The 72,089-nt window shown below is 35.5% G+C and overlaps 2 protein-coding genes and 1 long non-coding RNA gene across 5 annotated transcripts; 1 reads left to right on the forward strand and 2 right to left on the reverse strand.

Moving 5' to 3' along the window:
• The first annotated feature begins 5,310 nt into the window (after positions 1 to 5,310).
• On the forward strand, positions 5,311 to 12,559 carry LOC107029284 (linoleate 9S-lipoxygenase 5-like). The gene is made up of 9 exons (XM_015230667.2): positions 5,311 to 5,751; positions 5,844 to 6,130; positions 6,215 to 6,449; positions 6,527 to 6,835; positions 6,925 to 7,010; positions 9,776 to 9,865; positions 10,020 to 10,318; positions 10,409 to 10,672; positions 11,519 to 12,559. The coding sequence occupies exons 1-9, from the start codon at positions 5,559 to 5,561 to the stop codon at positions 12,285 to 12,287; spliced, it is 2,532 nt and encodes an 843-aa protein (XP_015086153.1). The 5' UTR covers positions 5,311 to 5,558; the 3' UTR covers positions 12,288 to 12,559.
• LOC114073983 lies at positions 5,620 to 8,724 on the reverse strand. Its single transcript, XR_003574457.1, has 2 exons — positions 8,462 to 8,724; positions 5,620 to 5,988 (listed from the first exon to the last, which is right to left on the reverse strand). It is a non-coding gene; the product is annotated as an uncharacterized LOC114073983 (long non-coding RNA).
• Positions 12,560 to 12,937: 378 nt separating the features above from the next.
• Positions 12,938 to 20,845, reverse strand: LOC107031256 (glycine oxidase). 3 transcript variants are annotated; one of them, XR_001458194.2, is made up of 10 exons: positions 20,362 to 20,845; positions 19,724 to 19,873; positions 18,042 to 18,256; positions 17,830 to 17,900; positions 17,587 to 17,749; positions 16,088 to 16,277; positions 14,160 to 14,318; positions 13,968 to 14,056; positions 13,644 to 13,808; positions 12,938 to 13,509 (listed from the first exon to the last, which is right to left on the reverse strand). XR_001458194.2 is itself a non-coding variant. In XM_015232559.2 (9 exons), exons 1-9 carry the CDS (start codon positions 20,711 to 20,713, stop codon positions 13,710 to 13,712), a joined length of 1,488 nt encoding a protein of 495 aa, XP_015088045.1. In that variant the 5' UTR covers positions 20,714 to 20,845; the 3' UTR covers positions 12,938 to 13,709. The 3 variants fall into 3 exon arrangements, 1 of the variants encoding a protein (XP_015088045.1); XR_001458193.2 differs by having other exon boundaries at positions 12,938 to 13,570; XM_015232559.2 differs by having other exon boundaries at positions 12,938 to 13,808.
• Positions 20,846 to 72,089: the final 51,244 nt, after the last annotated feature.

Below are 72,089 nucleotides of genomic sequence, written 5' to 3' on the forward strand. Positions count from 1 at the left end.
AAACAAAAACGAAAAAAAAACATGAGTTTTATTGGTTTGGTTTGGCTTATAAATTCAAAAAACCGACAGAAATGGTTTGGTTTGATATTTGACAAAATCTAAATCAACGTGGTTATGTACACCCTTAGCTAGCGTAAGGCGAGAAATCACAAATTCAATTTTTCTACTTTTTCTTTTTTTTTTTTTTTTTTTTTGGGGGGGGGGGAAGGGTTGGGATTCCATAATCACTTTAGAAGGAGAAGATATCTCCTTCTTCGACTTCGTCTTCTCCACACTTTTATTCGTCATTGATAAGGGATCATGCAATCGTCTGGGTCTGTTTTCGTCCAATCATCTCGTCAGAATCATAAACATGATCAACATCAAGTGAAGCTAAATGGATATGTATCAGGACTTTGTGAATGAAGAATCAAAAAAATTAGAATAAAAAATGAAGAACTGCAAGTTGGAGAAGAAGAAAAACTACCTATTGAACAAGTTGAAATCAATTGACCGAAGAGATAAGAAATTTGAAATTCAAAAATGTAACCGAATGAAGTAACTATTGAGATTAAGAGAGTGAAAATAGGAAAAGATTGATGGAGTGAAAATAGGAAGAGAGAAACGTAGATGTGGAGTTAAGAAGTTAAGTATCAGATGGGTGTGATTTTAGAGGAAAAAGAGAATTTTTTGTAATATTTTGAAATAATAGGGAATAATACAAAATATGGCAAAAAGGATGCGTAGTTAGATAATTTTTTCTTAAATTTTACAATTCAACAATGCTACAAAACAAAAAAGCAATTGTTAGAAAAAATGAAAAAGGGTCAAAAATACCCTTGAACTATTCGAAATAGCTCAAATATACCCTTGAACTATATTTCAGCTCAAAAATATCCTTCACCTCAAACTATAGGGTCAAAAATATCCTTCCCTTAGAACTTATGTATTTTGTGAAATTGTTCTAAGGAAATGGAGAAATGAGGAAAAGGGGTTCTATGTTCTTCAGTGAAATCGTTTCTAAATTCTACGGAAAACGGAGAAAATTGGAGGAAATTAGGGATAAGTTTATTAGTCTACGTGACATGAGTGGAACTCTATTGGCTCATGTGGCATGCCATGTGACATCCACATGGCATCTAAGTGATGTTTAACCGATTCTGTTAATGAGAAGGGTATTTTTGATCCAATAGTTTGGTAGTAAGGGTATATTTGAGTCGAAATATAGTTCAAGGGTATATTTGAGCTATTTCTGATAGTTCAAGGGTATTTTTTACTTTTTCCAAAATTAAAATAAAGTAAGTACACCAAAAATCTATAGCTTAGTTAGCGTAGGGCAAAAAATTATAGATCCAACTTTTTTTATCCTTTTTTTTGAGGATTTTTTCTACAACCACTTTAGAAGACGGAGGTACATCATTCTTCGACTTCACTTTTACCATACTATGATTCGTCATTGATAATGTATTGTGCAACCGTTTGGATATGTTTTTAGTCCAGTCATCGTCGTCAGAATCATAAACACGATCAATATTAGGTGAGGCTAACTGGGTAATCCCACTGCTAAAAGGTGTATCATCCATATGTACTAGAACTAGATGAAAAATAATAATAAAAAAAGTTGAACAAAAAAAGAACTGTAAGTTAAAAGAAGAAGAAAAAGTACCTATTGAGAAAGTTGAAATCAATTGACTGGAGAGAGAACAAATCAAAAAGTAAAAATTCTAATGAATGAAGTAACTGTCGAGATTGAGGGAGTGAAAATAGGAAGAGAAAAAAGTGTACGTGGGAGTTGAAGAGTTGTGTATTCGCATGAGTAATTTTAGAGGAGAAATTTTTGTAATATTTTGAAATGGTAGGAAATAATAAAAAATATGGTAAGAAAAGGAAAAGGGTCAAAAATACCCTTAAACTATCAGAAATAGCAATATACCCTTGAACTATATTTCGGCTCAAATATACCCTTACTGTCAAACTATTGGGTCAAAAATACCCTTCTCATTAACAGAATCGGTTAAAATCACTTAGATGCCATGTGGATGTCACATGGCATGCCACATGAGCCAATAGAGTTCCACTCATGTCACGTAGACTAATAAACTTATCCCTAATTTCCTCCAATTTTCTTCGTTTTCCTTAGAATTTAGAAATGATTTCACTGAAGAACATAGAACCCCTTTTCCTCATTTCTCCATTTCCTTAGAACGATTTCACAAAATACATAAGTTCTAAGGGAAGGTTTGACCCTATAGTTTGAGGGAAAGGGTATTTTTGAGCCGAAATATAGTTCAAGGGTATATTTGAGTTATTTCGAGTAGTTCAAGAATATTTTTTACCCTTTTCCATTTTAATTTTTATGTAGCCTTTTTAGTTGTTTCAGTGTTCTAATACATTACCCATACAATAATATCTTCATAATTCAATGTACCACGATTTAAATTTATTATATGATATATAAAATCCTAAGTTTTGTTCAATCTTTGAGTAATTGTTATAATGTTCAATATAGAAGTAATTGATACATAAATTATACAATAATGTATCACAAACATTGTATCAAGTTATAAAATGTATCATGAATATTGTACTCTAATTTGGAGGCATGTCCATCAGATATAGATATGTGATACATTTTAGTTGCAAAGGTGTCTTAGTATGTATCAAGTACATAAATTTTATTATTTTAATATTGTTTGTATTTTTATCAATGTAGTCTATGAAATACGTTATAAACAAATTTCAGCACCTCATTAAGGTTCAGTTCTACTTACAACATGAGTTTGGTAGATGATTTAAAGTTGTCCATAGGGATTAAAGGTACTGAGTTATTAAAAAAATTATATTTGGGTCAATACCTCAACATCCCTAATTGTAGCTATCAAGGTTAAATTACAAAGTGTGTGTTGCTTCTTGAGTTGGAGCAGGACAACACCAATGAGCTTCACATTCATCATGCAGATGGAAATATATACATTTTAGTATCAAAATTTTTCATCGTAACGGGACTGAAATACAAGGCAATGTGATGATTTTAGATCAGTGTTGTGAAAGGTGCTCGCCTTTTGCCTTTGGCGACAGGGCGAGGCGAGGCATCATCTCCAATCTCCAACGAGGCAAAGAGATTTCAAAATGGTGAGCTATGGCAACGTAAAGGTGACAAGTGACATGGCGAGGCAACTGGCTTCGCCTTTTTGATTATTTTTTAAAAACGTCTGATTTAATAATTAAAAAGCGAAAAAATAATTTTTTTTAAATATGGGGTATTCTTGCAAACCTTCACCTTCGCAAAAACTGCACCTCTCCTCTCCTCAATTTTTCGCGAGTCGCGACCCCTTCGAGACCTTTGCGATTGCTGCTCAACTCAAGTACGAGACCTTTTTTTTCTTGTTCTTCCGTTCTTTTCTTCTCTCTACTTATCTTCTAGTTCTTCTCTTCTTTTCTTCTTCTTCTCTACTCTGTTTTTCAGTTGTAGTGAGTAGTTGAGTGTTATGTTTTCAATGGTAATGACTAGTGAGCAATATAACCGTGATGAATACGATGTTGATATTCAATATTTGGATAATCTTATAGAAGAATAGACTTTTAGAGTTCTAGTATTGCTTGTCAATTGTCTTATGATTATTGAGTCATTCAAGTTTAAACTTTTAGTATCTACTATTAGTTTTTGAATTGAAATATTTGCTAACATATGTTATTGCTATTAAGATTTTGGATATCTATATGCAATTAAAAATTTTAAATTTTTGGTATTATTGGCGCCTCAACAGAAAAAGGCAAGCCCCTCGCCTCATGGCGAGGCTGACTCATATTGTCTTTTATCACCTTTCGCCGTCAAAAACACTATTTTAGATATTCAGAATCCACTCCAAGCAAGATATTTAAAAGTTAATGCCCCGGCGCAAAAAACAAGTGTAAGAAAGGATGTTTGGTTTAACGATATAAGATAGGTGAATGGCATAACAATCAGGATGTCGTTCAAATGGCAATTCTATATTTTATCCACATATTCATGTTTTTGCAACTTAGTGATACATCAATATCTATTGACGATTTCATAATGGTTGAAGATGGAAGGTACTGAGTTTCCATGGGGACAACTAGCATGATTTCATAATGGTCGAAGTTGGGAGGTACAGACAGTTTCCATGGGGACAACTAGCATTCTCCAAGTCGATGAGACTGTTGTCCAATAATTATTCCACCCTTTTGTATCGCTCGTAACTTTTATTGTTTTTCCAAATGTCTGAACATCTCAACAAAATAGACACATTCATCATATATCAACCATCGTTTTTGACTTTTTTTAAAAAAAAATCTATTATGATTTGGGAGAGATGCGAGAAAAGAAAATTTTAAATTTAAATTGTTTGAAATTAAAACAGAATCTGAATATTAGCTTTCAATATTAAGTTGTATGTATTACCAAGTATAAAACCTACAGTATATTTTAAAAAGGCTAAATAAATCCAAAAATCTATAAAATAAATTAAAAAGAATTATAGTAAATCAAAGGAATATAACCCATTTTTTTCATCTCTCAAAGTTTTGTTTGCATTAAAAGATAGTTATTTTTATGTCGTACAGATTAATTTGATTATAATTATTTTATTGATCATTGAAAGTCTTTTTTTAAAAAATTCTTATGTTATGAAATTATAATTGATTAAATGAATATCGTCTTATTTTGCAGGATTGAAGGAGAGAGGAATATGCTAAAGAGGTTGTCGCATACTTTGTAAATTATATTTAGATTTCTGCTTAAAAGTAAAGTTAATATTTTTAATACTAGGTATAAGATTGATCTGCGAATTTAAAATTTAATTAATTAGCATAAATTTCAATGTAACACACATCTCATATGCTATTAATCTTTATACTTGGAGAAAGAGAACTTGTTAGAATAATGTTTGATGTCTTTGAAGAATATATTCTCATTGCACATAGATTAGGATAAAATTTGTGTGATGCATAGATATAAAATAATAATTATATATGCTTATACATACACTTTTGTTCCTCTATAACAATTCATATTAGTAATTTTAAATTAAAATATCCTTGAATATTAAAATCCGCAGGCGGGCAAATTTAGTCACGTTAAGAATAGAAACTGATTTTGAATACTTTATTTTACATTTCTTGTGATAAAAATAGTAAAGATTTAATTTTGAAATAACAATAGTACCTATAAATACTTAAACATGAAATATATTCTATCCTGTTGTACTCATTCTATCCCCACAATCCCTTATATGTAGAGGCCTATAAATTCTTTAACACTAGACTAGTTAAATTATTTTTTGAAATGTATATATATTATATTATATGTTGAACCCATAGAAATGGGAACTTGTAAGGACTCAAAGGCATAAAGCTTTAGTGCTTTAGCATATAAGAATCTGGTGGAGTACTAGCAAGAAAACCTCAAAGCAAGGCAATGAATCTGATGCTATGCTAAAAACTCAAGCTATGACTATCTTTCTTCATCATGTAAATTCATCTCCTCACATTACCTTTCTCTATATATCATTTATAAAGTGGAAGATCAGAAAATTTCAGATACTATTTGGACACCAGCCATGGTACATACGAGACAACGTTCAAGGATGATTGATTGTTTGAATAACTTTCAAGGAAGTGTCAAGGCTCAACTGTCTGAAAGCACGAAACATGTGGAGTCCATTAAAGGAGAAATCATTATACAACATACTCATGCAAAATCAGGCCTTGCAAAACCTATTTGTATTCAATTATATAGTCTCAATGACTCATGTGAGCTAACTTGATATATGTATAACTATGACAACTAGTTTTTGCTATCACTTACAATAGACTTGCTTCTGTTCCTTCTTCCATTTGGATAGGTACGGGGAAAGGAAAGCTGCGTCAAGGAGTGTACCTGAATCATGGGAAACGTATCCAGAACAAGCTTAATGGCATCACATGTATTAAGTATGCATTGACATTTGAGGCTGACCGAGATTTTGGATTTCCAGGAGCTTTTGTCATCTGGAACCAACACAAAGACAAGTTTTTTCTTCAATCACTGTCTCTCCAAGTTGAATTCAAACAAATAGTTCATTTTGAATGCAATTCTTGGATATATCCCAATCATTTAATGCAAAAGGAAAGGATTTTCTTCTCAAATACTGTGAGTAAACCATTTCTCGTAAAATGTAGTATCTTTCAGCAACAGATATGTAGCTAGTGTCTTTGATCATCTTATGATTTTTAGTGTTATCTTCCAAGCCAAACACCAAATGGTCTGCTGCAACTGAGGAAACAAGAACTTGACACATTGAGAGGAGATGGAATTGAAGGGAGAATTAGAGAATGGCATCGGGCTTATGGCTATGATTTCTATAATGATCTCGGTGATCCTCAGAGAGGGGAAGGACCTATTTTAGGAGGTTCAATTCACTATCCATATCCAAGGAGAGGAAAAACTGGTGAACCACATATTCACTCAGGCAAGAAATTTTCTCCCTTCTAATATAACTTTTTTCTGGTCACAGAAATCATACGAACCTTATTACTCTTCAAACAGAAAATGTGAAGGAGGTGATGTTCAAGATGTCTACCTGCATCCCTCCGGATGAAAGATTTAGCCCCCAGAAACAATCAGAGTTTGCGAAGAAAGTGATCCAGGCAACTTTGCACTTTCTTGGTTCTCAAACCAACCAACTCAAGTCATTCAACAAGATCAAAGAGCTATTTTCGGGGAAGAAAAGCCAAGGGGTGGAAGAATGGATGGTAAAAAAATTGGAAGATCATCTACCAAAAGAGATTTTGAAGGAGATTGGACAAGGAATCAAAGATTATACTGCAAAGTTCCCAATGCCTCAGTTATTTGCAGGTGATGCTGGTTTTATGAATATAAAGGTTCTTGAACCTTCCTTCTCCAAGACAAGTTTTGTTTCATGTCTTGGATAATTTCATGCACAGGGAACGAATTGGTGTGGAAGGATGATAAGGAGTTTGGGCGCCAGATGCTTGCAGGAATCAATGCAGCTGTAATTCAGTGTTTGCAGGTATATATGATGAGTTTTTACCTCTCAAGAGAAGTGCTTTCTCATGACGATAGTGAAGAATTTTATGAGAAGGGAGAACACATAAAGATCGATCTCTCTAAGCTAGTCTCATATTCAAAAGAACATCTAAGCTTTGCAACGGTACCTCCTATATATGCACCGACTACCCACCCCCAAAAAAAAAAACCAATCCCCGGACTTGTTCGAAATAAACGTATTACCACAATAAAACGAGACAACCAGATTTTTGGTATACTGAAGCAAACAAGAACAACTCCGCCTCAGTCCCAAACAAGTAAACTCAGCTCTCCATTTCATGTTATCATCCAACCAATTAAAATAAAAGTGAAAAAAAGACCCCTTTTTTCATATCCCCCTGAATCCATCTTCTTCTTTCAAGACACCTCCCTAAGCAGTTACTACTACTTGTTTACATCAGAAGTCCTCCCCCAAACCAATTCCTTCTTCATCCTTTTTTCTTTATTCACTAAGAGAGGCACACTCCACTCCCCCATTTCTTCTTACCCCAAAACCTGATTATTATTTTTTTCCCATTTCTTAGATGGCATGAATCTCAAATAAATGTCATATAAGATTGTGGTTGATGATCCTGTGGGACAGAAAAGCATGTCATCTGTAAATTTATTTCATTTGCTTTCTTCTCTAGTGTCTTGATTTAACATTGACAAGTTACAAAAATAAAAAAGTTAGCAAAGGACAAAAGAAGAGATGAAAAGATAAAGAGTTTGTGGAGTTTCAAAGAGATGATATTTTGATTGCATATCCTTAATATATTTACTTCCCATCAGAAATCTGAGATTTCAAATAAAGTGGTCAAATTTGAACGAGCACATGTTTGATAGATTTCATTGAAAATATAAATTTTACTAAGCAATTGGGGGGGGGGGGTTAATCTTATGAGGAGAACCAGAAGGAGTTGGAGTGGATTTTGTTGGTGCTACACTGGTGTTAGGGTAGGTGGAGGCGGTCGGTGGGAGAAGAGAAAAAGGGAGTGAGGAGTTAAAGAGTATAAGAAATTGTAAATCGAAAAAGGGCCTTGAACTATTGAAATTGGTATACAAATAATCCTCCATTGACCTATTGACTTTATAATATCTTTGAGTCAATATTTACGGCTCTATAATACCCTTATCACAAACAGCTCTGGTAACATAGAAAGTTAGAGTTCTCATTTAATATGTGGCAGCATGTGATTCGTTAAAGATTCCATTAATCTAAACAAATTAAATTAAATCTAAATATGGATCCACCCATTAATTTCTACCCAATCCAACTAGAAAACTCATTATCTAAAGAGTTTAAATCTATAAACTAGGTCCATTTTCTCTTTCCTTCTGCTATGGGAATTTTTCTCATTCTTCAAGAACATAGCTAAGACTTTTTGAATTTCTAATTCTATGTTTAAAAAGACGTTTCATCAAAAGACTTACTCCTTGCTCTTGGTGGCTTGTTAGATTTTTGAGAATCAATTTGAGGGTGCTTCCCTTTGCAGACCAAACATTTTTCAAACCTGCAAGATATGTTTTGATCTTTTTCAAACTTCTCACCATTGTGTACTTTATTTTCATGAGAAACCTCTTTCTTAATGTCCATTATATTGCACCAAACTATCTTAGTCCAAAATCAATTATCGACTTGTGAATATTTTGGGTGTTGAATTTCATATCCATTTGCTGAAATGAAGTGTCAATATGTCCAGATCAATTCCACAACTATGCATACTTAAGGCATTTCTTGGAGAATTTATCTATGAGGTAGAAAGTGACAGGTTCTTCATAATTGTTATAAAAAATTGAATCATGTATTACTTATTTGGATCTTTTGATTCATCATTCACAATTTTTTTGACCTTGAATCAATGTTTCTTTTATGGACAGAAACGCAAGGGGAACTGGAGATTCTAGATGGGGCGAGTGATTAATAGGTAGATTCAGGTGTGGGTTGGGATTTAATTTGTTTAGATTAATCAAATTTCCAACGAATCACAGGCTGCCATGTATTAAATGAAAACTCTAATTATATATGTTAATGGAGTTGTTTGTGATAAGGGCATTATATGGCCATAAAGATTGACGTCAAGGGTATTATAGAGTTAATAGGTTAACGGAGGGTATTTTTGTATCATTTCCAATAGTTCAAGGATATTTTGAGCCCTTTTCCGATTGTAAATTACAATAATTAAGGAGCTTTTCATGCACAGTGAACGGTTGTGCAAGCACTGCAAATTCCACATGGATCGGAAAGGAAATACCACTTTGAACAACTATAGAAGGTACATAGGACCTCGAAAAAATTTAGTGTTTTTTATTAAAAAAAAAAATCATGGAGTAGTTTATGGGAGTCTTTATGTATTCTCCCTTATGAGAAATAAGAGGATTAGATGAATAATTATAAAACAGAAACCTATTTATGAGTCCACATATTCTATTGACCAAAGAATAAGATTTCAGACGTGTTTTGTATATTATTTGATTAGTAAATTGTGTTTGACTAATCCCCTTGTACTATCTAAGTTTACTCAATTTTGTACTAACAAAACTTTTGGCCCAGTCATACTCATATTTCCCCTTCCATTAACGGAGTCCCATCATGAGGGGGTTGGGGTGCACGTACACAAATTTTCTTTGAGAAAATGAGCCCAAATTTACACTACTTTTGACTATGTTTTAAAATTGCTCTGGGTTCTATCGCAGTAAAGTGTGTTATAAGTTTCAAATCTTGTTGGATGTGTTTTGACATCACAGGCTTTTCCACCAAGAAGCAAGAATGGAATATGGAGTTCAATAAGACGATCACACATAGAACATAACCTTGATGGTCTCACTCTTCAAGAAGTAAGTACGTTTTAGACTAATTGCACCGTCATTTTGAAGGAACTTACCCCTGAAATATCATCCAATGGAGGAAAAGATAATATCCATGAATGTTGCTGGAAAGAGCTTCAACAAACATTGAGAATTTCATAAAGAGTTCAGTTCAATTTTGCAGGCAATGAACCAATGGAGGATTTTCATCTTGGACCACCACAACTATCTCATGCCATTTTTAGGAAAAATAAACAAAAATGGTGTGTGCGCCTATGCATCCAGGACTCTACTATTCTTAAAGGACGATGACACGCTAAAGCCACTTGCTATAGAACTAAGTTTACCAGGGCTTTCACGTGGCACTGAGATTCAGAGGGTATTTCGTCCAGGGGGCAATGGATCAGAGGCAGCCTTATGGCAGTTTGCTAAAGCTCATGTGGGAGTGAATGATTCTGGTTATCATCAGCTAATCAGCCATTGGTAAAATCACTAAAATCACGTAGCAATTGCCATGTCATTGAGCTTCCAAATTTGACTACTTCCATTATTCATGGGTATATTAAATTGTAGGCTAAAAACTCATGCCGTTGTAGAGCCATTCATTATTGCCACCAGAAGGCAGTTGAGTGTTATGCACCCAATTCACAGGTTATTGGATCCTCACTTCAAGGACACTATGCATATTAATGCATTGGCTCGAAGTACTGTCTTAAAAGGTGGAGGAATCATTGAGAAGACCCTTTATTCTGGTGAAGTATCTATGGAACTATCTTCTTCACTCTACAAGGAATGGAGATTTGATGAGCAAAGCCTCCCTGGTGACTTGCTGAAAAGGTATGCTAGCAGGAGATATGAACTGAGTGACCTAACAAATTGTTTGGTATACGAATATATGTGTCTTCATGAAATTATTTTTCAATGTTAGTCATCTCAAATTGTTGAAAATGCTTTCTCCGACAAAAAAAATTCCATCAAAAGAAAGAAAACTACATTTTCCACTTATGGGTGAAAATCTTCTTATTTTCCACAACTTCTTTCTTATGACAAGGGAAACCTGTAACTGCTTTCCTTTTGCGTGCACACATGGTAAAACTCCCGCTCCTATGCAATAACTCGCAAATCACATAGGAGAGGTAACCCGCACTATGCAAACCTCGTGCGACGAGCTCGACCCAGAAGGCAAACCCCTTACTTTCGCCGGTAAGGGTTTCGAACTTGAGACCTCCAACATGGAAGTCCCAAGCTTAAACCTTCATCATTTTTTTGATGTATCCTAATTCTTACTCCAAATCCATGCTTTAGGCCAACAACTAGACACTATTACTAACTTTTCATACTCAGAATTGTTACTAGAGAACACCATTTTCATACACTATCTTCCAGCTTCTAGACACTATTACTAACTTTTCATACTCAGAATTGTCACTAGAGAACACCATTTTCATACACTATCTTCCAGCTTGTATAATAGTACCATATTTCACCTAATTCTATATTAGAACATACATGGAAAATGATCCAGAATGATTTCCCAAAGTAAATATGATAACATTTTCCTCCTTTTTTTTTTTTAGATAAAATAAATAATTGAAAACATTTTTCTCCATCATCCCTAAATCTGCTGATGTACATTATAGCTACTATTACTACTACAAAATAACACATTGATTAAACTCGCAGAGGTATGGCTTTCCATAACCCAGATTGCCTGGCTGGCGTTCAGCTTCTCTTTGAAGATTATCCATATGGTAGAGATGGACTAGAAATTTGGGTAGCAACAAAGAGATGGGTAAATGACTATTGTCTACATTTTTACAAGGATGATAATTCCCTGAGATCTGACCATGAGATCCAAGAATGGTGGTCGGAGATTAAGAAAATTGGCCATGGAGACAAGTGTAATGAAACATGGTGGTACCCAATGACTACTCTCTCTGACCTAGTAGAGGCTCTCACAACCCTTATATGGATTTCCTCAGGTCTTCATGCTTCAGTTAACTTTGGACAATATGAATACGTGGGTCATCCACTAAATCACCCAATCAAATGTCGGAATTTCATCCCGATGGAAGGGACAAAAGAGTTCGCAGAGTTTCTCCATGACCCAGATAAGTTCTTCCTCAAGATGTTACCCAACAGGTCTGAAACTACCCTATATATGGCACTATTAGAGGTACTCTCGGCGCCTACATCTGATGAAGTATACTTGGGTCAACAACAATCTCCAAATTGGATAGATGATGTATGGGTAAAGCAAAGATTTGAGCAATTTGCAGAGGAACTGAACAAAGTGGATAAAAGGATAGTTGAAAGAAATGCAGATCCCAAACTTAAGAACAGACAGGGCCCCTCCAATATACCATACAAGCTTCTGCGCCCTGCGGTCTCCAATGTTAAATCATGTCAGGGTATCACAGCTATAGGGATACCTAATAGCATATCCATGTGAATCACTATTATAAAATAATCTATCAATGAGTGTCTCATAGGCCTTTAGTGTAAGTACAACATCAACATACCCCATGGAAAGCCTCTGGTATAAACAATTGTAAATACTTACAAAAAATAAAAAAGGACAGACAGAAGAGCCTTAACAATTTCCTAATGCTCAGGAGTCGTTTGGTTTGAATTCAAGTTATGATGGGATCAGTTATAATGGAATAAGTTATGATGGGATTAGTCATGATAAGATTAGTTATGCTAAGATTATTTTTTTATTGAGTTTTCGGTTTGTTGCATTCAAAATAATAAATCTTAAGAACATATGTTTACAAAATTACCCTTCATGAATGTGAAAAGTAATTTATAAAAAGTGTTTAAACGGATATTTTTGTCATTTAGTCATTTTATCCCGGGACAAGTTATCCCGATATTACTATAACACCCAAGGGAAGGGATAACATATCCTAGTACTAATTATTAGTCCTGGGATAACTTATCTCGAACTTGCCAACCAAACAACAAATTAAGTGGCAATATCCTTCACACCAAACGACCCCTTATAGTTCACACAACAAGTACTATTTTGACAAATTTAAGTGAAGAAAAAATCTTGAACTCCAAATAAACATTGAGAGCATTTTATCCATGAGAACACAATCACATGAAGAACATTTTTCTTTTTCCTTTATACAGAATAGGGTTACAGGATTTGACAGCTTAAAAGATGAGCCTTTAGCTAAATCTAGGGGCAAAATCAGCCCACAAAAGTATAACCTGCTCAACCCTCAGGCTTGAGTGGTAGGGGCTAAGAATATATTCATAGATGGGTCGACTTGGGTTTTGCCGATATTGACCCATAAAGCTTGGATCAACCTGTACCAACTGAATTGCACAAATTCAGCTCCCCACCCCCGACCTTCAACCCACTACACACACAACAACAAGCAAAATACTCCTAGACAAATGAGCCCAAATGCACATGCATGAGCTAGAACAGAGAACTCAAAATGAAACATTGCAAGCACTAAATCCATAAGGATATCAAACACAGCAAAAGCATTTTGCTATTTTAGTTTTACATAAGAGCCATATGGTTGGAGAGCTGGGAAGATGAGTCCTGCTGGAATAGTTCTAGCTTGTCTCTATCTATAGAAGCTACATCTCTGTTCATTCAACACCTGTGAACTGCATGCCAGAGCCAATTCATCAACTTATCGTTGCTACATTCTCTGTTGATAAATCCACATGCCAATATAAACAGTTGTAACTTCCCATTATTCAGTTATTGCACTGAAATGATAGAAAGAAAAGCTATAACCAAAATGCAACATCATGCAGCAGTAACATAAGAATGTGATGTGACCTTCAGGGTGGAGGGCATTCAAATTTCGGCTTTATTTATGCTCAATCATGGCATTGGGCTCACTATTTAGTGGAAGCACCGGCCTAGCAGAGTAAAAGGTGCTGCATCTACTTTAAAAGGATTTCCCAACACCATATCAGCAATCATTTCAGCTGTTCCGAGAGCCTGGTAAGAGAAAAGATTGCCCACAAATCAACTTAGAAGAATATAAGAACTCGGAAAGTCAGCAAGAACAGCTGACTTCAAATTAAAATGAATGGGACAATATTTATAAGAAAATGATGTCTTTCAGTTTATCTGCAGAAGCAGATCAGAGAAAAATACCAGTGATAGTCCTTCTCCTTCATGCCCCGCAGCAAGAAAGACGTTTGAAAATCCAGGAACAAGCCCAATGACAGGCTTCCCGTCAGGAACTAAATCAAAAAACAGTCGAGCTCATGAGCAAGCTTGCAACTTTGCATTATGTTAGGAGTTCAGACATGATTGCTACAAGACAAGTTTCTGGATTTCACTTACTGTAAGGTCTAAGTCCTACTCTAACTTCTCTGCTTTGACGCAAATCTTCAAGAGATTCATGTCTTAAAGCAGGTATGAACTCTCCAACCCGCTGCCATATGTGGTTGATGACAGATTCATCTACCTCTGTGTTAAACCCAACAAGTTGTCGGCTACTCCCTGCAAGAAAAGATCTTGGTGAATAGACATGAGTGAAGATTTATATAAACCACACTTACCTTCAACGATTCAGATTTTTTTTTTTAAAAAAAAGATGAACAGAAAGAAAGCTTGCCAAGCCATGCGATTATGATTACAAGTTTTCAGCAAGTTATTAAGATGACATAAAAGGAAGCACAAAATGGATATTTCCTTTTCCTTCCATTACAATTTTATTCAATATAAATGGACTACCAGATACCATACAATGGGAAAAGTGCCCGCAGCTACCAAAATTAAACAGGTTAAAGGTTGATCCTTTTTCCGAGAGAGCACATCTGTTTAGCTTTTTAAAGGAGTTTTAGCAGAAAGTTATTTCAGAAAGCTTTTTCAATGGAGAGAAGCTTTGAAGGTATATTTCCATTTAAAAGCTCTTCTTCCACTCACAAATCCTCAAAGAACTACGACTATTCAAACACAGTTTTCTTTTGCACAAACTTATCCCCGAAAATATGTTTTCAAACAACTTTGGAGAAAGTTGTCTAAACGGCTCTAGATATCATGAATATTATATCCGAGAAGTTAGCCAAGACATGCAACAAGAGATATATCCTAGTTGGATTTACCATACCTTCAAATAATATATGAGAAACTAGGCAAAGATCTATGTTAAAAATACAAGTTGTAGACCTAAAACAAATAAATAAAATAAAGTGCCACCTCTTTAGCAAATGTAAGATTAGCCAAAGATAGAAAACACCAGAGGAAAATATGCATAGAGTTGATATCTACTAATGCGAATAGGTTTTAGCCTTGATAGTACGTTGATTTTGAAACTATTGCTTTTTTAGGAGTATTTGACCTTATCATGGACGTTTATGTCAGTACAAATACGCAGAACTTTTCATAACAATAATAATAATAATTGTTGAAGTGTGTGACCATCTCATCTAAAGCTTAAGCTGTTAGAGAGAGCACATTTTTATTATATTCTCAACACGCCCCCTCACGTGCGGGCCTGATTTTTTTCCATGGACCAAGCACGTGAAAATTCTCTTTGATATGGTTGGCGGTAAGATTCAATCTCAATAACTCTGCCTGCTCTGGTACCATGAGAAATTAGAAGAAAAAAAAAAGAAGAGGAGATATTGGGAATTGAATTGATTGATCATTCCCTCAAGTTGATGTGTCTTGAATGAAGAAATCGCAGATGCTTTGATGGGATCTCAACTCTAAGCTATACTCTAAAAACTAAATGCTACTTATTGTCTCCTGTTAATAGTGTTGACAGTTTTTGGGATCTTGTTCGCTCTTTGATCGAAGCTTACTCGTGTATGGGAACAAACTCTCTTTCTTTGTACACTTTCGCCATTAGCATCACCCTGATGCTCTTTAATGAAATCCTTTTCTTCATAAAAAAAGCACGTCGTTTGGTTGGGAACAAGTTATCCAAGATTAATCATCCCGGGGTTAGCTATCCTGGGATAAGTTATCCCACCATATTTTTGAGAAAACTTATCCCATCATATGGTATAAATGGTGGGATAAGTTATCCCAAACTTGACAACCAAATAAGAGACCAAAATTTTATCCCTGGACTATTTTTTATCCCAAGACTATTTATTTGTATCCCTCACACCAAAACGACTCCTTAATACTTTGTATTATAAGGGAGGGAAAAGGGTACTATGGAGCTTGGAACTACTCACATCTAGCTGAATTGGGTTAGACATACTGGTTGTGGGTAAAACACAGGAGGATTCATAATTCAACAACAGGATATAGTTTACCAAGGACGAGATTGCCTGATGCATCCATAGTTGCCGTCATTGAAACAGACAAATCTTGTGCATTATAGACAGGCCCTGAATCAGATGCAGTAGCTTTAAGGGTTGCCGACTGATGCTTGGTATACCCTGCCTCCATAATTCCATGATTCAGCTTGAACGACTTGAAATTCTCTATCACAAGCAGGTGACCCTGTTTACAGAGGCAAAATATAGCTTCACTTGTAAATATCAAATGTATAAGGTTGAATCTATTGAAAAGTAGGCACGAGAAAAGGTTTCCAGCAAAAAGTTTATGACAAGGAGACAGATCCATACATAGAAAGATTAATCAAATTGCCATCATACATTACATGCTTCTCTTCTGGCCGTTGGTTTTCACCTTTTCTATATTGATATTCACTTAATGACTTCCCTATTTGAGGTGGATAGGTTTAGAAGGGAACTCTTGAAAAATATGTACATCCAGACACAATCGAGAACCTTGGATTCTTTTAAGGCTGATTTAGACAGACAGACCATTAAGAGCATTGGATTCTTCTAACTGCTGAGTGTCTCTATCTTGAGCTTGTAAAACAATATCTCATTTGAAGTTAATAACCAGCTAAAGGGATAAAGGAATACAAATTCCATGCGCTGAGATGAGAAGTCTTGGAGCAACTTTTGATTTCATTTCTCTTCTCTCTTTTCATGCTCTTCCTTTTTGTTTCCAGAATTAATTTGTAACTTGGGTTATGTAGCAACCCCTCCATAGAATTAATGGATATATGAATTAACAAGAAACTGATCCACAGGAGGGGGGAGGCAGGGATCAAACAAAAGTTGACAAGAAAGAGTAGTTCATACAGTACCAGTTGAGCATCCAGTCACATACCCACAAATACTCACATGTTTACTTTTAAATATCGTATGAATTAATGTTGCCTAATATCCAGGACCTGAAAACTAAATTAGGCAAAACAAGGCATCAGCTGAAGTTAAAGAAATGGTCTGAAGCCCTAACAGAGAGGGACGAGTAAGAAATGGTGGCTACAGAGTACAGATTAGCATATGCATATGAAGAACCAAATCAGACACGACTCTCCCAATTCAACCCCCCACCCTCACCCAATCGGCAGGAGAAGAAAATGAAGTTCTTAATAATATAGTGACAATAATGTAAATAATGACAGAGTGCCACAAGAAAGAAATAAGATATAACAGTAATGGTCTGGTTTGGGCTGGTGGCATATGAGCATCAGCATGTGAATGGGTGTATTTCACCCTAGTTCACTTCCATGCATCCCCTCCTCCATCTGATGTACCAATTGGTTGTAGTTATGGGATAGATGACTAGAACTTGTGCATCTATAAAGAATCAACAAATAATATGGTTTTCTTTGAAAAATATTTAAATCTACTTTTCTTTTAACCCTTTATTAGATCTTCAATAAGAAAATAAGATAACAAACAAATGCAACAAAGTAAATAATTCAATGGGCATGTTACATCTTATCCAAAACCTTTCGAGGCTTTATGGGAAGGTCGAGGTCAATATCTGGTTGCTTAATCAGGTCGTGCATCAAAGACCCAGTCCAACAACCTGCTGCAATCACAACAGCCTTCTTACTGTGCAATGTATTCTTGGAAGTTTGAATAGCTCCAACCTCGCAGCTATTTCCATGTCTGAATTTATTAAATTTATTATTAGTGATCATACTGACCAGAAAGAGTTCAAACATCAGTAAATATGGAAACTGTCAAACCTAACTAATCCAATAGCGGGTTCATGATAAAATTCAGCATATCTCCCTTCCACAGCAAAATGCCTGTTACCCTGGACAATGATCAAAAAAACAAGTAATTATCAATTTGAGAATATATAGGATTTGTAAGATATCATGGAAGCTTATTCCTAAAGAATGAATCAAAGTGGAAGAGAAAGGAAGAAAGATACAAAGAAGGAAAGGGAACAAACCTTCTCAATAAATGCAACAGTACGATGAGCGTCTAATTGGTAATCATCAGGGAAAAAAGCTGCCCCACCTTCCTTCTCAACCACAAGTTCCGGTTCTTCTGATAGCAAGTCATTGGAGGACAAGAACTCAGCTCTCAATCCCTCCTGTGATAGCTCCTCCACCCTCCTTTTTAATATTGCTGACTCATCTGTTGTTTTACTTACTAAAAGGCTTCCTATCAGATGATAAGAACTTCACTCAGTGGTTTCCCCTAAAATCTTTAATATGATGGAGTGGAATTGTAACGATAATTACAGAAGAAAGGTTTTCCCTTAGCCTGTGCACGTGAAATAGGTATAAGGAATCACATGGACAAGACTCAAGAAAGAGAAAACACCACACCCTCCCTCTAAATGAGGAGATATCAAAAAAAATTGCTTTCTAAATTGCGTTTTACAGAAAAAGGGATGTATACTGAAAAAAGGGAAATGGAAAGTTGCCTTCAATGGACACTGGAGAAAATCCACATTGTTAGTGGTAAAAAAAATAGACCTTAGGCATACCTCATCAAAACTGCTCATGCAATGAGAATTTCCCAAGAGCATATAAGGATATACTTCCTATTCCCTCAACTAAAGTGAAACAACGATCTAACCCCCACCCCCCACCCTCCACCCCCACCCCACCCTTCAGGCCTATCAACTAAAGCGTGAATGACATTAATGGGGTCCCAGCATTGGGTAAACCAAGAACAGGGATGGGTTTGGCTCTAATATGGTGCTCCCATGTTAAAGAAAATGGACTTTGGGCCTCAATCAATCTGAAAAGTTAGCTCTTCAGATGGAAAGTTCTCAAGACTACATAAGGAGACAACTACTCATTCCTTCAACCAGTGTGGGACAATTCAACTATGGAACAGGAGAAAAAAAATGAGAGAAACTCAGCTTGATTATTCCTCAAGCAGTCAAGCTATTGGGATTTAAGTAATTACATTTCCTAAAAAGGAAAGGAAATCAACACCAGGAAATAATTAAGCTACCTACTATGATTACACATATTCTAGAATATTCACAAAGAATCCAAAACTAACAATTTAAACAGACTGAAAGAATGTTTGGGGTCTCTGTTGTCAAAAAGTCTATCAAAAAGAGAAGGACTCAACAAATATGAGGTTCCTTTAACTTTGGCATTTACCAGAACTGTCTCAAACCTGAAATCTTCCTGACTGGTCACTGATGTTCTAAAATATACCACCTTTTGTCATTTGGAAATGAATTTTCCAGAAAAAAAAAGGAAAAATAATTACAATTGAGTATGCATATCATTAAGGAGGAACATACCTCCTCAGTGTTGAAAATGTTTTTTCTAAAAAGACAGGAAAATAATGTGATATTTCACCATTGATCCATCCGATTCTAACCCCTTTGGCTGCTTTGTAGAGCTAAAAACCTCATTGGTCAGAATCATATCCACCTTCGATTTCGAGATAATCTCCTTATATTTATATTGCATAAGCTTCTAGGTAACCACCAGTTCACGGGCATCAAACATAAAAACAAGATAGAACAGAAAACAAGACATATAACATGATAAAGGTCGGCCCATTCCTAAAGTCATAAAGAAGCACCCAGTGGATGTAAGTTGACTAAAGATAGTGGCAGTAGAATGACTGAAAGCAGATATTAGGAAGGATATAAATCACCTGTCTTCTTCCAGCCAAGTACCTCTAAAGGATCCATCCCTTGAAGTTGAATTCTCTTGGCTAGGCTCTCCCATAATTGGTGGCTTCTCATCATTAAGTCCCATTTCTCAGTACCGGGTGATTTGTGTGCTTTCCATATGTATCCTTGACCTAGAATGGTAAACCAGCTCAAATGAGAAACAATAAAGAAAATCTACAATCAATCACTCAAGTCACTGGGAACAATAGGAATATCAGCAGATAGAGATGTTCTCAAAAATTCTCAAGTGAGAGAATAAGGAATTACAACAACACTGTAGTACTTATTATAGAAACAAATAAACTCGTCCACTTAAGTGTTTGACAGACCATTGACCTACTTATTCAGTTGATCTTTGTGGTTAATCTATCTTCAATCAGTACACTAATATAGCTCGTTAATTTGACTAAACTCAAGATTGATAGCATACTAAGTTAATATATACAGCATACTAAACCTTGAACCCGAACTAGTAGGCTTCGGCTATAGAACAATAACTACTACCACTACTACTTCTCCATCCCAAACCTAGTTGGGTCAGCATATAAATCCTCAATATCCATTTTGCAGTATTTGGCCCATTTAATTCCAATGTATAAGATCTTCAATACACTTTTACCTGCTCCAGTTGCGCCAGAGCAAGGAACAGCAGCATCAACTAGGGCGACGGAGAGATCTGAGGCAAGGAGCAAGTGGCGTGCGATGGTCAATCCAATGATTCCGGCACCAACTATGACAACATCGAAGGAGTTAGACGCCGAAGACTGACTCGAATTCGAAACTCGAAGTGATCCATGCCAACTTTTTTTACTTCGTCTCAATGAAAAAGGTGGACTTGCAAGGGTCCTGCGGCCACAAAATTTTTGATTTGAGAGTAAAAGACGTGACTGTAGTTTGTTTGGGGGAGGTGAAAGTAGGCCATTGGTATTGATATTAGAGTTTATAGAAATTTTGTAGCACATTGCTGCCATTTTTGTGGATTTCCTGTTTCAGATTGCTTTTAGTGTCAGTGTGCAAACGTTGAACACTTGCATCACCGAACAGCCAGGATAGAGAAGAAACGGCAGAGAACGAGGGGAAGATATTAACAAAGTGTTGAAATTAAAAAATATATGTATCATTTTCTTACTTTTTAATTTGTAAAAAATAATAACATATTTTTCATTATCCTAATTCATCAGTTCGCCTTAAAATTGGCACCAAGCTTTACTTAGATATTTTAACTAAAATTTTGCTCATTTTAGATATCTTACATTGGGTTCTCTTATGTCATTTTTTCATTATTTTAATTATTAATAATTATTCAAAAATATAAAGTGTGTACAATACGCTTGTTTGATAACGCGTCATAGTGACGAATTAAACAAAGACACATGTCATATATGTAAAAAATAATTCTAAACTAATAACAATGGCACTTGAAACTCACATAATAAATATTTTTCAAAAAGAAATTCAACACTTCTAATTTCCAAGAAACTCACTCTTATCTTCTTCACCCAACCAATCCAGACGTCTTCTCCACCCCCACACATCCCAACCCCAACCGCTCCTCCACCCCCCATTAGATTGTCCATCCACTTTACCCCTACCCGCCCCAACCTCAACCCTTTTTTTCACTCTATCGTCTTTTCAAGAAACACTTTCAAAAGAATTTAATGATACTGAAAAAAATTAGTTTATAAAAGCACTATTTTTTTTCTCTTCTTTACTTCTAAAAAAGTGAATTTATAACTAATAATGAAAGAATTATTTTTTTGTGCATTCTTTGTATGTGCAGAAGATTCAAATAATGAACAAGAAATAGAGTAATTATTTTGTGGTGCTAAAAATTTAACTGTTGGATCAAAAGAAATAGAATGAGAAGAAGATAAAGATTGTAGTGATTTTCAAATCTGAAAAATTAAAAATTACTTCGATTTTAATATGATTAATGGCAATGATACAACGACGGTGGGTTGATGGTGTGTGGTGGATGAGATAATCACAAAGAAAGAGTTAAGAAGATGAATAGTGTTTTTAAAATAATTTTTTGGCTTGAAAAAAAAGTTCTTAATGCGCTGACTTTGAGTGTATTACACTCAGCATGTCATGTAAGTGAAAAATGTCAAAATGACACAACAATATCGTACATGAGGGGTTTAAAATGAACATCACCCACTTGAGGTGTCTAAGTGAAACTTTGTGCCAACTCTAGGGGCCACCGATATGGGTTAGGCTTACTTTTGATGTAATTGATATAATTATATTGTCTAGCGTGTTTGGTTGGCTATGTAAATTGTAATTATCCTTTTCAACTCTCAAAGAGCGGAGGGATGACTTTTTCATTTATTTATTTATTTATTTCTAATAATTTAAAATAATCTATTTTTTATTTATTTTAAAATTTTCTAAAAGTTAATTTTTTTTATTTTTTACTATTTATATTTCATTTACTTAATTATCATTGTCAACCTTTTACTTCATGTGATTCCATGCAATTCTTGATATTATCTATTCTTTATGTCATGATTTTTTTTATTAGCATAATTTTGTTAGTAATCTAATTTTTAAGTTAGAGTAGAATTCATTGCTAAGGTTGTAGACTTACGTTTGTCTTTTCTTTAAATCATAATTATGTATGTTATATTAAAATTTGACATAAGAGTATCGTGGTAAAATTTTGTTTTAGATTTAGAACTTATGTTCTATTGAAATTTGACATAATAGCATTATGGTAATTTTTTTTTTAAATGTAGAACTTATTTTCTATCTTTTTAGTTTAATATGTTTAGGACTTGCAACTCCACATTGCAAGTCATTTTTTTTAGTTCGACTTATCTTTTGGTCAAATATTATAATAATTTATGACATTTTATTTATAATATAAATATTTTTACCAAACATACATTTCATGATGTTCATAGTAATCTTGTACATTTAGTTTTTATGATTAATTTAATTGAAATATATTAATTTGAAATATATAAATCAATTATTTTTTCATAATATTAGTTAAGAAAAATTCTTATTTATTAAAATATTTTCGAAATATAATATGTATCTTAAATTGTAACACTCCGTATCCGAAACAGATAAAAAGTGTAGATTTTCAGCAGTTGCAGGTGCCACCAGCAGAAGCCAACTACGGACCGTCAGTCGACTTACAATCCGTCAATCAGCTCCGTCGATGGGCCATCCAAATTTCAGTCTTTAGTCACGAATAAAGGTCGACTAGTACGGACCGTTAGTCAGTTCTGTCGATGGGCCAGCCAACTTTTAGTCCTTAGTTGTGAACGATGGTCGACTAGTACGAACTGTCAGCCGACTTACGGTCCGTTAATCAGCTTCGTTGATGGGCCAGCCAACTTTCACTCCTTAGTTGTGAACGATAGTCAACTAGTACGGACCGTCAGTCGACTTACGGTCTATCAGACTGCTCCGTCGATGGGCCAGTCAATTTCAGTCCTCAGTTGTGAACGACTGTCGACCAGTACAAACCATCAGTCGATTTATGGACAATCAACTCCGTTAGTGATTCTGATAACTTTTAAGTCAGGGGTCTTTTGGTATTTTCCTTGTTCGTTTGGCTCCTAAGCTACGTCGTTTAGACCCTAAATCAAGAGGTTTTATTCAGTTTAAGCCTAGAAACAAAACTAGAACTTACCTAAGTCAAATCATTAATCAAAACATAGAAAATTAGAAGCAAGAGAGGAGAAAAAAGTCAAGAACCCTAATTCAAAAACCCTACAAGGTTCCATCGGTTCTAGCCGTGAAATCTAAAGATTTCTCCATGGAATTCGTCACCAAATATGTGGGATTTCTCTAGTGGATTCCTTTCAGCCATTGGGTCCCTAGATTTTCAGTCAGATTCATGATTCCCTTATCATGATTAGACCTAGGGTTTCTAGAACTTCAGCAGATTATCATGAATTAGTTAGTTGTATGTTCCAAATCACGTTACCATGTTATTACTCAGTTTATTGCATGAATTTCTAAACCCTAGCTATGTATTTCTTTAGTTCTTAAATTGCACATGCTAGGTAAAGTATTTCAATTATTTTATATATACATGCATCAGTATTTGAATGCATCTTTACCAAATTAATTGTTGCATTCTCAGTTTGTATGTTCAATTTTGAGGTATCCAGTATTTACAGAAACTCAGTCATAATCAATTAACCACTTAATTCATGGGGAGTAGAATAATACCGAGTTGGACTAGGGTTCAACATACCCGAATGGTACCAGAACTACTAGCCAAGTAAGTTGTAAATTCTCTCTGTGGGCATCAACTTAGTGATCACACAAGCATGCCTCTATACCTATGACAGGGTATATTGGGTCTTCTCGATGAGACGTATACATCGGACTCCATATTTTCCTCATGTGGTTTCATTATCGGTTATTAGTAGCTCCAAAAGTTCAATCATATTCTATTGCATTGACCATTTATTAGTATATTCAATATTCAATTTCATCGTGCTCTAAATTAGTCACTGCATTCAGTTACCTCAGCATTCAGATTATATCTTTGCTTATTTTCTTTATTCAGTTATATGTTATTTCAGCTTTACTCTATCCTACATGCTTAGTACCTTTCAAGTACTGATGCATACATTTGATATATCTTCTCGTAATATAGGTTCAAGTTCTTAGCATCTAGATCATGCTTAGATTGATTTTCGATTTCCAAGTTCAGCAGAATTAGTGGTGAGACCTCATTCTCCGTGGACAATAGGCATGAGTTTTTTTCAATATTTTTAGTCCTTTAATTTCAGTTTTGCTAGACTTAGCTGGGCCTGTTCTAGCATTTCTAGTACGTTAGAGGCTATTTTCAGACATAGTTAGTTTTAATTTAGTATTGAATTAATATATTCTCTGTATTAAACTCATCAGTTTTCATATATCTTAGTTATAGTATATGGGTATTCCCATCTTTTCATTTTAATTATGATTTAGCTTGCGCATCAATTTATTATCTTTAGTATACTCATGATCATGCCAACAAGGTTAATTTAGGATCACTTGTGGTCCTAGGTCCCGTGTCCGCGTCTCGGGGGTAGCTCGGGGCGTGACAAACTTGATATCAGAGCACTAGGTTTAAGTGTCCTAGGATGTCTGAAAAGTCGCACTAGGTAGAGTCCTTTTCATGAGTCTGAAGTGCATACCACATGTAATGAGAGAGAGGCTACAAAGTGTTTTAGGAAAATTTTCATTTTCTTGTTACTCTTATTGTGCATAAGGTATGATCTGATTCCATTCTAACTCGACGTTCTATGTTTCAATGATCATGCCTCCTCGTAGAGCTAACGCCAGGAATGTGAATGATAGGAATGCTAACACAGCTCCTCCAATACCAGATCAGGAAGTCTCCAATGTTGAATTCAGGAATGTCATTAAGATGTTGGCTTAAAGTCTCCAACCAGAACAATCAGCGGGTTCATGCTCCTGTGATTGCTAATGGTAGATCAAGAGTTGCTAGGGTATGTGACTTTGTTAGGATGAATTCGCATGAGTTCTTAGGATCGTAGCTGGTGAGGATCCTCAAAATTTCTTGGATGTGTAACACCCCAGAAATTTGTTTGAGCTAAGACTCGAACCATTCTTCGTAGTTAGTGAGATTTTACCAAGGAATTAAAAAAGTTATTTAGTATTAAGGTCAGTTCACTAGATTTAGCACCTTGAGTTCCAAAAAGAATTAAATTGGAAATACCAAAATCTGAAATTTTGCAAGTTAAGCTAATTATGAGTTTTTGGTCAACTTCAAACGACCATAACTCCTAGCACAAGATGAGTTAAATGCTTTACAAGATACCATAGTAAAGATCTTTGAATTATCTTTCCAAAGATGCCGAGTTTGCTAAGTTTAGACTTTGATGAGTGCGATATAATCTTTTGAAGTTAGGCTGTCTTGTTAAGGAATGTTAGCCGAAAATAGTGAGGGGCTTGGTCCTTTCCTTACCCAATCAGATTTAATTCATTTTTTATAATATTTTTAGGGGTATAATCCTTTTATGTTCAGTTTTACAATCCTAATATACACCTAGAGTTTTGGTTGAGAGTTCAGAAGAGACAAGAAGAGAAAAGAAGACAAAAAGGAGAAAAGAGGAAAAGGATGAAGGCATTCGTCGACGTTCTTGAGTTTAGTTGGAGATTTTCACCATGGGTTTAATCCCTAAGAGGTATGTAAGCTTTTATAGTGTTGGTTTAGTTCAACCACACACCAATCATGTTATTTTTCAGCGAAATTTCATTCTTAAAGTTTAAGGATTACAGTTCTTGATGTTTTTTTGAGAGGTGTTCTTGAAGTTCATTCTTAATCTTGTTGTGTTGGGGTTTTGGTGATTTATTGAGATGAAATTGAGTAATTATAGTGTTGTATTCAGTATATTTGAGTGTAATTAAGTTAAATAATTGAATCCAAGTAATTGAGGAAGAAAAAGTTTGATTTTAGGCGAGTTAAGGTGAGAAAACGAGCAAGGATGTTCGACAGATTTTCTAGGTTGGGGCCTAGTGCGATGCACCAGCTAGAGCACCCCAAACCCTTCTCTGTACTTCAGGGGCTGGTGCCCCGCGCCACCCATAGCCCCAAGGTCGCCTTCCCTATCCAGTTTGCCTCCGGTTGCTCCGTTTGAGTTCGTTTAAAGTGCACCTTCACTTCTTTTAGATTCTAACTTCTCTAAGCTACATCTAAACACCTAAAAGCATTCCTAACATGATCATGACATTGAATTCATAAATAAAACTTGAGGTAGAGTTGAGGTTTAAGTTTGATAATTAGAGTCCTTTTGTGGAGTCCTCTACAACTTCTAGTAATTTGTTTCAAGACTCGAGCAAGTGAGTATATGAGAATGAAGAGAATGTATTCATAACTATACCTTGTCATCATGAGATCCTCTATGTCATGAACCAAAAATCTTGAATTCATAATTCACATTCAAGAGAGAGAGAGTTAAGAGTAGACTCCAAAAAGGCTTTTGAGTTCAACAGTAAATCTTCTGAGGTAAACCATTGATTTGAACTAAGTTTTGAGGAAGTAAGTATGGGAATGATAAGATTCGTATACATGAGTTCCTTATTGATATTTTGACCCTTGAGTCGAGCCGTCCATGCCCATAACATTCGCATGAACTCCAGTTAGTTGAGTACCTTTGAGACGAGTAGCATATTCAAGTCCTAAGTCTTGAGGAATAAGTTTCTAAGCCATTTGAGTTTATATTTATAATCATTGGACTATTACATGTTATCCATAAAGTCTTTGAGTTTAATTGTTCATGCTCAAAATTCCGCATGAACCATATAAGTCAAACAATCTTGAGATAACAAGTGTCTTTGAGTCCTTGAGTTGAGTAGTTCATGCTCATAATTTTGCATGAACCCTCCAAGTTAAATATCATGAAATCATCCATAAATATGAGATCATGAACATTGAATTCATAATCAATTCAAGGAAAGTAATGGTCAAAGTTAAAGAAGTCAAGAGTTAAGTCTAGAAGTTAAGAAATAAGTCAAAACAAAGTTTCTTAAAGTTTCAAGAGTCTTACTAACATTTTAACCTCATTTTAACGCTCACGTTTCAAGTTAAAGTAAAGAGTAAAAGTGGAAGTCTTTCCTTCAAGAAATATAAGGGAACTAAGTATCCTCTAAGAGTTGATTTAAGATCAAATGTTTCAAGTTAATAAAAGAGTAAACAGTTGAGTTCATTTCTCAAAAGTTATAAGAGAACTAAGTATTCGCTAAGAGTTACAAATGTTTTCACATATTGAGCAAGAAAGGAAGCTAGACTTCCAACAAAGCCTTTGGCTAGTTTTAGCAAAGAGGAAACTATGATTTCCAAGAGAGATTTTAAAGCTAAGTTTGAGCAATTACCTAAACCCAAATAAGAATTTGTTTTCTAAAACATATGAGCTAAGTATTTTGGGAATAGTATTGAGCAACGATATAAAAACGCGATTTCATATTAACTCAAGCCCCCATAAACTATGTAACCAACATGGAGAGAAGAAGGGTTCATACTTTTTAGATGAATTCTTAGTGCTTTTTAGCATAGACTGGTGGATCCACTTAGTAGTTCAGGTTCTATACTGACAGCAAGGTATAGAACGATCCTCTTGCAACGTGCAATAAGACGTTGTACCATTGCTTAGGCTCATAGTGATGGGTGTCGGTTAGAGAATCTCCAACAAAAACTATATTACTTTCTTCTACAAGTAAAGTTGAGTTTTTTATTGAATTTTTCTTAACGAACTAAGTTGCATTTACTGTTTTAGAAAGCTTTTTATTTATATATATAGCATGTGTATTATTGCTTTATATTGAGTTGAGTATCCATAGTCGAGTATCTAATCTTTAAGTTGAGTAGTTTTGAGTATTCCTTGAGTTGAGTAAGTTTGAAAAGAGGTAAGTATGTTTCCTTTTATCAAGTTCAAGCCTATGTTTTATGTTTTAGTTTTCCGCTTACATTCCACGTACTGAGTCATTTGACCTGCATCTTCTCATAATGCAGACACAGGTATTCAGGATCATCAACAGGAGCTTCTTTGATATATCCAAGAGTTTGAGTTAGCTATGGTGATCCTTCTTGCTTTTGGAGGATTTCATTTACTTTTGAGTTTAGTTAGGTGGTCGTGGTCTTGTCATGACTTCCGTCCTTTTCAGTTAGAGGCTTCTTAGATAGTTATTTTAGTTAAGAAGTCTATAGTATTCATTTATTTTATTAAATATTTTAAATACCTAAGTTGCCTATTTTATGGTGAGTTTAATATATTATTTTATTAAGAGTTAATCTTTAAAGTTAACCTTTGTATTTTGAGTTATTAATTTTATTCAGTTTTAAGCTTTTGTATGCTTAAGTTAGTCTTCCGCTTGTCGTCAGCCAGGATGAGGGTTTGCTTGGGGACCAACAATTGTTTTTAAGTGTCGACCACGTCCAGGGTTAGACTCGGGTCAAGACAAGATGAGATCAAGAAGATCCTCGAGGTGATGCAGGTCATTGGGAATGATCGGGTTAAGCTAGCATCCTACCAACTTAAGGATGTGGCTCATATCTGGTACACTCAGTGGAAGGAGAACATGGGTATAGATGCAGCCCCTATTACTTAGAATGTTTTAGTGAGACCTTTCTGGACAGGTTTTTTGTGATAGAGTTGAGAGAAGCAAGGGCCCAGGAATTCATGAACTTAAGGCAAGGTAACATGACAGTCAAAGAGTATGAGCTCAAGTTTAACCAACTCTCCAGGTATGATCCTCACATGGTTGCTGACTCCAGGGCTCAGATGAATAATTTCTTGTATAGAGTGTTAGATGTGGTGAAAATGGAGTGCAAAAATGCTATGTTGTTGGGAGATATGGACATCTCTACGGTCATAAATCATGCTCAATAGGTTGAGGGTGATAAACTTATAAAACAGGTCAAGGAGAACAAGAAGGTAGGACTGGAAACTATGACTACTCTCAAAAGAAGTCATGTGGTGGAAATCGCTCGCAGGGTCAATAGAATTTTTCAGCACCAGCCCCTTCATCAGCTAGTGTTCCATCCTCAAAGAACAGGTATGATCATAAGGTTAGGGCACCAGGTTCTAAGTCTCAGAGAAGTGTTCCAGGCACCAAGACCTTACTTTCTCTAAGTGTGGTAAGATCCATCCGGGCGAGTGACTTGTAGAAAAGGAAGGATGATTTAGATGCAGTCAGTACGGTCACAGGTTCAGGGATTGTCCTTCTAGATAGGGTCAAGGAGGTAGTAATGGTAGACATGAGTCTATAACTTCAGCAGCACCAACAAGTTTCCCAACTCAACAGGGTAACTCATCTAGTACAGGTGGTGGTCAGCGCCAGAATAGGTTGTATGCTCTTCAGGCTCGCCAGTATCAAGAAGGTTCTCCTAATATAGTCAGTGGTACATTACGAGTCTTTGACCTTGATGTTTATGCATTGTTAGATCCAGAGGATACTCTCTCCTTTGTAACTCCTTATATAATAGTCCAATTAACTATTAGTCCAGAAACTCTCTCGGAACCTTTCTCAGTCTCTACTACAATTGATGTCCAAATTATAGCTAGACGAATATACTGAAATTGCCTTGTCATAGTCTCTTAGAATGTCACCTCAACAGATTTTGTAGAGTTAGAAATGGTAGACTTTCATGTCATTCTAGGCATGGATTGGTTACAATCCTATTATGCCTCAGTTGATTATAAAATTAAGATTGTTCATTTTCAGTTTTCAAACGAACCAATCTTAGAATGAAAGGGTAGTATCTTAGTGCCTATGGGACGATTCATTTCTTACCTTAAGGTTAGAAAAATGATCTCTAAGGGTTTTCTCTATCATCTAGTTTGGGTTAAGGAGCTCTTAAGCCCTAACTTTTGAGTCAGTTTCAGTAGTCAGTGAGTTTCTAGAAGATCTTCCAGAGTTCTTCTCGAAATGGAAATTGACTTTTGAATAAATATCCTTCCAAATACCTAGACTATTTATGTTCCTCCTTACAGAATAAATCCGACAAAGATTAAGGAATTGAAAGAACAATTGAAAGACCTTCTAGATAAGGGCTTCATCAGACCTAGTATTTCGCCATGGGGCGCATCAATGTTGTTTGTGAAGAAGAAAGGCGGTTCTCTCAAAATGTACATTGTGTATTGGCAGTTGAACAAGGTCACAATCAAGAATAAGTATCCCATCCCCAAGATTGATGACTTGTTTGACCAAATTCAGGGTGATAGATAGACGTCAGATCCAGTTATCATTAGCTCAGAGTCAGAGATGGTGACATTCCAAAAATAGCCTTCAAAACTCATTTTGGTCATTATTAATTTGTAGTTATGTCGTTTGGACTAACCAATGGTCCTGAAACTTTCATGGATTTTATTAACAAAGTGTTCAGGCAGTACTTGGACTTGTTTGTTATTGTCTTTATTGATGATATCCTCATTTAATCTAGATAATGAAGAAGAATATGTGAGTCATCTGAGAGTTGTTCTTTAGACTCTCAAAGATTGCTAGTATTCACTAAGTTTAGCAAATGTGAGTTCTGGTTGCAATCTATTGCTTTCCTTCGTCATATTGTGTCTAGTGAGGGGATCCGAGTAGATTCACAGAAGATAGAAGCAGTGAAACAATGGCCAAGACCTACGTTTGCTACATATATCAGAAGTTTCTTGGGGATAGAGGGTTATTATAGAATTCGTAGAAGGATTTTTATCTTTAGCCTCACCATTTACTAGGTTGACTCAAAAAATGGTCAAGTTTTGATGGTCAGATGATTGTGATAAAAGTTTTGCAGAATTAAAAACTATGTTGACTACAACTCCTGTCTTGATGCTACTATAGGATTCAGATGGTTATTTGGTCTATTGTGATGCATCTAAAGTTGGCCTAGGTTATGTGTTGAAGCAGCGAGATAAGGTTATAGCTTGTGCTTCTAGACAACTTACGATGCATAAGAAGACTTATCCAACTCATGACCTCGAGCTTGCAGCAGTGGTGTTTTCACTTAAGACCTGGAGACACTACCTTTTATGGTGTTCAGATAGATGTGTTCACGGACCATAAGAACCTTCAATAGGTGTTTACCAGAAAGAGTTAAATCTTTGCCAAGGGAGATGACTTGAGTTCCTTAAGGATTATGATAAGAGTGTGCATTACCATCCTGGTAAGGAGAATGTAGTAGCAGATGCTCTTAGCATATTATATATGGGTAGTGTAGTCCATGTTGAGGACGAAATGAAGGAACTAGTGAAGGATGTTCACAGGCTTGCTTGCTTGGGAGTTCGCTTTTATGAGTACAACACAATGTTGTAACAATTTAGGATGGCACATAATATTCAATGGTAGAGAAGGTTAAGAAAAAGCAAGACATGGATGCAATCTTGTTTGAACTTAAGGGTGCATTCCACAATTAGAGAGTGGAGGTTTTTTCCCAAGGGGGAGTTGGTGTACTTCGCTACCAAGGTAGATTGTGTATTCCTAATATGGGTGAGTTGAGACAACAGATTCTTGCAGAAGCCCACAAATCTAGATATTCTATTCATCCAGGCACCACAAATATGTATCGCGATATGCGGAAAGTCTTTTGGTGGAATAGTATGAAGAGGAAGATAGAAGATTTTGTGAGTAAGTACCCCAATTCCAGCAAGTGAAGGTAGAACATCGGAAACCAGGGGTATGACTCAAGAGATGGACATTCCTACTTGGAAATGGGAAGTAATAAATATGGATTTCATTACAAGGTTACCTCGTACTCACAGACAACATGACTCCATTTGGGTGATAGTTTACAAGATGACTAAGTCTTCTCGCTTTTTGGCGGTCAGGACTACAGATTCGACGGAGGACTATGACAAGGTTTACATTAATGAGATGGTGAGGTTGAATTGGGTTCCTTTGTCTATCATATCAGATAGAGGTCCTCAATTTACTTCTCATTTATGGAAGTCATTTTAGAAGGGTCTTGGTACTCAGGTTAACCTTAGCACAACATTTCATCCCGCGGATGGATGGACAGGCAAAGCATACCATTCAGACCCTAGATAATATGTTGAGAGCTTGTGTGATCTATGTCAAGGGTAGTTGGGATGATCACCTTCCTCTTATTGAGTTCGCTTATAACAATAGCTACTATTACAACATTCATATGGCCTTTATGAGGTAATGTATGGATATAGATGTAGATCTCATGTTGGTTGGTTTGAAGTAGGTGAAGCAACCTTGATAGAAACAAATTCAGTCCATTATGCTATGAAGAAAGTGCAACTCACTGGAGATAGACTTAAGACAAGCCATAGTCGTCAGAAGTTATATGAAGATGTAAGGAGAAGGGAACTAGAGTTCCAAGTTGATGATTGAATTTTCTTGAAAGTGTCACCTATGAAGTGGGTGATGATATTTTGGCAAGAAAGAAAAGCTCAATCCTAGATATATATGCCCTTATAAGATCTTGAAAAGGGTTGTTAAAGTGGCATATGAGTTAAAGATGCCAGCAGAACTAGCTGTAGTGCATCTGGTGTTCCACATCTCGCTTTTGAAGAAGTGTCTAGTTGATCCAACCTCTGTAGTGCCATTAGAGAGTGCGACTGTGAAAGATAGTCTTTCTTATGAGGATGTTCCAGTTGGGATTCTTGATCGTCATGTTAGAAGGTTGAGAAACAAAAAAGTTCTTTCAGTCAAGGTTTAGTGGAGGAGTCAGTCCGTAGAGGAAGCTACTTGGGAAGTAGAAGTAGACATGAAGTCGAAGTATCCTCACCTCTTTCCTTACGATTGCACCCCAGCTTGAGGCAATAGTTCCTCTTCAGTTTTTCAGTCATTCATGCGCAGATTCTTTCTTAGCATTATGTTCCTTCAATTTGTATTTGCATTTCAGCAGATTTGCATGTTCTTGAAACTTAATTCGATCAGAATTTCAGTTCTCAATGCTTATTAGTAGGAATTGCAGCTCTTTCCCTCTATACTCATCTAATTTAGTCTTCATTCGAGGAACACCCCGTATAAAAGATAGACCAAAAATGTAGCTTTGCAAAAGTTCCAGGTGCCACCGACAGATTCCAAGTACGGACCGTCAGTTGACTTACGGTTAGTCAGCTCAGCCGCTGGGCCAACCAATTTTCATTCCTTAGTCATGAACAACAATCGATTAGTACGGAACGTTAGTCGATTTACGGTCTGTCAGTCAGCTTCATCCATGGGCCAGTTAACTTTTAGTTGACTGACGATGAACGATGGTCCGTCAGTCAGCTCCATCAACGGGCCATTCAACTTTCAGTTCTTAGTCGCAAATGACGGTTGATCAGTACAAATCATCAGTCAACTCGTTAGTGATTTCGACAACATTTAAGTTAGGAATCTTTTGGTCTTTTAGTTGCTCATTTGGACCCTAAGCTACGTTGTTTAGACCCTCAATCATGAGGTTTTAAACATAACTAGAACTTATCCTAAGTAAATCATTAATCAAGACATAGAAAATGAGAAGCAAGAGAGGAGAAAAAGATCAACAACCCTAGTTAAGGAACGTAGCAAGGTTCCATAAATTCTAGCCCTGAAATCTAAAAGTTTCTCTATGGAATTCATCACCGGCTATGTGAAATTTCACTAATGGTTCCTTTCACCCATTAGATCCCTATATTTCAGTTAGATTCTTGATTCCCTTATCATGATTAAACCTAGAGTTTCTAGAACTTTAGCAAATTATCATTAATTAGTTAGGTGTATGTTCAAAATAAGGTTACCATTTTATTACTCAGTTTATTGCGTGAATTTCAGAACCCTATCTATATATTTCATTAGTTATTGAATTATACATGCTAGGTAAGACATTTTAGTTATTTCAAATATACATGTCTCAGTATTTGAATGCATCATTACCGAATTAATTGTTGCATTCTCCGTTTGTATGCTCAGTTGAGCTATCAAGTATTTACATAAACTCAATCATAATCATTTAACCACTTAATTCATTAGTAGTAACATAATACTCAGTTTGACTACGGTTCAACGTACCTGAATAGTCCCAGATTTACTAGCCAAGTAGGTTGTAAGTCCCTCTGTGGGCATCAATTTAGTGATCATGCCAGCATGGCTCTATACCTCTGGCAGAGTATATTGGGTCCTCTTGATGGATGTAGATATCGGACTCCACATTTAGCTCATGTAGTTTTATTATCGGTTATTAATAGCTGTCATAGTTAAGTCAGATTCTATTGCATTGACCATTTATTAGTATATTCATTATTTTCAGCATATTCTAAATTGGTCAATGCATTCAGTTATCTCAGCATTCAAATTATATCATTGCTTATTTGCTTTCTTCAGTTTTATGTTATTTCAGTTTTACTCTATCCTACATGCTCCGTACGTTTCTAGTATCGACACATACCTGCACTATATCTTCTCGTGATGTAGGTCCAGGTTATCAGCATCCAGATCACGCTTAGATCGATTCCCGATCTCCAAGTTCAGCAGAATCAGTGGTGAGTCCTCATTCTCCGAGGACAATAATGACGAGTTTCTTTCAGTATTTTTAGTCCTTGAATATCAGTTTTGCTAGACTTAGTTGGGGCCTGTCCTAGCATTTCTAGTCAGTTAAGGCTATTTTCAAACATAGTTAATTTCAGTTAGTATTGAGTTAATATCTTCATTTTATTAAACTCATTAGTTTTCATATATCTCAGTTTTAGTATATGAGTATTCCCCTTCTTTTCATTCTAATTATGATTTAGCTTGCGCATCAGTTTATTATCTTTAGTATGCTAATGATCAATGCCAGCAGGGTTAACTTGGGATCACTTGTGGTCCTAGGTCCCGTATCCGCGTCTTGGTGGTAGCTCGGGTGTGACATAAATATTTAATTTAATATTATTTATAAAGTTTCTTATTTTTATAATATAAAATTTAAATAATTAATATTTATTTTAAAATTAAATAATCTTATGATTGCAATTGTGCATCCCATAAGTACATGTGTTATTACACTATAGCAAACAGACAGACTTCGTTGATAATTATTAACTTAGTAATTACACCAATTCTAATTATCAATTAGCTTTCTAAATAGACCCTTAATGTTGTAAAATGAGCGGAATTAAACAGAGAGTAGAACGTAGAGAGTCTAACATTCTTATTAAGTGTGTCTTTCACAAGGATGACAATATTCTTTTATAACATATACAAATCCTTCGTTTACTACCTCTATGAAATGTGTTAGTACAACCTTTAGGAAATACATTAAATAAATGTATGTACATTAAAGAGTTAGTTGAATGAAACTTCTACATACAATTGAATAAATTCATAACATTTTCACTTGGATGTTTATAGATAATTTGTCTAATTAAAATCTTACTAAGAAAAATTGCATAGAAATAAAACTAAACAAATAAAAAAGAGTGCACATATCTTGTAATACGTCTTGAGAGTGATCTCATTAAAAATATTATTAGAAAAATTTAGTGGGACATAACTATGCTAAGTGAAAAAGTGTATATCACACATTTTACTCCCCTAATTATGACTTTATTTGATACCTCGGAGATAAGGCAGCTGAATCTTATATCTTAGTTCATCAAATATTGACGTTGACAATATCTTAATGAATAAATCTATAAGTTTATCACTTAAATGAATCTGTTGAACACTTATCCACCATTTTATTGAAGATTATGTGTCAAAAAAGAACTTAGGTGAAATATGTTTCGTTTGGTCTCCTTTAATGTATCATTTCTTCAAATTGTTATACAAACAATATTATCTTCATATATATTGTTGGAATTTTTATTTGCATCAAAAGACCACATAATTACAATTATATGTTGAGTCATCGATTTCAGTCATATACACTTTCAGCCGGCTTCATGAATAAGTATTATCTCTACATGATTCAACAAGTGCCAACTATTGCTTATTTCATCGAACATCGTGATATAGTTATACCTCCAATAGATATCTTGTATGATACAAGACATTATGTGGGTCAGACAAACACATCGCATCTACATAATCAATTATTTTTTACTTGGATGTATTTTAATTAATAAATTAATTTTTGATCAATTTTTCCTTGAAAATATCTAAATATATGCTTAACAACTTCCAATGTCTTTTTGTTGGATAGGATCCCTACTATAATATGGATTTTCATATTTACTCATATTATTTATTCATTGAGTAACTCATTCTTACTCATTTAAAATGTGAGTTGAATTGAATATTTCAACTCATTTTCTATAAGTATTTGACTCAACCCTCTCGTTTGTCACTTCTAGTTAAAATCGACAATGTCTCCACTAGATACTTCATACATAACAAAATTGTAACACTTCAAAATTTGAAAAAAGAAAGGAAAGAACTTTTTATGGGTTGCAGGTTGTGTCTATGATAAGTCCAAACTTACATTTCAAATAAAAAGTGTAAACGGTCATTGTCAATTTACAGAACTCAATTGGTGTTGAGGTCGATCCCACAGAGAATTTCTTTACATATAATGTTTTACTATCTCCTTTACCCGACTAACAAAATTTAGACAAAAAGAAAAATTGGGAATGAATGACAAGTACCAATTTATAAAACTTAAGATCAAGTTTAACAGGTCGGATGCACAAACTAGCACTATATATGAGTTGTTCAGTTGATTAAGAGAAACCAGGTTAGTGTTCACTATGATGACAACTATGAAAATCCTCTGTAATTTGAGTTTCAAACAATTATAAGTTCACAAAACTCAGCGAATAGGCTTTATCTAACGCTTCTCAGCATTGTAAGATAATAATCATTTATATCATCTCAAACTACAAATGATTCATGCGTTAAGAACTCACTTAGATTGACATGAAGAAAAAGTTATTTTCTCTCGATCTTCTAACTATAAATTCAAATTCTATAATTAGATTTTTGCTTTTTCCTAACAAGTATTTTTCTCTTGAACAACCACTTGATACAGGCTCGTCTAAAGCGTGCACTTATTAGATCAAATTACAATCAGAAGTGTTAACCCACAACTTGTGAAAAAAGAATGCTCTACACTCGTTTTACGTACAGAGTCAGATTCATAGTATCATCATATATCCCACACACCTAGTTAAGATATTTAGTGTCTCATAATTCCACGTATATAACAATTAACAAGAATTGAGAACATAATTCTGAATACTTATTAAGTCAATTTGTAACTCAAAAACTACGTTGATAATCAAATAACCAAACTTCCTTTATTACCAAGTAATTCGAGATCTGGAAACTAAAAACTATCAAGTTATGGCCCCCTTTCCTTTGTAAAAGTTCGATAAAACCAAAAACAATTCTAAAATGACCTAAATAAATCCCAATAAAATGTTTTAAAAAGAAACCTAATAGAACTAGGACTGCACTGTCAACCTCTTTCACGTCCACCATCACGTCCCGTGAAAGGCTTCACGATCCGTGAAGCCTTTCATGGTATTACATTAGATTATCCCAAGATTGGGTCTCTCATTAGCTTTTGGAGTTAGATTGACAAGCTTGACCACAGACCTCCAAAGTGATCGCGGGCCGTGAAGTTGTCTGTAGTCTTGCCTTCAACTTTCCCAAAACTTGGACTTTCAACATGTTCTGTGGAATCTTGTTTAACGAACTAGACCATGGACCGTCAAAGTGATTACGGTCCGTGAAAACGTCTGTGGTCTTCAATTCAACTTCCTCAAACTCTGGAAACTTACATTGCTTTGTGGAATTTTGTTCACGAACTGGACCATGGACCGTCAATGTGATTACAGTCTGTGAAGACATTCATGATTTTCACTTCAACTTTCTCAAACATTGGAAATTTACACTACTCTTTGGAATTTTGTTCACGAGCTGGACCACGGACCGTCTAAGTGATCACGCTTTGTGAAGTTATCCATGGTATTCACTTCAACTCTCTAAAATGTGGGGCTTAAAAATCCAGCTACTTCAATCACATTTCACGGTCACTATCACAGTCCGTGAAGTGGACTATGAACCATCAAGATGTCCATGAATTTTACTTTTTTTTTTGCATATCTACCTGACTCTTCATGCATCATCAATAAACACATCAAAGCATACAAAATACACTATATTCTAGTATTAATTCCTTTTTTAAAGCATTAATTGTACTCAGATATCACGGTACATCAACACCCTCAACTTAGAACCATTACTTCCCCTCAAGTGATAAGATCGATAATCTACCTACTTCTCAAAATCTATTCAGATCGTTGACAATATGCAACAACTATTTTCAGTACATTTTGTATCTCAATTCTCTGAATCTAACATGTAAGGATCTATATATGACATCATTACTTACGGTCAATCATGCCTATGCCTGTGAGTTATTAACTTTCTTAATCCACTCTCAAATGCAATCACAGTGTACTCACACCAAAGAAGTCCCTCGCTCAGGATGGTTGGGACGGAGTACTACTCTCACACTCTCAAAGAAATTCTAGCACTAACAACTACTACTATAGACTTGCTCTCGTTTTCTACACTCTGTCTTTCAGAAAATTGAAGTAGGATCACTACAGGGCTTTTATTGGCTTGTAACATAGGCTCGGGGCTAGGGAAAGGATATTTGGATGTTTGGTTTCATGAGTGACATCCCTTGGTTTCCCAAAGTTTTGTTTTCATAATTCCTCTTCTAACTGGACATTTTATTTTCTTTCTTTCTTTCATCCCAGCAGCCACACCAATTCTATTTATTTCCTTTTTTATACACCACTTTGCATTTCCGCTTGCTGGTTGAACTATCTCTTTCCGGTTCGAGTTTCACCCACCCTCAACTTACACTTTTAGATTGAGTTGTGACAACGTACCTTTGGGTAAACCAAGGTTATGAACTCTTCTGGGTGAGAATAAAAGTCTATTCTAGGCTCAAAATGGGTTCAAGCGATAATCTTTTATTTGCTTCTTTTTGTTTCGGCTTTTACAAGATTTTAACAAAAATATCTTACTAATCCTTTCCAATCCAACTCTCCTCTGTTTCAAGCAAGACTACTCAGGCAAGTTCTAGTTTCTGCTCATTGTGCTAGACATCAATCAACTCACACACACACTTACACATGATTACATTATCCAATTTCTTAGTTACCAATTTATCATTCAAACTCAACAATGTTCAACAAGTTAGTATCTAAAATGTCATATAAATATCATAACTGTCAAACGCATGTTCAGAATCAGTTGTTCATTTTCTTTACTGGTTAACAACTACATATTTCAACCTACTTGATACAACAACCAACTCAAAAGACAGGGACAACCTCCATTTTCTAACAGCTATAGAAGGTTTGTCAACCACCTCTTCCCCACTAGAAACGACTTTTCCCTCAAAGTCAATATAGAATAATATATATAAAGGGCTATGAGGAGGGGTCATACCTACCACGCTCTAGGCGTCGGTCTGTGGCTCAGCGATGGCACCCTTATCAGTAGGTGTCTACTCGAAACTGAATGGTGTATGGATACATCACACACCTCAGTGATGGGTGTTGTGCATTCAGTGCGAGCAGGTGCTCCACTCTCATACGCGCCAACTAACATGGCTTCTTGTTGCTCTTTTTTATGGGCTGCTCTTTCCCTCTCCAACTTACAGGACTCTTTGTGAGCATTTTGTTTTGCTTTTTGTGCCTATAGTATTGGGTAAAGTGGAATGTCCTCTTTAGGGTCACGAGCCTTATGCTTCATTTTTTTGGATTTTGTGGTGGTACTTCTACCCAAACTTCATCAAGTGATCGGGCTGGGGGTGCCTGAGTAAGCATCTGCATTAGAGACTCAGGTAGACCAGGAGTAAGTAGCTATATAGGGTGCTTGGCTAAATTAGCAATCTGAGATTGTATTTCAACCAATTATGCTTTGAGCTCATCGGTCTCTATCTGACTGGCAACCTGGAATCGGTCTTGCACCAGATTTTCTATACCGTCCAGTCTCTCTTTAAGCACCCTCAAATTTTGCGGACCTGACTAATGATCTCCTTCTTGGCAATAGACACTTTGGTCTCAACCATTTGAGGCATCCGACGCACTATCTTGTTTGCTAATGCCCCGGTTTGGCGCGGATCTGCAATCAATTTCTCCAGAAAAACTATAGGGATAGTCATAAAATTACCCGAAGGTTGAGTAGTGGAGGTTGGTTGTGGTGTTTTTGTGGAAGTTTGAGATGGCTCTCCTTGCTCGGGCACTCTGTCAGCCTGTGGCATTTGTAATGGAACATGTGGAGCAACAAGCATACTACATATCGTTGAAGATTTAGCACTAAATAGGTTGTTTGCCAAATCTATTATCTTAGACACTTGAATGATTATATTCTGGATGCCTCATGCCATCGATCAACCAAACTGTTGGGAAGAATCTCTGCTTGGCGACATAATTTTTCTATTACACAACGGCAAGGAAATGTCGCTTGTTCATTCAGGGCCCTATCTCTAATTTCAGTTTCTATGATCCTCCCATATTTACTAGGTAACCACTCAGTAGGCAAGCTACTAGTGAAGTTAAGGAGGGGGAAACATGTTGTCATTTGTCGTTGGCCACAATTGTGCCCAAACAACATCCCACCACACCTTAGCCGGAAAAATCAGTGTAGCTTTAGCGATTGTGAGTGGCATGGTAGTGACCCAACTCGCATCTTTCCCATCTATGGCAATCTTCTTGGCGATCCTACGTAGCGCTCTTTCTCGGGAAGACTGATCTTCTACATTTGATGCATTGGTAACCTCATGGTGTTTCCCATAAAAAAATTCCACTGATGGTGGAGTAATGTATTCCGGTCCATGCAACATTCGGTTTATACAAATTTTTGAAATGTTAATAGACCTTTCCTTAACGATGGTGGAGTCAAGGGGATCTAATGTAGTAGAAAAATACTTCATCTCTCGTTTTTTAGTGTCAGTGGCAGCAGCAAGGTTCATCAGACTGGCTGCATATAATGTGTAGAACTCCTTTGTCAGGTGATTAGAACATTTTCCTGATGCATTATCATCCACTCGAACTTGTGAAATTGAAACGTCAGGTAAATATACGGAAATGCCTTGATGTCACTGATCACCACCCTAAATTCGGGCAAAATAACACGATCCTTGAAGTTGCCCGTCTTGTTCACAATTACTCTATGGAAGAATTCTTGGTGCGGTTTAGAGTCCACATAGTACGGTAGCATGCAATAAGTTGTTCCGATATGGATGAGGTTCCTGGGCATGCACATACCGCACAATGGTCTCTTCATCCGTGAATATCTCATCAAACTCTCTATGATTAGCAGTTGCTTGAGATGCTGTTACAGGTTTTGTATATGTTGCCGGAGATGAGGTGTGAGAGTCCACGTGAGAACTACTTTCAGCTGCAGCACTACCCCTTGAGTCACCGTTCAGATTGTCACCAAAGTGGTCATTATTAACTACGTGCATCAGCGTGAGAGTGACTGGTAGCAGTTACAAAATTCTTAGAATCACTGCCCTCTTCTTCAGACTAAGAGGGAGTGTTCTGGAGTAGGCGTCTTTGGACTTGTATTCTAGTAGTCCAAGGAGAATGTTTTGCTGGAGTGACATTTAATTGAACCTCAAACCCACTAGCTTCAGATGAGGCATATCCCTCAAATTGGGAAGCTATAGGGGCAGGCTGTTGGTATTCTTCATTCTTGGTCGGCGTGGCATTTTACCTGTAGATATAACAATTCTTAGCACGAGTGCAATTAAGTGACACACTATCAGGTACTCAGACTTCCCTTGTGTTTAACATCATCGTGATGCCTTGCCTTAAGAATGAGTTCACCCAATCTATCATCGTGAAGGCTCACATGATCAACAAAACATACTACGAAATAATGAAAATAGAGCAATAAAATAAAAGAAAAACTTCAAGTACTATTCACGACTACTTTCGCGTGCTGTGGAGTGAACCACAGGCCATGAAGTCCTCCGTGAAAGTTGTGGTAGAATCAATGCATAAGGTTTCCCTAAGGTTAGTTGCTAAGGCATGTTCAAGGACATATCCACGATCCGTGGAGTAAATCACGTGATGTGATCTTGTCCTTGAATTGACTTTACCCATAATGTGTCATGCGCTTAGTCCACGGCCAGTTTCACGGTCCGTAGATTCTTATACGATCCGTAAAGTCTGGAGTGGACTCACCATTCATCAGTTTCAGGCCACTGACACCTCTATTCAGACTTAACCCACTCATTCCACCATTTAAGAACTTAAAACAAACGCTCAAGGATCATCGTTTAAACACTCACTTTGATCTACCATAACCTGAATTGAATTCACTTTCCGTACCCATACGAATATCTTAAATGCTTCAACCCCAATACACCAAGGTAGTCAATACAAATTTTAACTATCATCCCAATACTACCATATTTAACCAAGAGACACAATTATTGAAGAAAATTATCAGACCACAAAAGAGAATTAAACACATGAAATTCAACTTACTTGGGGGAATCTTGAAGTTCACACTTAGCAATTTCAATGTAGGGTTCTAGACAAATTCACACGATTCAAACTATTTTAGTGAGTGGAGTTTGGTTGGAGTGGTGGGGAGCAACTGTTACAGAGTAAAAAACCAAAAGAAAGAAGAGGAAAAAGGAAAAAGACGTGATCTTGGACCTAAATACATTGCGATTTCAGATGGGTCCAGTCGTGGGTCGGGTTAAGTTAATTACATTCGTGAACAACAGACTGTGAAATAGCTTGTGAAAGGCTTCATGGTCCGTCAACCTTCCCGTGGAAATAACTCTGGTGATGATACTTACCTGGGACAGATGACGAACCATAAAGTCCCCTATAATGAGCTTCACAGTCCATAAGCCAGCCCATAGAAAATACTTTGACTCATTTAGTTTCACCTAAGATTCACGATAGGTTAAAGGGGTCTATATACATTACTATGGACCGTGAACCCTTCTGTGAACCTTTTTAGTTGCTTTCATGTAGTCTATTTGTATAATCCGCAACTTGATGAACCGTGAAAGCGCCCATGAAGTGCACCACGATCCGTAAGGTCCACCGTCAGATGCAAATTGCACAAGATCTTCTGCACTTTTTTGACTTAACCTTCCTGCACATGTCAGCACCCATTAGATCTGTAAACTAAAATAAAAGAAAAAAAATACAAAATACCTAAATTAAGACATCTTGGGTTGCCTCCCAATCAGCGCATAATTCAACGTCGAAGCGCGTCACAAGTTATTTGATTACTTAGATTTCATCAAGCTTGCATTCTTCCATTATCTTGGCCTCTTCATGGACACCTAGATATTCCTTGATTCTTTTTCCATTTTCTTTAAAACTCCCCTCTTTCTCATTTTCTAGCTCAATAGTTCTCGATTGAAATACTTTTGTGACGTTAAAGAGCCCCGACCATTTAGATCTCAGTTTTCTCGGAAATAAATGCAATCTGGAATCGAACAACACCAAGTTCCTAGGAGAGAAACTTCGTTTTTCAATGTGTTTATCGTGGTATCACTTTATCCTCTTCTTATACAATGATGATCTCGTAGTCTCTTTGACGAAACTCATCTATCTCATTTATCTGATCTAATTTTAAATTTGTTGTTTCATTCCATTTCAGATTAAGCTTCTTCAATGCCCAGAGTGCTCTATGCTCAATCTCGACAGGCAAGTGACATGCATTTCTAAACACCAATTGATATGGAGACATACCAATAGGTGTTTTACAAGTTTTCCGGTATGCCCATAATGTAAAATCTAACTTTCTTGCCCAATCTGTCCGATTAACATTTATTGTATTGTCCAAAATTGCCTTGATTTCTCCGTTAGACACTTCCACTTGGCCGCTGGTCTGTGGGTGATATAGTGTTGCTACCTTGTGTTGTTTCACCCCATACTTGGTCAGAAGCATAGTGAACACTTTATTGCAAAAATGAGAACCACCATCACTGATAATAACTCTAGGTGTTCCCAATCTTGCAAAAGTATTCTTCTTTAGGAACACGACAACACTCTTTCCGTCATTCTCATGTAATGCTACAGCTTCCACCCATTTGGATACATTATCCACTGTTACCAGAATATACTTTTTCCATCTGAACTCAGTAAGGGGCCCAATAAATCAATTCCCCACACATCAAACAACTCTACCTGCAAAATGGGTGTCATAGGTAACTCGTTACGCCTTGATATGGCTCCTTGCCTTTGGCATACATCACAATTTCGTACAAAGTCAATTGCATCTTGGTGAATAGTTAGCCAGTAATACCCACACTGACATATCTTATGGGCTATTTGAGCTCCACCATGATGCCGACCTACTGGAGAAGAATGACAGGCTTCCAACATAAGTAGCATTTTTGCTTTTGGAAACATCTCCTGATTATGTTATCAACACGTACTCTATACAGATATGACTCATCCCAAAAATACTTACCAACATTATGTAAGAACTTTTTCTTTTGCTGATATGTTAGCCCAATGAGATCAAGGGTAGCAACCAATACCTGTTCATCTGGAAATACATCATATTTCGGGTTTACTGTGTTCTTTCTTTACAACTTTCAATCTGGAAAGGTGATGAGCTTCCTAGTTTTCACAACCTATTCTATCATTTACTTCGAAAACGAATTCTTGAAGTAGTGACACCCATATGATTAACCTTGGTTTAGCATCCTTCTTGGCCATGAGATATCTCAAGCAGCATGATCTGTGTGTACTACTACCTTGGTTCCTAACAAATATGCTCTGAAGTTTCTCAAATGCATACAATACATCCCACAATTCATATTCAGTGACTATGTAATTTCTTTGTGTTCCATTTAGGGACTTACTGGCATGATAAATTGGATGGAACATCTTATTGCGCTTTTGACCCAACACAACACCTAATGTAGCTCCCGCTGGCATTGCACATCACTTCAAATGGTAATGCCTAGTTTGGACCGATGATTACAGGTGCTGAGACCAGTTTCGTTTTAAGGCTTTTAGGCAGGCCCTATCAAAGACAAATTTCACCTCCTTCTCCAAGAGCTTCCACATGGGGTGTGCGAATTTGGAGAAGTCCTTGATGAAATGGATGTAGAATCCAGCATGTCCCAAAAAAAACTCTGAACACATTTTATACAAATAGGTGGAGGCAATTTTTCAATCACCTCAATCTTTGCCTTGTCGACTTTGATTCCTTTCTACGACACTTTATGTCCAAGGACTATGCCCTCTTTAACCATGAAATGGATTCTCCTAGTTTAGCACCAAGTCAGCTTCCTCACATCTCTGCAATGCCTTTCTAAGTTTCAACAAACAATCATCAAAAGTATCATCTACTATAGAGAAATCATCCGTAAATACTTCCAGAATATCATCAACCATGTCTGGGAAAATGGATATCATACACCTTCAAAATGGCAAAATGACCTCTATGAATAAATTCTAACAGGAAAGCTTAATATCAACATTAAAAGTTAAAATAATAAATTCTCAAAGTAACATCACATCAACAGTAAACCCAACAAAAGATATATATCCAACATCTATAAATTATTTTAAAAAATAAAAATAAAAATAAAAATAACAACAACAAATCCTAAATAAATTAAAGAAACAAAATAACAGTAAAACAACAATGTCATATTATCCTTGCCATAATAATAAATATTAATAAAATGGTGCTAGTTAATTGAAACAAACACGACAATAATAACCCAACAAAAATAAAATGAAACCAAAAACAAACAGGAACTCGGTAATGTTGCACCAATATATTGAATGTGAAAATGGTTGAGAAAATATTAACTCCGAAAATATTTATAAAAAAAGCAATAATAATAAGAAGCTGAAAATCATATATATACTACTAAAAAAATGGGAAGCTCCTAACCTCAAAGTTGAATTACCATTTTGCCCTTTTAAATTTTTATTTTTATTTTTTATTTTCTTGGGAATTTAAGTAAAAGAAGTCCAAAGGTCGTAACTTCTTAATACATAACCAGATCTTCTATAAGAATATTTGAATGACTATATTGATATATACCTATACTTCTTCCATGAGAGATGACCCACGTAAATTTTTTTTTCTTAATTTTCAGAAATGAAAGGTAGATTTATTTTTTAATATTGATCAAGTTTTGCATTTGTTTATTATCAATATCTTAATATTGAAAGACTTTTTTGATATTATGTATATTGCTTTCTGTTTTCTCTTGTATTTTGGGTCTTCTTCATGAACATCTATATGTGTGGTTATATTCTTTTGTTATATTTTGATTGTTTGGAATAATATTATGCCCACTTGACTTTGAAGAACCATGTGATTATAATTTTTTTTATTTATGCAGGTTCTATACGAATGAAGTACTAACAATAAATAATTTCTTTCCTTGCTTATGAGAATAATTTCTTCACTTTCTCCTGGTAATTGTTTTTCATTATAGAATTATAGTTCTCATTTTGTTTTTACCCAACTCCTTATGAACTAACAAAACTTATGTTTTTTCTGGTTGCCTTTATATTTTCTATTTTCTATTTTTTTACTTATCAATTGTTTTACATTTTATAAGTCTCTAAAAAGAGTTATTATTATATTAATATTACTTTTAATAATAAATTTTATCTCTAGAATAATAATATATTAGTAAATTCATATTCATTGTACTTAAATATACGAAACATAATTTTCATTTTCTGGTATATCAATTTATGAATTTTCAATTGGTGCATATGTTATATCTCTATCCTAAAAGGGGAAAAATTATAATTGAAAGTTCAATTATCAAAATGTCCGTTAAAAATTGTAGGGCATTTTATCTTTTATTCATGGACAACTTTCTTCATATTCACGTACAAAACAATTTAAAAAATTCAAAAATATATCATTTAATTATAATAATTATTTTTATCAAATTATAAAGAATCACCAAAAGGCAAAATGAGTTTACTAGTCTAATCATCACTATATTTAATAGCTATTAATTCTTTGCTTCTTATTTTTTGTTTCTTATTTTTTGTAATTCAACGGGGTGGACAAATTTTTTTATCTTTTTGTATTCACAGTATTTATTATTTCTATGCAAGTTACAAATTGTACTACTTATTATTAATATAAATATAAATAGTAAAGCATGACGCTTCACTGCATATTCAAGTTAATTTTCGTCTCCTCGTTCCAAAATTAGGTAGAACTGTTTTTTGTTGTTCTTTTTGTTACCGTCAACAGTTTTTGGTATTTTTGCTCTATTAAACAATTCTTTTTTGCACTTCCATCTTTAGGTCTTCTCTAACTAAACCAATGGTGAGATTTTTGCCGTGCTAATTATAAGTTTGTTTTCTTGAATATAAATTTTATGTATTTTTTCTCTATTAAATAACTCTTTTTTGCACTTCCGTCTTTAGCTCTTCTCTAACTAAACCAATGGTGAGATTTTTGACGTGCTAATTTTACGTTTTTATTCTTGAATATACATTTTATGTATTTTAAGATGTGGATAAAAATACTTGTTGGTTGAGTTGAAGGCTAACATTATGAAAAATTACAAAATATAGGTAAGAATATTTTGAGGTATTTTTTAGGAATAATGTAGTTGTATCTCTTTTATTCAGATAGAACTTTAATGATTTTGACTTGTTGATAGATGACGATAACATCATACAGAGAGGAATTTACCCTCAAAGATCTTGAGAAGTTAAAGACATATGTATACATTACTACTAATCTTTTAGTATATTGCATATTTATAATTTTAGTGTGGATTCAATTATAAAACTATTTTTTTTTTATAGATTTAAAATGATTATTTTAGATGGTAGGAGATATTGTACTATATTACATTGGATTTCAGATACTTATGATAGATAAAGAGAAAGTCATATATATATATATATATATATATATATATATATATATATAATAAAATTGAATTATCATTCTGCCCCTAAATTTCAAGTTGACGATGCATTATTTACTTTAAATGCAATAATGTCTAAATAATGAATTAATAATATAAGGAATGCCGAAGTGTATTTGATTTATTAATGTATTTTATTCTTAATAAATACTAAGTGATAATAATCAACCTTATAGTAGACTTTTCTTCTTTAAAAATGAAAATTTGACTATTCACATTCTTATGAATTATAAGGACTCACATTTAATATGAATTTTTATATAAAATTTACTTATAAAAGAGTGATAAATAGGATAATTATGCCCCATTTTATCACACTCCCAACTTCACAATAATCAAATATATATGACATATTTACATAAGTATATAATATCATCTTTTTCTCCTAGAATAATAAGAATATGATAATGAGGTTGATATTTATTTTTTCCATATAAATAATTGCTTTTTAATTGTATGTTATGATGGTTTAAAATGCTGACTTAGGATACTAGCTTTATTAAATTATTCCTACAATTGTATTACTAAAAAAAGGGTTAATTATATGCTTACACTTTAAAATGTGTATACTCATTGTATTTGTGCTTAACTTTGGGTAAGATTATTTGGAGCTATTTATAGTAACATTAATTTTGGATTCGTACAACTTATATTTTATCATGTCATGTTGTAGCTGTACAAACAACCACATATTTATTATTTGATTACACATTGCACCTATATAACTAAATTTATTTGTTTTTTCTAAGTTTAGGCAATCCTTAATATTTTGTATTGAACAATTAAGTCATTTAAATAACTTAATTATTTGTGAAATTCAATTTGTACTTTCTTTATTCAAATTTATATTACTCTTTTCACACATTTTAATATTAATTTATTATTTTTTAAAAAAAATATGCTAGTAGAATTAGAACACACATGCAACGCATGTGCCCTGAAACTAGTAGACAGAAAGACATAAAAAATATAAAATCAAAAGATGTCACTAGAAGTTGTTTTCTGGTCGGATCTGGTTGTGGTTTGCTGGTGATAGATTCGTTGTTGCTTGTTGGTCGTAGCTTGACCGGAAACACCTGAAAAAATGAATAAAATGGTTATGGAGAAGGGGAAGATCTGGCTCAATTTGATGTTGAGTCTAGTGAGGCAAAAATGGTGATCTAGTTGTTTTTTGAAGCTCACCAACAATGTCAATTTGAGGAGGAAAAGGGGAAAGGGAAATGGTGGTTTCAGGTGGTATTTTGGGTCAGATTTGGTCGGAGAAATGGAAAAAGGAAGAGGGGTTTTCGGTTGGTAGGGTTCTTGAGGAGAATGGAGGTGGTTAGTGAAAAGAGAAAAGAAGAGAGGAATGACCAGTCGGGGTCGGGTGGTGACTGGACAGAAAGTTCGACAAAAAGGCAATAAACAACTAAAAAAAAGTAAAGTAACATAATTCTGAAAATTGAACCCCAATTCTAAAATTTATTCACCACCCCTCTAAACATATTGAGCCAACTATTTTATATATAGGGAATTGTTAAAAATGAGCTTGAAATTGTGGGCCATAAATCGTTGATTGATAAAATATATGTGTATCCAAATTGTATTCGTATTTGAATGAATTTATAGATTGTGTGAAATATCAAAATGAATATTAACAAATGTAACAAATAAAGAGAATATTATAAAAAATGTAATAAACGTAACAATGACATGCAAAAAATATAATTTAGCAGAAATACTAATTTTATAAAAAAAGAACAAATATTTGAACGCCCGGCTGTGACAAAATAATATAAACATAACAAGCGATAAAAATCCTAATACTTTGAGAAAAAGGATAATTATCAAAAAATTGTATTTAAATAACAAAACATGTATTTTGAACAATTTAAAATGAAAAACAGTCAAAAAATTAATTTTAAAACTACCAGACCAAAGTTTGGTGTCAAAAGTGACAACTTCAATTGCAGATACCACTTCCATCTCTCGTGGTTGTTCAATGATCTGTATATGTTAAACTTTACCTCCTCTGCATTGAGTCTAAACTTCAACTCACCTCGCTCAACATCAACCAAAGCTCTTCCCGTAGCCAAAACCGGTCTTCCCAGGGGGCACATACACACCACTACGATTATTTCTTTATCCATCTCTGTTTTTCCAGTTTCCTTGCTCTTTGTTGGTGGTTTATCATACTGAACATCTCTGGCGTAGTTCTGACCTGTATTTCCAAAATTATACCCTTGATTTTAAGAGTGATAATTCTGGAAACCCCTTGGTTTCCCAAATAGTTAGCTTCCTCATAGATGTCAATGTATTGATATTCATACATTTTTGTTGTCCCACCGCAATGACTCTTTAAGATTTCGACGCAATATGCTTTGTCAACAAATCAATCTGAGTTCTCAAATATGCCATGTTCTGATCCTTTTTTTTCCCGCTTCCTCTGTTAAGCTGACATCTCGTATGTATACCCTAGAATCCCTTACTTATGCGTCTCTGGTGTACCATGCCTTGTTGTTTTTGGAAACTTCATCCAACAACTGCATGCTCTCTGTAAAAGGTTTCCTCATAAAGAAACCTCCATTAACTGCATCCACAACAGGTTTAGTCATATAAATAAGAGAGCTATAGAAAGCTTGTTTAAGATGCCTCTGAGTAACATCATAGTTGGGGCATTTGTTCAACTTTTGGCTGAACCTCCACCATATATCATGCATCGTTTCTTCTTATAACTGCTTCTTTGTGCTGATCTTATCCTTGATTTGCAGTTCGTTTGATTCTGGGATGAATCGTTATATGAAAGCTTCTTTAACTCATTCCAAGTTGAATGGAGTCATCTGACATTTCATTCAACCAGTTAGTTACTTCCCAAGTAAGAGATAAGGGAAAAAGCTTTAGCTTCATTAAAATTTGACTAACTTCAGAATAATCTCTTAGGATTTGTAGATTCCCACAAAGTTCATCATATGCTGATTTGTATCATCACCAGCTACCCCTCTAAACATTCATTTGAGGTTTAACAACTAGATCATTGTGCTGGTGATAGTGAATTTCACCCTGGAGGTAGCACAACTAACACTATAGCTCCAGTAGCTCCAACTCTATCCAAATCAACATCATCCTCTTCAGACATCATGTGAGCTGGATGTTGAACTCTACCCTTTGGAGCTACATGTGGACGATGAGGAGGGATCACATCATTTCTGTTTTCATCTACTCCCCTCGGTGGAACCAACCTAGCATTTTGAGGTTGACTCATCCCCACAATTTGTTGTAGATGTCGTGCAACATCTATGTAACAACCCTAAAAATGGATATGCTAAGTAATGCTTTGTGTTTAGAATGCCAACGATTAGACCGGGTTCACACGAATGATGTGCGTAGAACCAGACCTCAGAACCCTTTCTATATCCAATCTAACTAACTTGGGGAGTTAGTTGATCTAGGAAAGGTTGGGTCCAACCATGTAGGACTCTCGAATACGAATATTTACTCGAAGGAGTCTTTACCAGACTTAAAAAGAGGAAATCTTAGGTTTGGATGGTTTAGGGGTAAAATGGTCTTTTTCCAGGGTAAGGGTAGTATCGTAATTACCCTAAATATATAATTAATTATTTAATTTATAAGGTGGAGGGGTATTTTGGGGAGAGAGGGCCGAAATTGGGCTCTCGAAGTGAAGTCTTGCTCCACCCGTGTTCGAAGCTAGGTGGAAGCAATGAATTAAGTTGTTTTTAATTTATGTTGGTAAATTAATGTAATTAATTTATATTTATTATTTATAGATGATTTTGAAATAAAAGTAAATCAGATTTTTAATTTTTAAATAAAACCTTATTTGACTAAGTCCTAAACGAGACTCCTAAGCCTAAGAAAACTCTTCTCTCCCACGCTCATCGCTCTCTCTCTCTCACGTCTCTATCACTCTCACTCACGTTTTTCTCTGCCAAATAATGTACAAAAACAGTAGGTAAACCAAAGTTCTTCACACTTGAAGAACTCACAACGAAAATTATAAACAAACAACTAATCGAACACGTTAGGCAAAGAGAGGGTTTTCCGTCAAGTTGGTGTTGAAGCTCTTTGATTTGGACGTGTGTTTGGAGGGGTTCTTTGGGCAGCAAGTCGAGGTTTGAACGTTAAAAAGGTACGGGTTCTATTTTCTCTTTGTCCATTTCCCAAGAGACCCCCTAAGGTTTAGACGAATCTATTCCAAAAACTAGGATTGCTCCCCGTTGTATGTCCCTGTCACTAGCTCCCATTGAATCATAGGTTGGTTATGTTTGATGGTAGAAAACTAAGGATGAAACATATTTTCGTGATGATTATGTGTTTATATGTATGTTTGGAATTATGTGACTTATGTTGATGTTTCCGAAAATGTAACTACGTGTGTATGTGTGTGTTGCCGTGGCTATTGTTCATGGTTTAGGACTTGAAATGACATGATAGTTCTTTATATTTCATGTACACATGTTGATGTAAATGTGATGTTCATATGAGTTGAAATGTGGATGATTTGAGGGATAATCTCTTGTCTAAACGAATCAATGAAAACGCACCTAAAACGTTCTAAATGCACTACGAAATTCCCCTAAGAACTAAGGTGTAACTTGATGAAAGGATGCTGAAAAATTAAAAGAAAATTTCCAGCTTCTAGTGATGAATTTCGGTCAGCAAAGAGGGTTCAAAATGTTAAAAGAATGAATTAAAAAAGTGAGGTCATGGAGGATTGAACCCGTGACCTCACCATGTTGAAAACCATGAAAATAAAAAAGTAAAAAAAATGTGGTGAAGGCGATTCGAACCATGGTATTGGCTGGAAAATGTAACTTAAAAGAAAAAAAAGGAAATGAGAGGAGTGGAATTCGAACCCACCACCTCTCAATCAGATTTAAGGAAGAGTAAAAGAAAAAAAATGTGAGGCGCGGGAATCGAACCCACGACCTCTAGGTAGTGAAGGAGAGTAAACAAAATAAAAAAAAAGAAATGTGAGGCGTGGGAATCGAACCCACGACCTCTAGGTAGTGAAGGAGAGTCAAAGGAAATGAAAGAAAAGAGATGTGGGGCGTGGGAATCCAACCCACGACCTCCTAGGCAGATTTAAGGAGAAAAATTAAAAGAAATTAAAAAGGGGCTGTGGGGTTTTGAACCCACAACCCCTCGGCCAAAGGAGAGAAATTTAAAGGCAATGAAAATAAAAAGTAAATGAGGTTGTGGGGGTTCGAACCCACATCCTCTTAGTTCCATTAAGCGAAAAATGAAGAGAGAAATTAAGGGAAAAATAAAATGAAGGCATTGGGGCTCGAACTTGGGTCCCCAAGCCGTATGGATCAAACAAAAATGAATAAAAAAATGAAAGTGTTGTTCAAGAGATTTGAAAACCGAGTTCCCTTGCCCAAATTCCGTATAGATGCATAAGTCATACGTGAGTTAAATCTTCAAGAATAATGCTGCCCACTTAGATCGAAATCGAGATCTTGGCATACATACAAGATGCATAGGTCTTGTACTACATAATCTTAGGAAGATATGAATCACTCAAACGAACTATGAATGAAGCCTCATGGCTTGTATGTATAGACCCATAAGTCTAGCATACGTTTAAAAATAAGTGAACCTAAGATGTATGTAATGAAATGATGTAACCCTATAAGGGTTAAGTACAAGTGTAAAATACACTAAATGTCCAAGTTTATTGGCAATACGATGAAATAATTATTATGTAATGAAATGATGCAACCCTAGAAGGGTTAAGTTAGAGTGTAAAACACACAAATGGCCAAGTGCATTGGCATATCATGAAATGAACATTCACGTAAAAAGGGGTGAGTAATTATGAAGAGCAAATGTGCTAATGTTGATGAATGTGATGACAACATGATATGAGGCTAATGTAAAAGATGAGAGCAATCTCAAATGAACCTAAGTAAATGTTACCAAAACGTACTCACCTATGAGAGTGTAAAGTTAACGAAGAGACCAGTCTCTATGAACACTCTAATGAAAGTATTGAGATTAACACACTTAATACTAATGATGAGATGAGAAATCATCTACTGAGCTATGATGTCCTCATACTAGAAGCCAACTTCCATGACGTATGAGTTGAATGTAATGGAACTTTATACTGAGCACCGATAGACTAGCTATGAGCGGTGATCTCTTCTTTCAGAAGGGCGGAGGTTCATGTAACTCTCATGAGATAAGACTGTCTGGCATGCTGGGTATAGGTCTCCTTATATCTCCTAGTCTTCGAACCTATACTGCCAATATAGGGATCTGGCAGGGTTCAATTCCCATGTACGCTAGCATGTTTTGGGTCACTTTGGCCGGTGATTCCACCTCTTTTCGGTGTGGGGTTTCATGACACTGGATTTCATGATGCTCACATGATCTATGTCCGTTAAAGTTAAAGTTCCCAATGAATGAATGAGGCCAGCCTCAAATGATGCACATAATAAAACGAACAATACAAAAGGTTTTAGGATATGATAATCAAGAGGTGAGTTAGACTCAAGTAATGAGATTAGGTAATTCTTGGTCATTGCACAACGAACCCGATGAAAGTGTTAAACTACATCCTAGGTATAGCTGGTGTTTACACTGGACCATGAATGAAATGAAATGAAATACGTATGAATGAAAGAAGTAGACTCTGTATTTTCTAAAGCAGACTCCCTAGTTGAGGTGCCATATGTTGAGCCCTTATTTTGGGAAGTCTTAATGTAAATTCCATGATTCCAATATCTCATGGCATACGAATAAATGATATGAACAACGTTATGTGTTATATGAATTATGATATGTGCTATGTGTACGCTGTTGTGTTCTGTGTGCAAAATGTTAAGTATGATGGTGCATGTTACTCTCATGGCATAACTTTCCTAATCCAAATTTGGAAAGCTCATAAACTTTCCTAATCTAAATTTGGAAAGTTCACTCACTTTCTTAATCTCAATTTGGCAAGTTCACTGACTTGACCTGCTATAATCATGTTGCTAGGAAAGAGCTATTCTACTCATGCATGTCCTTGGTGTGTGCTTTCATATACCCATACTTAGTACAAGTGTGTACTAACCCTATACAACTCTAAACTTTTAGGTGCATGCACAGGTGGACGCTAGAGCTACAGGATCAACGCTGCAGCTATCCGGACGTCGAGCATTCATCAGAACTTGGTAGATTCTCATGCTTTCGAGGATGCTTGACCATTTACATTCTATCTTAGTTGTAGGATTGAGCTAGTGGAGTATGTTCCACTAGAATTTTTTTTCCGTTTTTGTTCAGACATTGTATTGGTGTCATTTTGGCAAGTACATCTTTATCGTTATAATAAACTGCTTCTTTCATTTGATGATCTTAATGTTAGATGGTTGATGTTGAAAAATTATATATATAATAGAATTTTTAGTAAGCATGTTAGGAAACAAAAAGTTTCAAATCTTTCGCTAAAATTAACCTAGATGAAGGAAGAATGACGTATGTAGGCTTGTCTGCGACCTCTGAGAGGTCAACGACGCCGGTCTCGTTTGGGATTTAGATTTCGGTCATGACAAAGTTGGTACACCTCTAGGCCCAATCTATGTCTCTAAGCCCTTAATTCTTGTGCATTGACCATCTCGCGAAGGTTTTTCTGGAGTTTCAGATCGTAAGGAAGCAACGGGGATCGCTTACTTCTAGTGGTGGACATGCACAAGCAGATTTATCTGTAATGTATCAAAAACAACAACACAAGTGAAATAAGGAAATTAAAACTACAAGTCAAATACAAGCTAGTAAAGCACTCATGAAATGAAATTCCCCGGGTTCGGCGCCAAAATTTGATATGTCCAAACTTAAACTTCAAACAAAAAGTGTAAACGGTCACTGTCAATTCACAGAACTCAACTAGAGTTGTGGTTGATCCCACATAGAATTTCTTTACAGATAATGTTTTACTATAGCCTTTACCCAATTGTTATTACTATTTCCGAATGAATTTACACAAAAAGTTAAATGGGGAATGAATGACATCTACCAATTTATAAAATTAAGATCAAGATTAACAGGTCGAATGCACAAACTACCACTATATATGAGTTTCTCAATTGATTAAGAAAAATGAGGCTAGTGTTCACTATGACGACAACTATGAAACTCCTATGCAATCTGAGTTTCAAACAACTATGAGTTCAAAAAACTTAGCGAATAAAATTTATCTAATGCTTCTCAGAATTGTTAGATAATAATCATTTATATCCTCTCAAAGTACAAATGATTCTTGTATTGAGAACTTGCTTAGATTGACATGAAGATAAAGTTATGTTCTCTCGATCTGTAACTATAACTTCAATTCCGTAAGTAGATTTTTTTTTCTCACTAATAAGTGTTTTTCTCTCGAAAACCACTTGATACAAGCTCGTCTAAAGCATTAACTCGTTAGAACAAAATACAATCAACAACTTTAACCTACAACATGTAAACAAGGAATGCTCTACACTCGTTTTACAGAGTCATATTGATAGTATCATCATAAATCCCACAAACATGGTTAACATATTTAGTGCCATATAATTCCACGTATATACGAATTAACAATAATTGAGAACATAATTCATAATACTTACAAAGTCAATAAGTAACTCAAAAACCACGTTGATAATCAAAGAACCAAACTTCTTTTATTACCAAATAATTCAAGATCTGGAAACTCAAAACTATAAAAATCTGGCCTCCTTTCCTTCGTAAAAATTCGATAAAACCAAAAATAATTAAAAAATGACCTAAATAAATCCCAATAAAATATTTTAAAAAAATACCTAATAGAACTGGGACTGCACTGTTGACCTTCTTCATGGCCTGTGAAAGGCTTCACGGTCCGTGAAGCCTTCCATGGTCTTCCGTTAGAGTATCCCAGATTGGGTATTCTCATCTGCTTCTGGAATAATCTCGATAAACTGGACCACGAACCGTTAAAGTGATCACGATTCATGAAGTTGTCTGTAGTCTTGCCTTCAACTTTCCCAAAACTTGGACTTTCAACCTGTTCTCTGGAATCTTGTTTCACGAACTAGACCACGAACCGTCAAAGTTATTAAGGTCCGTGAAGTCATCCGTGGTTTTCACTTTAACTTCCTCAAACTTTGGAAACTTACACTACTCTCTGGAATCTTGTTAACGAACTGGACCACGGACTATCAAAGTGATTAGGGTCCATGAAGACGTTTGTGGTCATAACTTCAACTTTCTCAAACTCGAGAAATTTACACTGCTCTTCTGGAATTTTCTTCATGAGCTTGACCATGGAACATTAAAGTGATCACTTTACGTGAAGTTGTGCGTGGTCTTCACTTCAACTCTCTCAAATGTGGGTCTTAAAAATCTAGCTATTGCAATCACATTTAAAGGTCACTCTCACAGTCCGTGAAGTCGACCACAGACCGTCAAGTTGGTCGTGACTCTTCCTGTATCATCAACAAACACATAAAAATATACAAAATACACTCGATTCTAGTATTAGTTCCTTATTTTTAAGCATTAAGTGTACTCGGATATCACGGTACATCGGTTTACGAGTATCATATGCGGACCTTAAAAGTGTCTACATATGGTAGATGGAAACCGTAGAAAGAGGAAAAATAATTTTCTAAAAGCAAGTCTCAATACACTTTTGATGGTTCACCAGGATGGTCTGTCATTCTTTGTATGAGTTGTAGATAGGTCTCGTAGGTGAGTCCCAAACTTAGTGAAATTTTCAAGGTCCATGTTGGTTTCTACGGACCATAGGAAGACCTATGAGTCGTAGAAGTGTTTCGTCAAAAGATAGGTGATTTCATGTCTAGTACTTGGTCTACATCGATCAGTAAAGACCTGAGAAAGTTCTATGGTTCATAGGTCAAGTCCGACAAATAATTTTGAGTTTTTAGGTCTTTTCCTAATTGTTTTAATCTAATACTATATCGTTTTTCCTTCTAGCATAAGCCTTATATGAATATTTGAAGCCCCATATTACCATTTTCAATTAATTCTCCTAAATCCTCTAAACCTAACCAAACTCATCCTCCCCAAACCCTCTCAAGGCTAATGAAGAAGAAGAAGAAGTGCTAGGGTTTATCCAAGTCTTTGGGATTAAAGTATCAAGGTATGTGGGTATTCACCCATGGAATCCATTCTTCCATGGGGTTCCTAAGATTTTTCGATTTTCAGTTTCAAATTCAATTGCTTAAGATAAGGTTTAATTCAATCCTTATAAGTTTGATTCAATTGTAATTGATTAATTCTAAGTCTTCTAATGCCTTATTCAATGTTATTACATGGTATTTAGTTTAGATTATGTTGATCCATGCCTAAATTATGATTTTTAACTATGAATCTATGATGAACTCATGAACCTATGAATTATGAATTTATAAAGATATGCATGTTTTTATGAAGTTATTATGAATGAATTGAGGATGACTAGAAATGAAAGTATCAAGGTTATTGTGAAAGTTTTTCTCACATGTTATAATGATCATGATTATGAAAGATATTTTTCACATATGGATTCACATTAGTGAAAGATTTTGATCTTGAAAGAAGTGGATTGGTATTGATCATTGTCTTTTCTATGTTAAATTTATATTTGACTTTTATCTATTTTCTTTGGAGGCTCAAATAGGGTAGTCTCTGGTAGCAACCTCTAGTCCCAAATTATGTGCCCCGCAAGATTGTCTTATATGACCTATCAAGTAGATCCTTTTTAGCAAATAATGATTTTTACGGATTCTACCTTGACAAGTAGATTCCCCTTCTTTCGGTATGAGGGATACATAAGATTTCATAATATAGCTCAGATGGTCTTATTATCGGTTAATGCTAAGATCCCACAAAATGACTGATGAGTTCATGATTTAAACTCATTTAAGGATTTATTTTAATAGATTTAGTGTCCTTAAATGTATATTTTGTACCAATAACTGATGTAAATTTTTGAGTTTTAGGTATTTCTAATGAGGAACAAATAATGAACTCTAATTAGCAAAAAGGAACGAGGCAGCTGAAAGAACAAAGAAAAGAAGGTCTGAAGATCTCCTAACTTATTGGGCGAGTCGCAAAATGACCAAGGATTCGTCTAATGTTCCAGAGTGCAAAGCCTTGAAGGAGAAAATCTAATGGGCGATGTAAAGGAGCAGTCGGCGAGTCGCGATATACTTCCGCAATACAATGCCTTGTCACCTAAAGTTACAGAACTCAGACATGTTGAAGGACAAAGTAGGAAGGCGATGAAATTAACCAAAGGGAGGATCGTCGAGTGAATCGTCGATCCCGACTTATTGTGCCATTAATGGTCCTTCACAACACAGTTTTTTTACGACTATAAATACTTGTTTAAAATTTTTAGCTTAGTATCCAACTCTCTGTAAAATAATATTATTATTAAGCTTTTAAAGTTTGAACCTAAAAAAGAATTTTTGGAGACATTTTTCCTTAGATTTGAAGAGTTGAAGATTTCAAATTCTAAGAAATTGGAAGTGGGTGTTGAAGATTCTTCATCTTAGACTTGTGTAAAGACATATTATAGATACCCAGTTGATGGAAACACAATTTGGTATTGATTTGTTGCTTTTTACAATGTCTAGTTAAAACCCCAATTCTTGGGGTGTGATTATGTGATAATGAGTTTAATTGACGGTTAGGTATTGCTAACCGATAGTTTATTTTTGTTCAGTAATTTTGGTTGAACTTAATGGGTTGTAGTTGCAAATACAATCTTATCTTCATGTTTTTTGCTTGTGAGAGAGAGAGAGGTTTTAAACCAAAATTACTGAATCGATGGTCTATGGGTATTGGATTGTTATGGGTTCAGCTCGAGAGAATGAATCCTAAACCCTAATCCACACATTCAACTCGAGGAAGTGAATGGACTAAAGAAAATATTTTTCTTAATTGCGTCTTATTACTGTTCGAGAGAAACCAATTACTGCTCGAAAGAGAGTTATCCCCACTATAGTCTACCTTATTCACTAATTTGCAGTAGTTTACTGTTAATTGCAATCACCCGGTTGTTTTCCTTAGCCCATAATTCTATCACATCCCAAGATTCCCGTCTCTATTCATATTTTCATGTTATTTGTTGTTTTTATTTCTTAATTGAAGATAAGAAAACTATTGATATTTTACACTTGTTTCTCCCTATGATTTAAACCATGTTTTAATTCATAAATGTCTTTAGGTATGATTGATTTGAGCTTGTTCATGTTTGGATGCTAATTCTCAAAATCACTCCATGTGGGAACGATCTCAATCCTTGGTTGGGTTATATTACTACTCACGATCGTTGGCACTCGAACTGGAAGTAGTATTTTGATAATCGTGAAACATAAAAAATGGCACCGTTGTCAGAAAGTGATGTTATTTCAAAAATTTTTAGTTAGATCAAATTTTTCTCTTGTCAGTTGTAGTGATACTTAATTTTTAATTTTGTTTTGTGAGTTGCTAGTTAACAAGTGTTGAGCATAATTGGTAGAAAAGTTGGCCAAATGACTGAGCCTAATCCAGAAATAAAGGAAGCCCATTATTTGGCCCCACTATTAGCTCAGTTGGACTATTTGACAAAGAAGATAGAATAGGTTCATGAAGTCCAGTGCAATAGAAAAGATAGGTACATACGCCATCATGAGAGAAGAAAGCCTAAGGACAGCGAGAATAAATGTGTCGAAAATACGCTCTTAATTATTCTACAAAAGGTCAATGAGCATGATAGAGTGCTTAAAGATCTGAAGGAAAATGTTACAGTGCTATATTAGATGATTGGCTCTCACTCCAGATCTATCCACTTGATTGAAACCCCATGGGTCAAGTATTGCCTCATCTCTTCCTGAAACAACAAGAGGGGTTGCCTAGTGATACTATAGACAACCCCAAGAATGAGGTTTAAATGGGGACTTGCGTTGTGCCACAACTTTAACAAAGGTGATTCTTGGGAGGCAACTGAAGACCCTTTACTCATTTATTTTTGTTTATGGTAAATAATTGTGTGTTGATTGTGCGGATCAAAGTGTGGAAAATGCTTAAAAAGTGTAGGTTGGCAAACTAAAGGTCCAGTCAACATGTCACCGAAGAGGTCGGCATGCCCAATTTCATCCGCCAAGATAAGTCTAATGTGGAGTCTCTAAAACTTGGTTAGCAGAAATAGCTTGGCAAATCACCGACTAGACAATGTTCCCGACGAAGACCGCCGTTTAGAACCCCACAATAATTGGAGGTCCTGTAAAACTCGGCGAGGCAAGTGACTACTTGGCGTGTCGCCAAGTAGTCCACCGAGGACGACTAATGTCGTCGAATGGGTGAAACTGGACAGTTTTCAAATGGCCAAAGGTTTAAAATTCAAACTCCTTCACTTTCCCTCACTTTTTATGTTTTTAAACTCACACCTGGACTTTGGTGTTTATATTTTAGTATTTATTAATCATTTTAGTCATCGATTTGTGCTTGGATTTGGATAACATTTCCACCTAGAATTTTAATCTTATCTTAATCATCATAAAGGGTTTTCTTTCCGCACCTCGAGTTTATTTTCCTGATCTTGTACTCATTTGCAAATGTTATTATCGTGTCGATGTGTGCTGGGCCTTTCAGATTTTATTTGTTTTGAATATGCTTATATTAATTTGAAACTCTTTACCATTTTACTTTGATTGTAAAATCTCTTGATTTTTATGCTTTGAAATGAATGAAATATTGTGGGGTATTACATGCATGCTTTTGGGTCTAGTTGAGTGAAGTTTAAGTAACCCATAAAAGTGCTAAATAACATGATTTTCTCAATGATGGAGTGAGTGACACTACTCTTAAGGGCAAAAGTCGATGAATGGCCAAATTTGGCAAAACCAAGAGAAGTCTTAGTATCCCGAAGTGATGGGTCTTATGTATTATGCTTTAATTTAATTAATGCATGCTTTCATTTTGTTTTTGCGGGTTGCAGGATTCAATTTGAGAAGTTGGGTTGAAAATAAGCACGTTGGGTCATTTGGCAAGTTAGATCTAGCTCTCCAAACCACTCGACGTATCACAGACGTTCCCCATCTGGCCTTCAATTTCAAGCTTTCCTTGATGTTGTATTTGGTAACTTTCGATGAGAAGTCTAAGGTCACCGAAATCCTTCTTGATCGCCCTTTGTCTACATCCTGAGCTATTTTGCACTGTTACTTTTGGCGGGGTAGTTTTTGCTCGCTGAAAGCTGTCGGTGATTTGTTGAAAGGCCCTTCCCATCGCTAGATTGCTATATTTTTAGATTCAATCCTTTTGGCGAGCTCGATTTGGCTCACCAACGAGTTCGATGAGTCGGTCTATAATAGTTTTTTAAAGTTTTTGGTTAAATATTTTCTATTTTTTATGGATGCTTTGCAGACATGGATAGACCAAAAGTTGGTAGGAGAAACATGCTACACCGAAAGAAGAATAAGGGGATTATAATAAATAAGGATAAAGTTTCAAACAAAGGCAAAGCTACAAAACTCCCCAAAACTGGTGAAAAAGGAAAAGAAAAGGTGAAGGAACCTCATCACTAGAGCACATTTTTGAAGCTGATGGGATCTACACCATCGACTTCACTACCTATGAGTGTGCGGGTGAGCACCAGGAACCTCAGATTGTAGCTTATGATGATGATGAGCTAGTAACAGCAGAACGGGCAGAGCTGCATTCCAAAAGGATGAATGATCCATCTAGGATCAGTAATACTCAGCCTACTAGTCCACCTCTAGTTAAAGAGAAGACTGTAGTCCCAACACCTCTGGTACAAGGCCCCTCTCTCAAGTCGATGAACAAATTAAATTGAGGGGTTAAGAACAATCATTGAGGAGAAGCACATATCCACAGATGGAGAGATTGACAGATACCCTAAGATTATGAGCTATCTAAAGGCTCATAAATTTCAAGTCTTCACCAAGCCAGATGGACCACACATTACAAGTCGTGTTAGAGAATTCTATAATGCTTACAGTGCCTTGATACCACAGCGAAAGAAGCAGGCAACTGCTTTCAAACCAGTAGACTACGTGGTAGTTAGAGGCAAAAGAGTAAAGTATGATAGTGATGCAATCAACGTGGTCTTAGAATGCTCAAATAACATTGATGATGTTTGTCATCACCTAATTTGAACAAAGACTTTGGAGAACATGAAAAAGTGGTTGATCCCACTGATATCATACGGTACTCCAAAGTGGCTTGAGATTGGAGCGCCCATTGAGAAAGATGATCTAAACATAGCTGTGAGATTCTGGTTTAGGTTCATTAGCAACACCATTATGCCATCCCAAAATGAGTTCATACTCCGCCATGCCAAAGCAGCCTGCCAGGGTAGCATCATTGATGGGACGAGACTGAATTTAGGAATGATTGTGGCACGAGATATGGTCATGTGGGCCAAGCAGCACCAACCTTCAATTCCCTTTCAAATATTAAGCACCGAATTTTTGTAGATGACCTCGGGTTCTTAGAGATGCAAAGAGGGAGGTGGAACTGATTCCAACATCCTCCACTAATATCCGAAGGATGGAGGCAGAATATTTAAAAGATGAGACATAGAAGAAGAGATGTCAGTTGTAACACCCTATATTCTACGTGTACTATTTCTATTTAGATGATGCGGATAAATTTCCTTGTGGTATATTTATGGACTTGGTTTCCTATGCGACTAGTGAAAATAGAGTTGGTTTAAAGTGAACTATACGTAGATTTTAATCTGACCCGATTAAGTTGAAATCGATCGAAGTATAACTTGACATCATAAGGTGGTATTTGAGTCTAAAGTTCAAAGTGACATGGATAGGGTGAGAGCAATAATAACAAAAGTGGTGGAAGATCCTGCAGTAGTATATTTGGTTGTTTGCGGTGGAATAGATTCAAGTGTCCAGACAGTAGCACTCTACTAATAATAAACATATATATATATATATATATATATATATATCACTTAATAAGTTTTAAGTTAAGTTAGAGGCATTAAATTCTAGAAAGGGAATAAATATTGGGATGCTTGCTTGGCCACACTTAAGCTAGTAGGTGACAAGTAGGTGCGTCACTTACTTTGACTTGTTGACCAGACCAAGGGACTAAGTAGGTGCATCACCTACTAAGAATTTTTTGATCATGTTACTAGTCCAAGTAAACTACCACCTACTTGCATTAATCTGGCCCAAGTTGAATAGGAGTATAAGGGGAAAATTAACAGCCAAGAACCAATATGCTCAAGTCCAAAAAGGCCCAAGTGAAAAGTCCAATTAGGTGGATCACCTACTTGATAATCTATGGACCATAAATGAGTGAGAAAATCAGCCAAAATAGGTTCGTTCTAAAGGGAGTGCTATCAGCTTTTTTCCAACTATTTTCACTTTGAAAAAAATATGATTTCTAAAGCTTTCGCTCTTCTCTATCTTAGCTCCATGCAGCAACCATTAAGTACCATTAGGGTTATTTAACATTAGGGATTTAAAGCTATTGGAAGCTATGAGTTAAGACTATTTGAGAATGATAACTTTTACCTTGAAGAATCCAAATCTTAGCAAGTGGTAGTTCTTTCAAGCAAGGTAAGCTATAGCAATTTTCTCCTCTTGTGCTTGAGTTAATTAGGATATTTAGTATGTGTTAGTGAGTTGTTAATTGTTCCTTTTACATGGTATAATATTGGGGAGGATATTTTGGTGGTTAGTGCATGTTGGGACAACCATGGAGGGGAGTCCCTTCTAAATTCAATTATAAGCTTGTTTGAGCATTTTAAAAGTAATGTTAGCTCTTCAAGTGTTGGTGATTAGAAATTGTGATTAATATTGCTTGTTACATTGTTTAAGGATTTTTTTATGTATGTTATGATAATGGATGTGACTGGAGGTGTGAAGAACTTATGGAGACGTCAAAGGAATTAAATATTGCAGAGAGTTTTGGGAAGGACTTGATACGAAGGTTGTATAGCGTATAGACGCGACTAAAGGGAAAAGGAAGGAAAGAAAACATTGGCCAGATAAATTGCATGCTTACTGCTTGGTTACTATTTTGGTGAGATCAAGTATCTCAAATTTATTGATTAGCTACTAATACTATTCTTACAACTTATTTTATTGTAGATTAGTAATCTGAAGAGAAGGAGCTTAAGTCATACTTTTAAATAGTATATCAAGGTATGTAAGACTATTTGATTTCCAATTTCTTTGGCATGTATCCAATATTTGCATAACAAAGTGACTGATCCATAGTTATAGTTACTACTCGCTAGATAATCAGAGTGAGTACTCTAATATGAGTTTATTACTAAAGTAAGTGCTTACTCTACCAAGTATTAGCATCAAGGTTTGAACTTGTTTCATTATTAATGTACCCTTTGAATATATTCCCCATATATAATCAAAATGAACCTAGATTACTCATGGTACATATGTTTATATGTTGGATATACAATGTAACTGTTTCTTGCCAACTTGTTTCTATTGTCTATTCCATCATATATGTCATCGTTTCACATGTTCATGTGTTCCCTTTATTGGTTTGTACTCCCATTGTGTTAGACATAATGTTACCTCATAAGTTCCCCACTTTCTCATTGTATATTTTATATGTACTTACTTGGAATATATATCTGTCCTTAAGTTGAATCTGTCCACGTTCTCCCTTGGTTCCAGGTTCATGTATACTTTGTATTTGATATTAGCTAGTGAGTATTTGAATATTATATAGAGTTCAAATCTTTTGGTTGAATGTTAAATGTCTTCACTTGATACATGTTTTAGTTTGAGATGTCAAAATGCTTACTAAGTCATAGAATATCCTAAGTATTACATTGGTATCACATTTTTCTTCCCATGTCACTGTTATTATCAAAAGTCCATATTCATATGTCTTATATTAATGCTCCATAGTTCCAAATCTCAACATTCATGATGACAACCAAAATAACAATCTCAAAAGAGTTATGATCATCAAAATAACAATCTCAAAAGAGTTATGAACATAAAAACAACAATCTCAAAGATTAAATAATCTATGTGACACAATATGTATAATTTTGGCCCAGCGGCAAATGCCTAGCATGGGTCGATCCCAATTGGTATAGAAGGGTGGCAGCTCAGGGGCGAAAGCTTAGCATGGGTCGATCCCAATTTTTGGAATTATGAGGAAAACATCCCAGGGGTTAAAATGTGTGGCATGGATCATTCTCTTCTACCACTGATCAGCTGGTCATTTGTATCATATGTCTTGTAAAGATTATAACACATGAAAAAGTAAAGAAAAGAATGTAACATGCATGATTCCACAAGTATAAGCAAAGGTGGTCTCAAATCCTTATCTATTTGTATTTGGTTTCACTTGAGCTCTCATTTTACATATAGTTGTATTATGCTTTACATATTCAGTACATTCTTTTGTACTGACGTCCTTTATTGGGGACGCTGCATTTCGTTTGTAGGTACTGGTACTCAGCTAGTATATCTCCCCAGTAGAAGTACATGATGCTTAGAGGTTGTTGGTGAGCTCTAAGTTGATTTAGGGCTTTGCCGAGTCTTTACTATGCATATTTTTATAGTGGAACAATCATGAATTCTAGTGGAAGCTTTATAGACAATGTAAAGCTATCATCTATATTCATAATTTTACTTGCCACGTGTGTTGGTTAAGCTAGTCAACATGTGTTGTACATGTAACTTCTCATTAGTAAATTTATATGCATAATAGTTCCCTGTCTCATCATAAGTCACTTGTAAAGCATGTGTTCATATATTAATTGTCTGCCTCACCTTGGGTTGGGGTGTATGAGAGGCATTTTTTCCTACTCTAGGTTCTTCTGCTATTCTACTACCTCCTATACCTGCTGCTGTTTCTCGAAAACTGCTCAATCAATCTTCATTACTCCGGATGGGCCAGCTTACAAATTCTGCTAATCGTTGGGCTGCCAGAGTTGAGGCCTTTTTTCTGGGCATGATTCAGACTGCTCTAGCTGAACCTGTAACATCATCTAACGCTACCATTTATGTCCTCGCGACCAATATAGCATTGTGTGACCATGGACAAGAAGCCACTAGGAGGTGACGACCTTCAAGGTCGCTATTGCTACATTGAGGAGCGATGTTGATCAGCTGAAGTCCACCAACGTGTACATAAATTTTTTGGACGGTGAAGATTCTAAATGTCCCAGAGATGCCTCCGGCTACCTCCAGATATGAGGTTAGAGTAGAGGAGACAACTGATCCCGAGTTAGAGATAGAGACAAATGAAATGATGTTGGGGGTGTTGAAGAAGCTTCATATGAGTCTTTAGTGAGACTAAGGAGGCCATGGTAAATGCTGTTGTGTTGGCTTTGTTGGTAGAAACACCCTTAGTTGATCCTAGTGCAGCTACTACTGTCCCTTCTAAGGTGACTTCGGGCACTGATGCCCATATCCAGATTGACACTCTAGGTACTAAGGCCCGTGATCAGGCTGATGCACTAGGAATTGATGCCCAGGCAGATGGATCAATTCTGTAGATAGAATCACTTTTTTACCTACCTCTTTGTCTTATTTTACATTGACTTTTGGATTGTTTTATTTGTATTTGAGGACAAATGATTTCATTTGTGGTGGGGTAAGGCCCACCTTTTGTGTGAATGCTGATGTTTTGTCTATATATTTGGGTTTTGAGCTTTTGTTTGTGTTTTATACTGTTTTTTGCATATGATTGAGCTTGTGACTCCTATATTAACTGTAAATGAATTTTAACTTTTCTGAAATTTTGTCACCTCTTGTTTATGTTTAATGTGATTTTTATTTTGAAAATTTGAGTATTCATCTTGATCAATACCTATGACTTGAATAGTGCTCATAATTGAACAAAAATGAATGTACGGCTATGATGAGGCCAATTGAAGTTGCATAAGCAATATGTGAACTCTTTGCATCACGGTATGATTAGCCAATTGTTAAATTAAGTCTCTTGTGATGAGCAGTGCACACTAGCAAAGTGTGGAGTCTTAATTTGACATTAGTGTCGATGCCTTGTGTGTTGAACCTACCATGGACCATCTGTAATGACACCTAAAATTTTTCACGTTGGTCCAGTTGACTAAGTGATGTAATCTCCTGAGATGATCTTAGGCAACTTTGAAGAGTGTGAGCCAATTTGACACTATAACTCTCTTATGACCAACCTTGTGAGTGTGTTAACCTTGCTTGAACACCCCTTGAACCTTGACCTTTTCTTCGAAGAAACTTGATGAAACTATAACCATTCTTGATCCATTACCCATAATCCTCATGATGTGTAGTTTATTGAATAGACAACTTAGTCCAAAAGCCTAAGTTGGGGTGTGGTGAAAAGATAAGGCAAATAAAAAAGTGTGAAGTTCTTCTTTACCAAAAATTTTGAAAAAAATGGAACCCCTCCATATAAAAAAAGGAAAAGAAAATAACGAAAACGTTGTGGAATAAATTTTTGAAAGTTAAAATAAAATGGGGTTTCCAATAGTTCAAGCAAGATGAATTATGTGGTAACTAGTAAGCACGAATGAAAATGATGATATTAAAAGGAACAAAAGTGTTGTTCTCACCACATTTCACGAGGGTAAGACTCACTGAGCGTAAATTACCTTACCATTACACTAATCCCCATTACAAGTCTTGAAAAGACCTTTTTGATATTCAATGATCTGAAAAAAGTGTTGATCGGAAAATACGGGCTAACATATAGGTGAAGTCATGCATTGTATTCATGTTTGTGAGTGTGAGTGTTTCATCTGATGGAGGAGCCATAAATTTTGAACCATCGTGTGTGTATATGGAATCATCTTTTATGTGTAGGGATTTGAATACCTTTTTTGAGCTTGAGCTTTGCATTTGAAGTGAGTATAGTGAGCTTGAGATTGTTTGATAATGGTGAGGCATAACCTGAATCTTTGGGTGCACGATTTATCCTTGCATTAGTAAGTTATTTCTTTTTGTGTGCATTCATCATTCAATCTTGTGTAGCACTATTTGAGACATTCTTTTTTGAACTGCTGAACTTGATTTTACTTTAGGACAAGCAAAAATTTAAGTTGGGGATGTTAACGAGTCCATGATTTGGAATTATTTAACGCTATATGTTAGTATATTTAGTGTCCTCAAATGCATATTTTTTACCAATAACTTATATAAATACTTGAGTTTCAGGTATTTCGAGAAACAATGCGTGGACACTAATGAGCAAAAAAGAACAAGGTAGCTGAAAGAACAAAGAAAAGAAGGCATGACGATCGCCTAACCCGTTGGGTGAGTCGCTGAATACCTAAGAAGCCTTATATTCTAGAGTGAAAAGCCTTGAAGGAGAAAATCAAATAGGTGATGTAAAAGAGAAGTTAGCGAGTAACCGAATGCGTCTACAATGTAGTTCCTTATCACCCAAAGTTACTGATTTTATAGATGTTAAAACACAAAGTAAAAAGGCGATGAGATTGACCAAAGGGTGGATCACCCAGTGGATCGACGATTCCGACTTATTGGGCCGAATGGTCCTTCACAACATACTTTTTTGAAGACTATAAATACTTGTAAAATCATATTATTATTCAGCTTTTGAAGTTTGAGTATGAAACAAAATTTTTGGAGACTTTTTCCTTAGCTTTGAAGATTTCCAATTTTAAGAAATTAGAAGTGGGTGTTGAAGATTCTTCATCTTAGACTTGTGTAAGGACATTATTATTGATATCCAGTTGATGGAGACATAATTTGGTATTGATTTGTTGCTTTTTACTATGTCTAGCTAAAACCCCAATTCTTGGAGTGTGATTATGTGATTATGGATAAAATGAACTATTGGGTATTGCTGACCGATAGTTATATGCTATTTAAAATTGATTTTATTCAGTAATTGTGGCTGAACTTAATAGGTTGTAGTTGTAAATACAATCTTAAATTTGTATTCTTGGCTTGCTCGGGAGAGAGGTTTTAAAACCAAAATTACTGTATTGATAGTCTGTGGGTATTGGGTTGTTATGGGTTCAGCTCGAGAGAGTGAAACTTAAACCCTTTTCCACACATCAAGTTCGAGAGAGTGAATGGACTAAAGCGAAGGTTAATCTTAATTGTTGTTTATTTGTTTTCGAGAGAAACTAATTTGATTTGGGATAAACTGCTTGAGAGAGTTTATCCCACTAAAGTCTAGCTTATTCACTGATTTGTAGTAGTTTACTATTAATTTTAGTTACCAGGTTGTTTACCTTAGTCCATAATCCTATCACATCCCAATAATCCTATCTCTATTCGTATTTTCTTGTTATTTGTTGTTTTATTTGTTAATTGAACATAAACACCCCTCTTGATATTTGACACTTGTGTTTATTCATAAATGCCTTTAGCTAAGATTGATTTTAGCATATTTATGCTTGGATGCTAATTCTCTAAACCACTCCCCGTGGGAATGATCCCAACCCTTGGTTGGGTTATGTTACTACTCGTGATCGTTGGCACTCGAACTGGATGTAGTGTTTTGATATTTGTGAAGCATCAATGACCATATTTTTTTCAAAGATTTTTATGTATTTATTTCAAAGTCGTTGACTATATCCTATGATTTTCATGTTTTACTTCCTTATGTTAAAAATGTCCAAATATTAATCATGTCAACATGTTCTAAACCATTCATGCTATCATGTCCAAGTTTATGTATATTGACCTATACTTAGTACATTTCATGTAATAATGCATACTTTTCCCTACATTATCTCATTGATATAGGATTCGACGTTCCTACCTCATATACTCGTGTTAGACTCGATTGGGCGCTTCCCTTTGACTATGAGTCCTCATGTTCCAAGAACCGAGACACCTTTTAAATGTGTGTTATTCACATTTTTCTGACATTGTATGTGATGTATGAGTTACGTCTTAATCACTTTCGTTAAGATGTATTAGAAGGCTTTGAGCCTTATCTTAGACTTGTGTTTTGTCAAACTCTTGATACATGAAATGCTATCTTCTAAGAAAATTTATTTCTATTGTCTTGTATGATGTATCCTAATTGTCTTGTGTAGGGTCTCTCGGGTTTCTATGTGTCATGTTACGTCTATGGTACACTTTGGGTCATGAAAGTTTGGTATTCACACTACAAGGTTTACAAAGGTCCTAGGATGTCTCATAAGACATGTCGAGTAGATTCTTCTTCATGAGTGTCAAGCGCACCACATTTATGAATAAGAGGCTATAAGTTTTTTAGGAAATTTCACTTCTTTCATTATCCTAAAGTCATATGATAAAGCGTAACTCTATATGTCTTTCTCATAATTTTTATCCGATCCTCTTAAGGATATGGCCCTGCGAAGATCTTATGTTAGGAGGAATGTGAATGAGAATGTGGAATTAGGCTCCTCAATCTCCTCAAGAAACTCCTTACGTTACAGTCGACCACTTGGTTGACTAACAGAGTTTTGAGTCGCTTTACATGTGTTAGCTCAAGCCATGACGAGCCAAGCCAATAAGAAGGTTGTGGTCCCGGTGAACCCAAACATAGATACAACAACAACTACAGTGAATGACTTCACTTGGATGAATCCCTGGAGTTTCATGATTCTAAGGATGAGGAAGATCCTCAAGAGTTTATTAGTGATGTAACCAAGGTTTTGATGATTGATTAGCATTTCAACTACACCTCATTCAATTCTAGGTGCAGAATATGGTTAATCAGTATAAAACTTGATAAGTCCACGATTTGGACTCATTTGGGGCATTATTTGGATAGATTTAGTAACCTTAAATGCTTATTTTGTGCCAACAACTGATGTAAAACCCTTGATTTCAAGGTATTTAATTGAGGAACAAAGCCTGGATACTAACGAGAAAAAAGGAACAAGGAAACTAAAAGAACGATGTAAAGAAAGCTTGTGGATCACCTAATTCATTGGGTGAGTCACCGAGTGTCTTTTACCTCGCCCAAAGTTTCAGTGTACCAAGCCTTGAAAGAGATAATCAAGTTGGCGATGGTAAAGAGAATTCGGTGTATGGCAATTGATTTCCGGATGCAGTGATTGGGTCGCCCAAAGTTATAGAACTCAAGGATGTTGAAGGCCAAAGAAAAAAGTCAATGAA

Source organism: Solanum pennellii, chromosome 9, assembly GCF_001406875.1.
Source record: "Solanum pennellii chromosome 9, SPENNV200".
Classification (NCBI taxonomy): Eukaryota; Viridiplantae; Streptophyta; class Magnoliopsida; order Solanales; family Solanaceae; genus Solanum; species Solanum pennellii.

Coding starts and splice junctions, on each gene's coding strand:
- LOC107029284 (XM_015230667.2), top strand. CDS start 5,559: ATGGTACATACGAGACAACGTTCAAGGATGATTGATTGTTTGAATAAC. Junction 5,752..5,843: donor ATATAGTCTCAATGACTCAT/GTGAGCTAACTT, acceptor CCATTTGGATAG/GTACGGGGAAAGGAAAGCTG. Junction 6,131..6,214: donor GGATTTTCTTCTCAAATACT/GTGAGTAAACCA, acceptor TATGATTTTTAG/TGTTATCTTCCAAGCCAAAC.
- LOC107031256 (XM_015232559.2), bottom strand. CDS start 20,713: ATGGCAGCAATGTGCTACAAAATTTCTATAAACTCTAATATCAATACC. Junction 17,750..17,829: donor CCCGCTATTGGATTAGTTAG/GTTTGACAGTTT, acceptor TAATAAATTCAG/ACATGGAAATAGCTGCGAGG. Junction 14,057..14,159: donor AGTAGGACTTAGACCTTACA/GTAAGTGAAATC, acceptor TTTTTGATTTAG/TTCCTGACGGGAAGCCTGTC.